The sequence below is a fragment of the Triticum aestivum genome, chromosome 3B, assembly GCF_018294505.1.
Source record: "Triticum aestivum cultivar Chinese Spring chromosome 3B, IWGSC CS RefSeq v2.1, whole genome shotgun sequence".
Classification (NCBI taxonomy): domain Eukaryota; kingdom Viridiplantae; phylum Streptophyta; class Magnoliopsida; order Poales; family Poaceae; genus Triticum; species Triticum aestivum.
Genome location: NC_057801.1, coordinates 447,147,374 through 447,219,462, shown reverse-complemented (window position 1 = coordinate 447,219,462; position 72,089 = coordinate 447,147,374). Strand labels below are relative to the sequence as shown.

Genomic DNA, 72,089 nt, shown 5'->3' with positions numbered 1-72,089 from the left:
GATACTATCAACCAGATTTCCGGGCGCCGAGATGAGCAATGGGAGATTATCAGAACCAGGAGGGATAGATCTATTGCAGCTTTCATCCAGGAGTTAAACCAGCACATTCGTCGCTAGGAGAACCAGATGTGCGCAGGCATGATAGATTTGAAGAAGGCAATGACCAGGATCACGGAGCTGGAGGAAGAAATCAAGTCTACACGCGATGGATATGAGGAGGAAATGACGATACTCGTGGAGAAGAATGACGATCTGAAGAAGAAGCTAGGAATATTCATGGGAGACCCCGCGCCAGGAGGAGAAGACGACGATTCCACTTGCCCGGAGAACTACATCATCACCAACGACACCCACTCGGACCCTGATGATATCGATGATGACTTTGTTGATGAAGCTAGAGCAGATATCGTGGAGTCTTCCACCGATCAATTTTTCTAGTCGACCACCATATCAGTAGTAGTATTCCCCCATGTATATAGTATAGTCCAAAAACTTTTGTAACGATAGTTAGACCAATGTATGCCCTTGTTTGAATTGATTGAAGTGATATTGTTTGTGTTTGTCTCATGTGCATATGGGTAGTGTTTTCCCTCTAGATCTCATTCTATTCTATTTTCTCATCTTTTCTAAAAACCCATCAGATGCCTCTGAGATGCGACAATGGATTTGCTTTCCCACAGGAGCTCACTCAGTTGATCCAGCAGCAGAATGCACTGATGCAGATACTAGTCCAGAATCAGAATCAGGGGAACGACAACAACAACAACCCACCACCACCAACACTTGTTTATCACTTAACCCATTTTCTAAGGCTGAATCCGCTGGTGTTCTCTTGTAGTGCCGAGCCAATAGTTGCAGATGATTGGCTCTGAAGGATTGGAAGGGAGTTGACCACTGCAGGATGCATAGATGCGGAGAGAGTGCATTTTACCGCACATCAGCTTGATGGACCAGCAACATCCTGATGGGAGAATTTCATAGCCACTTACCTTGTCGACGCTGTCACATGGGACCAGTTTCAGCAGGCTTTCCATACTTCCCATGTTTCAGCAGGAGCTATGGCCATGAAGAAGCACAAGTTTCGCAACTTGCGCCAGGGAGGATGCACAGTAGGCCAGTATGTGGATGATTTTAGTAAGTTAGCATGTTATGCCCCAGATGACGTTGCTACAGATGCAGCTAAGCAGGAGAAGTTTCTGGAAGGACTAGATGATGAGTTGAGCATGCAGTTGATGGTGGCAACCTTCAACAACTACCAGGAGTTGGTAGATAGAGCTCTCATGATTGAAGGGAAGCAGCAGCAGATTGACAACCGCAAGAGGAAGTATGGACAAGGGAAGTACAATTCTGGAGCTCAGCAGAGGCCTCGTTTTACCCCGAACTTGGGAGGACCTTTTCAGCATAACCATGGAGGTCACAACCACAATGGAGGAAGTTCGCACAACCATAATGGCCCCAAGAATGGGAATGGTAATGGAGGAAGCAACGGACAGAAGTGTTCCAACCCAGCAACGCCCGCTAAGAAGGATCTAAGTCACATTACTTGCTACAAGTGCCAGAAGACTGGACATTATGCCAATGAATGTCCTGAAGCTAAGAATGGAAATGGCAATGGAATCTCTGGGAAGAAGCCCAACCCTTTCAACAGGAGACAGGTGAACCACCTTAATGTGGAGGAGGTTGAAGCACAGCCAGATGCAGTAATAGGTAAGTTTTTGGTTAAGTCATTTACTGCAATCGTTCTTTTTGATACTGGTGCATCGCATTCATACATATCAAGGGGATTTGTGGATAAGTATAAACTGCCCACCAAAGTTCTTAGAGCACCTATGTTAGTAAGCTCGCCAGGAGCGGAGTATATGGCAAGCCAAGGATGTTTTCAGATGCCATTGACCATAGGTAGGCATGTTTTCCCCTCAGACCTGATAATTTTGGAGTCGCAAGGTTTGGATGTGATTCTGGGTATGGATTGGCTATCAATGTATGGAGGAAACATCAATTGCGCTAGTAAGTCGATATTGCTCACCACCCCAGAAGGAAGGAGAATTAAGTATGTATCCCGGCATGTGCCGAAGAGGACTCAAGTGAATTCCTTATCAGGAGTTGTACAGGAGGAAGTACCAGTGGTGAAGGATTTCCCTGACGTATTTCCAGAAGAGTTGCCAGGCATGCCACCGGATAGAGACATTGAGTTTTTGATTGAGCTTTTGCCAGGCACAGGGCCAATATCTAAGAGACCGTACAGGATGCCCGCAAAGGATTTGGAGGAAATTAAGAAGCAGATTAAGGAGTTACTGGATAAAGGATATATTCGCCCAAGTTCGTCACCTTGGGAATCACCAGTGCTTCTAGTGGAGAAGAAGGATGGATCATTGAGGATGGTTGTTGATTATCGAGGGTTGAATGAAGTGACAATCAAGAACAAGTACCCACTGCCGATGATCAATGATTTGTTTGACCAGTTGCAATGAGCTAAAGTATTTTCCAAGATCGATCTGCGATCAGGATACCACCAGTTGAAGATTCGAGAGCAGGATATACCTAAGACAGCTTTTACTACAAGGTACGGGCTATATGAGTACCGTTATGTTATTTGGTCTGACTAACGCACCTGCCTATTTTATGAACATGATGAACAAGGTGTTTATGGAGTTTTTGGATAAGTTCGTCATGGTGTTCATTGATGATATTCCGGTCTATTCGAAGAATGAAGAGGAGCATAAGGAGCATTTGCGCTTGGTACTTGGGAAGCTCAGAGAACATCAGTTATATGCCAAGTTCAGCAAGTGTGAGTTTTGGTTGAAGGAAGTTGGATTCCTCGGACATGTTATATCCAGAGAAGGAATAGCAGTAGACCCCACCAAGGTTGTCACTGTGACGAAATGGGAAGCACCCACGTCAGTTGGAGAGATCCGGAGTTTTCTTGGACTCACGGGATACTACCGGAGGTTCATTGAGAATTTCTCAAAGATTGCAAAGCCCATGACGGAGTTGTTGAAGAAGGACACCGAGTTCAAATGGACTGAGGAATGTGAGGCCAGTTTCCAGGAGTTGAAGAAACGCTTGGTTATAGCACCAGTGTTGATTCTTCCAGATCAACGCGAGGATTATCAACTGTATTGCGACGCTTCTCGTCGAGGACTTGGAGCAGTGCTTATGCAGGAGGGAAGAGTTGTTCCATATGCCTCACCACAGCTTAGACCCCATGAGTTGAATTATGCTACACATGATTTGGAGTTAGCAGCCGTAGTGCATGCGTTGAAGATATGGAGATATTTTCTCATCGGAAACCATTGTGAGGTGTACACGGATCCCAAGAGTTTGAAGTATATGTTCACGCAGAAGGAATTGAATCTCAGGCAAAGGAGATGGTTGAAGCTCATTAAGGATTATGATATGAAGTTGCATTATCATCCCGAAAAGGCTAACATAGTAGCCGATGCGTTGAGTCACAAGAGCCATGTCAACACACTCATGACCGGAGAGTTACCCAAGGAGTTAGCAGAGGATCTTCGCGAGCTATGTTTGGAAATAGTTCCGAGAGGCTATGTAGCAGCATTGGAGATTCAGTCTACTTTGATGGATAAGATCAGAGAAGCTCAGAAGATGGACAAGGAGATTGCCGAGATAAAGGAAAGGATGAGCAAAGGAAAAGCTAAGGGATTTCGTGAAGATGAGCACGATACCTTATGGTTTGAGGACCGCGTATATGTGCCTAATGATCTAGAAATCAGGAAGTTGATTCTGCAGGAGGCCCATGATTCGCCGTATTTGATTCACCCAGGAAATACCAAGATGTATCTGGATTTGAAGGATAGTTTCTGGTGGATCAGAATGAAGAAGGATATTGCAGAGTATGTAGCAGTTTGTGATGTATTTCAGAGAGTAAAGGCAGAGCATCAGAAGCCAGCAGGATTGCTACAGCCATTGCCGATACCCGAATGGAAGTGGGATAAGCTAGGCATGGATTTTATAACGGGATTGCCAAGGACTCGCTCATGCTATGACTCGATATGGGTTGTAGTTGATCGTTTGGCGAAGGTAGATCATTTCATCCCAGTGAAGACCACTTACACCAGTGCTAAGTTGGCAAAGATATACATGACCAGGATCGTATGTCTGCATGGAGTTCCGAGGACCATTGTATCAGATAGAGGAACCCAGTTTACCTCAAAGTTCTGGAATTAGTTGCACAAAACTTCGGGTACCAGGCTAGAGTTCAGTACAACCTTTCATCCACGGACAGATGGACAGACCGAGAGAGTCAATCAGATCCTGGAAGATATGTTGAGAGTTTGTGCGCTAGATTATGGATCTAGTTGTTGGGGAACGTTGCATAAAATAAAAAAATTCCTATGTTCACCATGATCAATCTATGGAGTCATCTAGCAACAAGAGAGGGGAGTGCATCTACATACCCTTGTAGATCGCGTGCGGAAGCATTCAAGAGAACGGGGTTGAGGGAGTCGTACTCGTCGTGATCCAAATCACCGGAGATTCTAGCCGCCGAACGGACGGCACCTCCGTGTTCAACACACGTACGGTTGGGAAGACGTCTCCTCCTTCTTGATCCAGCAAGGGGGAAGGAGAGGTTGATGAAGATCCAGCAGCACGACGGCGTGGTGGTGGATGCAGCAGCGATCACGGCAGGGCTTCGTCAAGCTTCTGCGAGAGGGAGAGGTGTTGCAGGGGAGAGGGAGGCGCTAGAGACTTGGGGTGCGGCTGCCCTCCCTCCCCCCCCCTCTACATATAGGCCCCGTGGGGGGCTCCAGCCCTAGGAGATGAGATCTCCAAGGGGGGGCGGCAGCCAAGGGGCTGGCTAGCCCCCCAAGGCCCCTCCTGCGCCTAGGGTTGGAAACCCTAGGGGTGGGGGGCGCCTCCACTTTCCTTGGGGGGCTAGGCTAGTTCCCCTCCCACTTCAGCCCACGGGGCCCTCCGGGATAGGTGGCCCCACCCGGTGGTCCCGGTACAATACCGGTGACCCCGGAAACTTTCCCGATGGCCGAAACTGCACTTCCTATATATAATTCTTCACCTCCAGACCATTCCGTAACTCCTCGTGACATCCGGGATCTCATCCGGGACTCCAAACAACTTTCGGGTTACTGCATACTCATATCTCTACAGCCCTAGTGTCACCGAACCTTAAGTGTGTAGACCCTACGGGTTCGGGAGACATGCAGACATGACCGAGACGCCTCTCCGGTAAATAACCAACAGCGGGATCTGGATACCCATGTTGGCTCCCACATGATCCTCGATGATCTCATCGGATGAACCACGATGTCGAGGATTCAATCAATCCTGTATACAATTCCCTTTGTCAATCGGTACGTTACTTGCCCGAGACTCGATCGTCGGTATCCCAATACCTCGTTCAATCTCGTTACCGGCAAGTCACTTTACTCGTACCGTAATGCATGATCCCATGACCAGACACTTGGTCACATTGAGCTCATTATGATGATGCATTACGGAGTGAGCCCAGAGATACCTCTCCGTCATACGGAGTGACAAATCCCAGTCTCGATTCGTGCCAACCCAACAGACACTTTCGGAGATACCCGTAGTGCACCTTTATAGTCACCCAGTTACGTTGTGATGTTTGGCACACCCAAATCACTCCTACGGTATCCGGGAGTTGCACAATCTCATGGTCTAAGGAAATGATACTTGACATTTGGAAAAGCTCTAGCGAAACGAACAACACAATCTTTGTGCTAAGCTTAGGATTGGGTCTTGTCCATCACATCATTCTCCTAATGATGTGATCCCGTTATCAATGACATCCAATGTCCATAGTCAGGAAACCATAACTATCTGTTGATCAACGAGCTAGTCAACTAGAGGCTCACTAGGGACTTGTTGTGGTCTATGTATTCACACATGTATTACGATTTCCGGATAATACAATTATAGCATGAACAATAGACAATTATCATGAACAAAGAAATATAATAATAACCATTTTATTATTGCCTCTAGGGCATATTTCCAACACTCTCCCACTTGCACTAGAGTCAATAATCTAGTTACATTGTGATGTATCGAACACCCATTGCGTTCTGGTGTTGATCATGTTTTGCTCTAAGGAGAGGTTTAGTCAATGGATCTGCTATATTCCGGTTCGTATGTACTTTACAAATATCTATGTCTCCATCTTGAACATTTTCACGGATGGAGTTGAAGCGACGCTTGATGTGCCTGGTCTTCTTGTGAAACCTGGGCTCCTTGGCAAGTGCAATAGCTCCAGTGTTGTCACAGAAGAGTGTGATCGGCCCCGACGCATTGGGTATGACTCCTAGGTCGGTGATGAACTCCTTCACCCAGATAGCTTCATGCGCTGCCTCCGAGGCTGCCATGTACTCTGCTTCACATGTAGATCCCGCCACGACGCTCTGCTTGCAACTGCACCAGCTTACTGCCCCACCATTCAAAATATACACGTATCCGGTTTGTGACTTAGAGTCATCCAGATCTGTGTCGAAGCTAGCGTCGACCTAACCCTTTACGACGAGCTCTTCGTCACCTCCATATACGAGAAACATATCCTTAGTGCTTTTCAGGTACTTAAGGATGTTCTTGACCGCTATCCAGTGTTCCATGCCGGGATTACTTTGGTACCTTCCTACCAAACTTACGGCAAGGTTTATATCAGGTCTGGTACAGGTCATTGCATACATGATAGACCCTATGGCTGAGGCATAGGGGACGACACTCATCTTTTCTCTATCTTCTGCCGTGGTCGGGCATTGAGCCGAGCTCAATTTCACAGCTTGCAATACAGGCAAGAACCCCTTCTTGGACTGATCCATATTGAACTTCTTCAATATCTTATCAAGGTATGTGCTTTGTGAAAGACCTGTGAGGCGTATTGATCTATCTCTATAGATCTTGATGCCTAATATGTAAGCAGCTTCTCCAAGGTCCTTCATTGAAAAACACTTATTCAAGTAGGCCTTAATGTTGTCCAAAAGTTCTATATCATTTCCCATCAAAAGTATGCCATCCACATATAATATGAGAAATGCTACAGAGCTCCCACTCACTTTCTTGTAAACGCAGGCTTCTCCATAAGTCTGCATAAACCCAAACGCTTTGATCATCTCATTAAAGCGAATGTTCCAACTCCGAGATGCTTGCACTAGCCCATAGATGGAGCGCTGGAGCTTGCATACCTTGTTAGCATTCTTAGGGTCGACAGAACCTTCCGGCTGCATCATATACAGTTCTTCCTTAAGGTAACCATTAAGGAATGCCGTTTTGACGTCCATTTGCCATATCTCATAATCATAGTATGCGACAATTGCTAACATGATTCGGATGGACTTCAGCTTTGCTACGGGAGAGAAAGTCTCATCGTAGTCAATCCCTTGAACTTGTCGATAACCCTTAGCGACAAGCCGAGCTTTATATATGGTAACATTACCATCCGCGTCTGTCTTCTTCTTAAAGATCCATTTGTTTTCTATTGCTCGCCGATCATCGGGCAAGTCTGTCAAAGTCCATACTTTGTTTTCATACATGGATCCTATCTCAGATTGCATGGCTTCAAGCCATTTGTTGGAATCTGGGCCCGCCATCACTTCTTCATAGTTTGAAGGTTCACCGTTGTCTAACAACATGATTTCCAAGACAGGGTTGCCGTACCACTCTAGTGCGGAACGTGTCCTTGTGGACCTTCGAAGTTAAGTAGGAGCTTGATCTGAAGTATCTTGATCATCATCATTAACCTCCTCTCTTGTCGGTGCAGGCACCACAGGAACATCTTCCTGAGTTGCGCTACTTACCGTTTCAAGAGGCAGTACTTCATCAAGCTCTACTTTCCTCCCACTTAATTCTTTCGAGAGAAACTCTTTCTCCAGAAAGGACCTGTTCTTGGCAACAAAGATCTTGCCCTCGGATCTTAAGTAGAAGGTATACCCAATGGTTTCCTTAGGGTATCCTATGAAGACGCATTTTTCCGACTTGGGTTCGAGCTTCTCAGGTTGAAGTTTCTTGACATAAGCATCGCATCCCCAAACTTTTAGAAACGACAGCTTAGGTTTCTTCCCAAACCATAATTCATACGGTGTTGTCTCAATGGATTTAGACGGTGCCCTATTTAAAGTGAATGTAGCTGTCTCTAGAGCGTCTCCCCAAAATGATAGCGGCAAATCGGTAAGTGACATCATAGATCACACCATATCCAATAGAGTGCGATTACGATGTTCGGACACACCGTTATGCTGAGGTGTTCCAGGCGACGTGAGTTGTGAAACGATTCCACATTTCCTTAAGTGCGTACCAAATTCGTGACTTAAATATTCTCCCCCACGATCTGATTGTAAGAACTTTATCTTTCAGTCACATTGATTCTCTACCTCATTCTGAAATTCCTTGAACTTTTAAAAGGTCTCAGACTTGTGTTTCATCAAGTAGACATACCCATATCTACTCAAGTCATCAGTGAGAGTGAGAACATAACGATATCCTCCGCGAGCCTCAATGCTAATTGGACCGCACACATCAGTATGTATGATTTCCAATAAGTTGGTTGCTCGCTCCATTGTTCTCAGGAACGGAGTCTTGGTCATTTTGCCCATGAGGCATGGTTCACATGTGACAAACGATTCATAATCTAGAGACTCTAAAAGTCCATCAGCATGGAGCTTCTTCATGCGCTTGACACCAATGTGACCAAGGCGGCAGTGCCATAAGTATGTGGGACTATCGTTATCAACTTTACATATTTTGGCATTCACACTATGAATATGTGTAACATTACGCTCGAGATTCATTAATAATAAACCATTCACCAGCGGGGCATGACCATAAAACATATCTCTCATATAAGTAGAACAACCATTATTCTCGGATTTAAATGAGTAGCCATCTCGAATTAAACAAGATCCTGATACAATGTTCATGCTCAAAGCTGGCACTAAATAACAATTATTGAGGTTTAAAACTAATCCCGTAGGTAAATGTAGAGGTAGCGTGCCGATGGCGATCACATCGACCTGTTGGAAATATGCCCTAGAGGCAATAATAAAATGGTTATTATTATATTTCTTTGTTCATGATAATTGTCTGTTATTCATGATATAACTGTGTTATCCGGAAATCGTAATACACGTGTGAATACATAGACCACAACATGTCCCTAGTAAGCCTCTAGTTGACTAGCTCGTTGATCAACAGATAGTCATGGTTTCATGACTATGGACATTGGATGTCATTGATAACGGGATCACATCATTAGGAGAATGATGTGATGGACAAGACCCAATCCTAAGCATAGCTCAAAGACCGTGTAGTTCGTTTAGCTAGAGCTTTTCCAAATGTCAAGTATCATTTCCTTAGACCATGAGATTGTGCAACTCCCGGATACCGTAGGAGTGCTTTGGGTGTGCCAAACGTCACAACGTAACTGGGTGACTATAAAGGTGCACTACGGGTATCTCCGAAAGTGTCTGTTGGGTTGGCACGAATCGAGACTGGGATTTGTCACTCCGTATGACGGAGAGGTATCTCTGGGCCCACTCGGTAATGCATCATCATAATGAGCTCAATGTGACCAAGTGTCTGGTCACGGGATCATGCATTACGGTACGAGTAAAGTGACTTGCCGGTAACGAGATTAAACGAGGTATTGGGATACCGACGATCGAGTCTCGGGCAAGTAACGTACCGATTGACAAAGGGAATTGTATACGGGATTGATTGAATCCTCGACATCGTGGTTCATCAGATGAGATCATCGAGGAGCATGTGGGAGCCAACATGGGTATCCAGATCCCTCTGTTGGTTATTGACCGGAGAGGCGTCTCGGTCATGTCTGCATGTCTCCCGAACCCGTAGGGTCTACACACTTAAGGTTCGGTGACGCTAGGGTTGTAGAGATATTAGTATGCAGTAACCCGAAATTTGCTCGGAGTCCCGGATGAGATCCCGGACGTCACGAGGAGTTCCGGAATGGTCCGGAGGTGAAGAATTATATATAGGAAGTGCAGTTTCGGCCATCGGGAAAGTTTTGGGGGTCACCGATATTGTACCGGGACCACCGGAAGGGTCCCGGGGGTCCACCGGGTGGGGCCACCTATCCCGGAGGGCCCCGTGGGCTGAAGTGGGGAGGGGAACCAGCCCCTGGTGGGCTGGTGCGCCCCCCTTGGGCCCCCCTGCGCCTAGGGTTGGAAACCCTAGGGTGGGGGCGCCTCCACTTGCCTTGGGGGGGCAAGCCACCCCCAGGCCGCCGCCCCCCCTTGGAGATGGCATCTCCTAGGGCCGGCGCCCCCCCCCCCCCGCCTAGGGGGCCTATATAAAGAGGGGGAGGGAGGGCAGCCGCACCCATGCTCTTGGCGCCTCCCTCTCCCATTGCTACACCTCTCCCTCTCGTAGAAGCTCGGCGAAGCCCTGCCGAGATCACTGTTGCATCCACCACCATGCTGTCATGCTGCTGGATCTCCGTCAACATCTCCTTCCCCCTTGCTGGATCAAGAAGGAGGAGACGTCTTCCGCAACCGTATGTGTGTTGAATGCGGAGGTGTTGTCCGTTCAGCACTAGGATCATCGGTGATTTGGATCACGACGAGTACGACTCCCTCAACCCCGTTCTCTTGAACGCTTCCGCTCGCGATCTGCAAGGGTATGTAGATGCACTCCTTTCTCTCGTTGCTAGATGAACACCTAGATTGATCTTGGTGAACATAGGAATTTTTTTATTTTATGCAACGTTCCCCAACAGTGGCATCATGAGCTAGGTCTATGCGTAGTTCTCTTTGCACGAGTAGAACACAAATTTGTTGTGAGCGTAGATGTTGTCAACTTTCTTGCCACTACTAGTCTTATTTTGCTTCAGCGGTATTGTGGGATGAAGCGGCCCGGACCGACCTTACACGTACGCTTACGTGAGACAGGTTCCACCGATTGACATGCACTAGTTGCATAAGGTGGCTAGCGGGTGTCTGTCTCTCCCACTTTAGTTAGAGCAGATTCGATGAAAAGGGTCCTTATGAAGGGTAAATAGAAGTTGGCAAATCACGTTGTGGCTTTTACGTAGGTAAGAAAACGTTCTTGCTAGAACCCTATTGCAGCCACGTAAAACATGCAACAACAATTAGAGGACGTCTAACTTGTTTTTGCAGCATATGATTTGTGATGTGATATGGCCAAAAGTTGTGATGAATGATGAATGATATATATGTGATGTATGAGATCATGTTCTTGTAATAGGAATCACGACTTGCATGTCGATGAGTATGACAACCGGCAGGAGCCATAGGAGTTGTCTTTATTTTTTGTATGACCTGCGTGTCATTGAGAAACGCCATGTAAATTACTTTACTTTATTGCTAAACGCGTTAGCCATAGTAGTAGAAGTAATATTGGCGAGCAACTTCATGGAGACACGATGATGGAGATCATGATGATGGAGATCATGGTGTCATGCCGGTGACGAAGATGATCATGGAGCCCCGAAGATGGAGATCAAAGGAGCAATATGATATTGGCCATATCATGTCACTATTTGATTGCATGTGATGTTTATCATGTTTTACATCTTATTTGCTTAGAACGACGGTAGCTTAAATAAGATGATCCCTCGAAATAATTTCAAGAAAAGTGTTCCCCCTAACTGTGCACCGTTGCGAAGGTTCGTTGTTTCGAAGCACCACGTGATGATCGGGTGTGATAGATCCTAACGTTCGAATACAACGGGTGTAAGCCAGATTTACACACGCAATACACTTAGGTTGACTTGACGAGCCTAGCATGTACAGACATGGCCTCGGAACACGGAGGACCGAAAGGTCGAGCATGAGTCGTATAGAAGATACGATCAACATGGAGATGTTCACCGATGATGACTAGTCCGTCTCACGTGATGATCGGACACGGGCTAGTCGACTCGGATCATGTATCACTTAGATGACTAGAGGGATGTCTAATCTGAGTGGGAGTTCATTAAATAATTTGATTAGATGAACTTAATTATCATGAACTTAGTCTAAAATCTTTACAATATGTCTTGTAGATCAAATGGCCCACGTTACCCTCAACTTCAACGCGTTCCTAGAGAAAACCAAGCTGAAAGATGATGGCAGCAACTATACGGACTGGGTCCGGAACCTGAGGATCATCCTCATAGCTGCCAAGAAAGATTATGTCCTAGAAGCACCGCTAGGTGAAGCACCAATCCCAGAGAACCAAGACGTTATGAACGCTTGGCAGTCTCGTGCTGATGATTACTCCCTCGTTCAGTGCGGCATGCTTTACAGCTTAGAACCGGGGCTCCAAAAGCGTTTTGAGCAACACGGAGCATATGAGATGTTCGAAGAGCTGAAAATGGTTTTCCAAGCTCATGCCCGGGTCGAGAGATATGAAGTCTCCGACAAGTTCTTCAGCTGTAAGATGGAGGAAAATAGTTCTGTCAGTGAGCACATACTCAAGATGTCTGGGTTGCACAACCGCTTGACTCAGCTGGGAGTTAATCTCCCGGATGACGCGGTCATTGACAGAATCCTTCAGTCGCTTCCACCGAGCTACAAGAGCTTTGTGATGAACTTCAATATGCAGGGGATGGAAAAGACCATTCCTGAGGTATATTCAATGCTGAAATCAGCGGAGGTGGAGATCAAAAAGGAACATCAAGTGTTGATGGTGAATAAAACCACTAAGTTCAAGAAAGGCAAGGGTAAGAAGAACTTCAAGAAGGACGGCAAGGGAGTTGCCGCGCCCGGTAAGCCAGTTGCCGGGAAGAAGTCAACAATGGACCCAAGCCTGAAACTGAGTGCTTTTATTGCAAGGGAAGTGGTCACTGGAAGCGGAACTGCCCCAAGTACTTAGCGGACAAGAAGGCCGGCAAAACCAAAGGTATATGTGATATACATGTAATTGATGTGTACCTTACCAGTACTCGTAGTAGCTCTTGGGTATTTGATACCGGTGCGGTTGCTCATATTTGTAACTCAAAGCAGGAGCTGCGGAATAAGCGGAGACTGGCGAAGGACGAGGTGACGATGCGCGTCGGGAATGGTTCCAAGGTCGATGTGATCGCCGTCGGCACGCTACCTCTACATTTACCTACGGGATTAGTTTTAAACCTCAATAATTGTTATTTAGTACCAGCTTTGAGCATGAACATTGTATCAGGATCTCGTTTAATTCGAGATGGCTACTCATTTAAATCCGAGAATAATGGTTGTTCTAATTATATGAGAGATATGTTTTATGGTCATGCCCCGCTGGTGAATGGTTTATTCTTAATGAATCTCGAGCGTAATGTTACACATATTCATAGTGTGAATACCAAAAGATGTAAAGTTGATAACGATAGTCCCACATACTTGTGGCACTGCCGCCTTGGTCACATTGGTGTCAAGCGCATGAAGAAGCTCCATGCTGATGGACTTTTAGAGTCTCTCGATTATGAATCATTTGACACATGCGAACCATGCCTCATGGGCAAAATGACCAAGACTCCGTTCTCCGGAACAATGGAGAGAGCAACCAACTTGTTGGAAATCATACATACTGATGTGTGCGGTCCAATGAGCGTTGAGGCTCGCGGAGGATATCGTTATGTTCTCACTCTCACTGATGACTTGAGTAGATATGGGTATGTCTACTTGATGAAACACAAGTCTGAGACCTTTGAAAAGTTCAAGGAATTTCAGAATGAGGTAGAGAATCAACGTGACCGAAAGATAAAGTTCTTACGATCAGATCGTGGGGGAGAATATTTAAGTCACGAATTTGGTACGCACTTAAGGAAATGTGGAATCGTTTCACAACTCACGCCGCCTGGAACACCTCAGCGTAACGGTGTGTCCGAACGTCGTAATCGCACTTTATTGGATATGGTGCGATCTATGATGTCTCTTACCGATTTACCGCTATCATTTTGGGGATACGCTCTAGAGACAGCTACATTCACTTTAAATAGGGCACCGTCTAAATCCGTTGAGACGACACCGTATGAATTATGGTTTGGGAAGAAACCTAAGCTGTCGTTTCTAAAAGTTTGGGGATGCGATGCTTATGTCAAGAAACTTCAACCTGAGAAGCTCGAACCCAAGTCGGAAAAATGCGTCTTCATAGGATACCCTAAGGAAACCATTGGGTATACCTTCTACTTAAGATCCGAGGGCAAGATCTTTGTTGCCAAGAACGGGTCCTTTCTGGAGAAAGAGTTTCTCTCGAAAGAATTAAGTGGGAGGAAAGTAGAGCTTGATGAAGTACTACCTCTTGAAACGGTAAGTAGCGCAACTCAGGAAGATGTTCCTGTGGTGCCTGCACCGACAAGAGAGGAGGTTAATGATGATGATCAAGATACTTCGGATCAAGCTCCTACTGAACTTCGAAGGTCCACAAGGACACGTTCCGCACCAGAGTGGTACGGCAACCCTGTCTTGGAAATCATGTTGTTAGACAACGGTGAACCTTCGAACTATGAAGAAGCGATGGCGGGCCCAGATTCCAACAAATGGCTTGAAGCCATGCAATCCGAGATAGGATCCATGTATGAAAACAAAGTATGGACTTTGACAGACTTGCCCGATGATCGGCGAGCGATAGAAAACAAATGGATCTTTAAGAAGAAGACGGACGCGGATGGTAATGTTACCATCTATAAAGCTCGACTTGTCGCTAAGGGTTATCGACAAGTTCAAGGGATTGACTACGATGAGACATTCTCTCCCGTAGCGAAGCTGAAGTCCGTCCGAATCATGTTAGCAATTGCCGCATACTATGATTATGAGATATGGCAAATGGACGTCAAAACGGCATTCCTTAACGGCCATCTTAAGGAAGAACTGTATATGATGCAGCCGGAAGGTTTTGTCGACCCTGAGAATGCTAACAAGGTATGCAAGCTCCAGCGATCCATTTATGGGCTGGTGCAAGCATCTCGGAGTTGGAACATTCGCTTTGATGAGATGATCAAAGCGTTTGGGTTTATGCAGACTTATGGAGAAGCCTGCGTTTACAAGAAAGTGAGTGGGAGCTCTGTAGCATTTCTCATATTATATGTAGATGACATACTTTTGATGGGAAATGATATAGAACTTTTGGACAGCATTAAGGCCTACTTGAATAAGTGTTTTTCAATGAAGGACCTTGGAGAAGCTGCTTACATATTAGGCATCAAGATCTATAGGGATAGATCGAGACGCCTCATAGGTCTTTCACAAAGCACATACCTTGATAAGATATTGAAGAAGTTCAATATGGATCAGTCCAAGAAAGGGTTCTTGCCTGTATTGCAAGGTGTGAGATTGAGCTCGGCTCAATGCCCGACCACGGCAGAAGATAAAGAAGAGATGAGTGTCATCCCCTATGCCTCAGCCATAGGGTCTATTATGTATGCCATGCTGTGTACCAGACCTGATGTAAACCTTGCCGTAAGTTTGGTAGGAAGGTACCAAAGTAATCCCGGCAAGGAACACTGGACAGCGGTCAAGAACATCCTAAAGTACCTGAAAAGGACTAAGGATATGTTTCTCGTTTATGGAGGTGACGAAGAGCTCGTCGTAAAGGGTTACGTCGACGCTAGCTTCGACACAGATCTGGATGACTCTAAGTCACAGACCGGATACATGTATATTTTGAATGGTGGGGCAGTAAGCTGGTGCAGTTGCAAGCAAAGCGTCGTGGCGGGATCTACATGTGAAGCAGAGTACATGGCAGCCTCGGAGGCAGCGCATGAAGCAATCTGGGTGAAGGAGTTCATCACCGACCTAGGAGTCATACCCAATGCGTCGGGGCCGATCCACTCTTCTGTGACAACACTGGAGCTATTGCACTTGCCAAGGAGCCCAAGTTTCACAAGAAGACCAGGCACATCAAGCGTCGCTTCAACTCCATACATGAAAATGTTCAAGATGGAGACATAGATATTTGTAAAGTACATATGGACCTGAATGTAGCAGATCCGTTGACTAAACCTCTCCCTAGAGCAAAACATGATCAACACCAGAACGCTATGGGTGTTCGATTCATCACAATGTAACTAGAATATTGACTCTAGTGCAAGTGGGAGACTGTTGGAAATATGCCCTAGAGGCAATAATAAAATGGTTATTATTATATTTCTTTGTTCATGATAATTGTCTGTTATTCATGCTATAACTGTGTTATCCGGAAATCGTAATACACGTGTGAATACATAGACCACAACATGTCCCTAGTAAGCCTCTAGTTGACTAGCTCGTTGATCAACAGATAGTCATGGTTTCCTGACTATGGACATTGGATGTCATTGATAACGGGATCACATCATTAGGAGAATGATGTGATGGACAAGACCCAATCCTAAGCATAGCTCAAAGATCGTGTAGTTCGTTTAGCTAGAGCTTTTCCAAATGTCAAGTATCATTTCCTTAGACCATGAGATTGTGCAACTCCCGGATACCGTAGGAGTGCTTTGGGTGTGCCAAACGTCACAACGTAACTGGGTGACTATAAAGGTGCACTACGGGTATCTCCGAAAGTGTCTGTTGGGTTGGCACGAATCGAGACTGGGATTTGTCACTCCGTATGACGGAGAGGTATCTCTGGGCCCACTCGGTAATGCATCATCATAATGAGCTCAATGTGACCAAGTGTCTGGTCACGGGATCATGCATTACGGTACGAGTAAAGTGACTTGCCGGTAACGAGATTAAACGAGGTATTGGGATACCGACGATCGAGTCTCGGGCAAGTAACGTACCGATTGACAAAGGGAATTGTATACGGGATTGATTGAATCCTCGACATCGTGGTTCATCCGATGAGATCATCGAGGAGCATGTGGGAGCCAACATGGGTATCCAGATCCCGCTGTTGGTTATTGACCGGAGAGGCGTCTCGGTCATGTCTGCATGTCTCCCGAACCCGTAGGGTCTACACACTTAAGGTTCGGTGACGCTAGGGTTGTAGAGATATTAGTATGCAGTAACCCGAAAGTTGTTCGGAGTCCCGTATGAGACCCCGGACGTCACGAGGAGTTCCGAAATGGTCCGGAGGTGAAGAATTATATATAGGAAGTGCAGTTTCAGCCATCGGGAAAGTTTTGGGGGTCACCGGTATTGTACCGGGACCACCGAAAGGGTCCCGGGGGTCCACCGGGTGGGGCCACCTATCCCGGAGGGCCCCGTGGGCTGAAGTGGGGAGGGGAACCAGCCCCTGGTGGGATGGTGCGCCCCCTTGGCCCCCCCTGCGCCTAGGGTTGGAAACCCTAGGGTGGGGGGCGCCTCCACTTGCCTTGGGGGGCAAGCCACCCCCCTGGCCGCCGCCCCCCCTTGGAGATGGCATCTCCTAGGGCCGACGCCCCCCCCCTAGGGGGCCTATATAAAGAGGGGGGAGGGAGGGCAGCCGCACCCATGCTCTTGGCGCCTCCCTCTCCCATTGCTACACCTCTCCCTCTCGTAGAAGCTCGGCGAAGCCCTGCCGAGATCACTGCTACATCCACCACCACGCCGTCGTGCTGCTGGATCTCCGTCAACCTCTCCTTCCCCCTTTCTGGATCAAGAAGGAGGAGACGTCTTCCTCAACCGTACGTGTGTTGAAACGCGGAGGTGCTGTCCGTTCAGCACTAGGATCATCGGTGATTTGGATCACGACGAGTACGACTCCCTCAACCCCGTTCTCTTGAATGCTTCCGCTCGCGATCTACAAGGGTATGTAGATGCACTCCTTTCTCTCGTTGCTAGATGAACTCCTAGATTGATCTTGGTGAACATAGGAAAATTTTTATTTTATGCAACGTTCCCCAACACGACCTTGGAACCATTCCCGACGCGCATCGTCACCTCGTCCTTCGCCAGTCTCCGCTTATTCTGCAGCTCCTGTTTTGAGTTACAAATATGAGCAACCACACCGGTATCAAATACCCAGGAGCTACTACGAGCACTGGTAAGGTACACATCAATTACATGTATATCACATATACCTTTGGTTTTGCCGGCCTTCTTGTCCGCTAAGTACTTGGGGCAGTTCCGCTTCCAGTGACCACTTCCCTTGCAATAAAAGCACTCAGTCTCAGGCCTGGGTCCATTGCTTGACTTCTTCCCGGCAACTGGCTTACCGGGCGCGGCAACTCCCTTTCCGTCCTTCTTGAAGTTCTTCTTACCCTTGCCTTTCTTGAACTTAGTGGTTTTATTCACCATCAACACTTGATGTTCCTTTTTGATCTCTACCTCTGCTGATTTCAGCATTGAATATACCTCAGGAATGGTCTTTTCCATCCCCTGCATATTGAAGTTCATCACAAAGCTCTTGTAGCTCGGTGGAAGCGACTGAAGGATTCTGTCAATGACCGCGTCATCCGGGAGATTAACTCCCAGCTGAGTCAAGCGGTTGTGCAACCCAGACATCTTGAGTATGTGCTCACTCACAGAACTATTTCCCTCCATCTTACAACTGAAGAACTTGTCGGAGACTTCATATCTCTCGACCCTGGCATGAGCTTGGAAAACCATTTTCAGCTCTTCGAACATTTCATATGCTCCGTGTTGCTCAAAATGCTTTTGGAGCCCCGGTTCTCAGCTGTAAAGCATGCCGCACTGAACGAGGGAGTAATCATCAGCACGAGACTGCCAAGCGTTCATAACATCTTGGTTCTCTGGGATTGGTGCTTCACCTAGCGGCGCTTCTAGGACATAATCTTTCTTGGCAGCTATGAGGATGATCCTCGGGTTCCGGACCCAGTCCGTATAGTTGCTGCCATCATCTTTCAGCTTGGTTTTCTCTAGGAACGCGTTGAAGTTGAGGTGGACATGAGCGTTGGCCTTTTGATCTACAAGACATTTTGCAAAGGTTTTTAGACTAAGTTCATCTAATCAAATTATGCAATGAACTCCCACTTAGACATACATCCCTCTAGTCATCTAAGTGAAACATGATCCGAGTCAACTAGGCCGTGTCCGATCATCACGTGAGACGGACTAGTCATCATCGGTGAACATCTTCATGTTGATCGTATCTTCCATACGACCCATGCTCGACCTTTCGGTCTTCCGTGTTCCGAGGCCATGTCTGTACATGCTAGGCTCGTCAAGTCAACCTAAGTGTATTGCGTGTGTAAATCTGGCTTACACCCGTTGTATTTGAACGTTAGGATCTATCACACCGATCATCATGTGGTGCTTCGAAACAACGAACCTTCGCAACGGTGCACAGTTAGGGGGAACACTTTTCTTGAAATTATTTCGAGGGATCATCTTATTTAAGCTACCGTCGTTCTAAGCAAATAAGATGTAAAACATGATAAACATCACATGCAATCAAATAGTGACATGATATGGCCAATATCATATTGCTCCTTTGATCTCCATCTTCGGGGAGCCATGATCATCTTTGTCACCGGCATGGCACCATGATCTCCATCATCGTGTCTTCATGAAGTTGTCACGCCAACGACTACTTCTACTTCTATGGCTAACGCGTTTAGCAATAAAGTAAAGTAATTTACATGGCGTTCTTCAATGACACGCAGGTCATACAAAAAATAAAGACAACTCCTATGTCTCCTACCTGTTGTCATACTCATCGACATGCAAGTCGTGATTCCTATTACAAGAACATGATCATCTCATACATCACATATATCATTCATCACATCCTTTGGCCATATCACATCACAAAACACTTGCTGCAAAAACAAGTTAGACGTCCTCTAATTGTTGTTGCAAGTTTTTTTACGTGGCTTCTATAGGTTTCTAGCAAGAACGTTTCTTACCTACGTAAAACCACAACGTGATATGCCAATTTTTATTTACCCTTCATAAGGACCCTTTCATCGAATCCGCTCCAACTAAAGTGGGAGAGACAGACACCCACTAGCCACCTTATGCAACTAGTGCATGTCAGTCGGTGGAACCTGTCTCACGTAAGCGTACGTGTAAGGTCGGTCCGGGCTGCTTCATCCCACAATGCCGCCGAAGCAAGATAAGACTAGTAGTGGCAAGAAAATTGACAACATCTACGCCCACAACTGCTTTGTGTTCTACTCGTCCATAGTAACTACGCATAGACCTAGCTCATGATGCCACTGTTGGGGAATGTTGCATAAAATAAAAAAAATTCCTACGTTCACCATGATCAATCTATGGAGTCATCTAGCAACGAGAGAGGGGAGTGCATCTACATACCCTTGTAGATCGCGTGCGGAAGCTTTCAAGAGAACGGGGTTGAGGGAGTCATACTTGTCGTGATCCAAATCACTGGAGATCCTAGCGCCGAACGGACGGCACCTCCGCGTTCAACACACGTACGGTTGGGAAGACATCTCCTCCTTCTTGATCCAGCAGCACGACGGCGTGGTGGTGGATGCAGCAGCGATCACGGCAAGGCTTCGCCAAGCTTCTGCGAGAGGGAGAGGTGTTGCAGGGAGAGGGAGGCGCCAGAGACTTGGGGTGCGGCTGCCCTCCCTCCCCCCTCTATATAAATAGCCCCCCTGGGGGGCGCCGGCCCTAGGAGATGAGATCTCCAAGGGGGGCAGCGGCCAAGGGGGTGGCTAGCCCCCCAAGGCAAGTGGAGGCGCCCCACCCCTAGGGTTTCCAAGCCTAGGCGCAGGGGGGGCCCAAGGGGGGCGCACCAGCCCACCAGGGGCTGGTTCCCCTCCCACTTCAGCCCACGGGGCCCTCCGGGATAGGTGGCCCCACCCGGTGGACCCCCGGGACCCTTCCGGTGGTCCTGGTACAATACCGGTGACCCCCGAAACTTTCCTGATGGCCGAAACTGCACTTCCTATATATAATTCTTCACCTCCGGACCATTCCGGAACTCCTCGTGACGTCCGGGATCTCATCTGGGACTCCGAACAACTTTCGAGTTACTGCATACTCATATCTCTACAACCCTAGCGTCACCGAACCTTAAGTGTGTAGACCCTATGGGTTCGGGAGACATGCAAACATGACCGAGACGCCTCTCCGGTCAATAACCAACAGCGGGATCTGGATACCCATGTTGGCTCCCACATGCTCCTCGATGATCTCATCGGATGAACCACGATGTCGAGGATTCAATCAATCCCGTATACAATTCCCTTTGTCAATCAGTATGTTACTTGCCCGAGACTCGATCGTCGGTATCCCAATACCTCGTTCAATCTCGTTACCGGCAAGTCACTTTACTCGTACCGTAATGCATGATCCCGTGACCAGACACTTGGTCACATTGAGCTCATTATGATGATGCATTACCGAGTGGGCCTAGAGATACCTCTCCGTTATACGGAGTGACAAATCCCAGTCTCGATTTGTGCCAACCCAACAGACACTTTCTAAGATACCCGTAGTGCACCTTTATAGTCACCCAGTTACGTTGTGACATTTGGCACACCCAAAGCACTCCTACGGTATCCGGGAGTTGCACAATCTCATGGTGTAAGGAAATGATACTTGACATTTGGAAAAGCTCTAGCGAAGCGAACTACACTATCTTTGTGCTAAGCTTAGGATTGGGTCTTATCCATCACATCAGTCTCCTAATGATGTGATCCCGTTATCAATGACATCCAATGTCCATAGTCAGGAAACCATGACTATCTGTTGATCAACGAGCTAGTCAACGAGGCTCACTAGGGACTTGTTGTGGTCTATGTATTCACACATGTATTACGATTTCCGGATAATACAATTATAGCATGAACAATAGACAATTATCATGAACAAAGAAATATAATTATAACCATTTTATTATTGCCTCTAGGGCATATTTCCAACACTAGTTGGGACGACAATTTTCCATATGCAGAGTTCTCTTACAACAACAACCATCAAGCAAGTTTGAAGATGGCCCCTTTCGAAGCTTTGTACGGAAGGAGGTGCAGGACACTGTTGCTGTGGGATGAAGTTGGAGACTGTCAGTTGTTTGGACCGGATTTGATTAAAGAGTCTGAAGAGAAGGTTAAGCTGATTCGCGATAGACTTAAGGTAGCCTAGTCTAGGCAGAAGAGCTATGCAGATTCTAAACGCAAGGAGACAGTTTACGAAGTCCGAGACAGAGTTTATCTTCGTGTGTCCCCACTTCGTGGAGTTAAGAGAAAGTTAGCACCACGTTTCATGGGACCATACAAAGTTTTGGAACGTATGGGAGAAGTTGCCTACAAGTTGGAGTTGCCCGAAGGATTGTCAGGAGTTCACGATGTGTTCCACGTTTCCCAGTTGAAGAAGTGCCACGCAGAGATGGCTGATATTCCCCTGAGAGATACAGTGCCACTGGAAGCGATTCAGTTGGATAGTGACTTGACCTACGAGGAAAAACCAGTGAAGATTCTCGAGTTTGCCAGCCGAGTCACACGCAGCAAAGTCATCAAGTTCTGCAAAGTTCAATGGAGCCATCATACCGAAGATGAAGCCATCTGGGAGCGAGAGGAAGACCTACGGAAGGATCACCCTCACCTATTTTCTAGCCAACCCAAATCTCAAGGGCGAGATTCATCTTAATGGGGGTAGGTTTGTAACATCCCAAATTTTTAATTTGGGATGTTATACATTAGATCATCATTGCATATCATATTTTATTGCATTTTGGCTTGATCCGTGAAATTCTACGCAACTCAAGGACCCACGGAGAAAGTTGGGGATTTCGTAATTTTCATATTTGAGTTTTCTCAAATTTTGAAAAGAGGATCATTTGATTTTAATTATTTTATCTTCGAATATTTTTTTAATTAAAATAAAAGAGAGGGGATAAAATGACTTCCCAAAAATAAAGAAATATTGGAGATTTAATATTAAAATCAAATAAGATTTTTATTCGGAGTTTTATCGCTATTTCATTTGAATTAGGAAAAATATGCGTTTTTTAAAATTGCATTAGAGGCCCAAATAGATGTTCACTTTGTCCGCTATATTTTTAGAGGACGAGGAAAATTTATTTCAGGATTTTTGAATTCCGTTTAGTATTTCTTTTATCTGTTTTTCTGCTGGGGAAATTATTTTAAGAAAAAGTCAACCGACCTAGCCGGGCCGTGCTCGACTAGGACTCCGCCCGGCCGTCCTTTTTAAGTGGAGGCCCGAGCCGCCCCCAAACCCTAGCCCCGCCCCAGCCGACCCCGACCCCGCCGCCAGCCGCCGCCGCCGCCCCTCGCCTCGCCGCCGCCGGACGCCGTCACCGCCGCCTGCCGACCCCGCCCGACCCTGCTGCCTTGTCGGAGTACGCCGCCGCCGCTGCCGTCTCGATCTATGAGGTAGCCGTCGGTTTTAATCTAAAAACCGTTCAGTTTTTTCTAGAACCCGCAATTATTTTTTAGATCGGTTTATTTTTTCCCCGGTTTTAGTTATTTAACGAACGCCCATTCGTTCGTTCGTTTTAATGAACGATTTACACCGTTTAGCCGCAGACAACGAACGTTCGTTTGTTAGCCTGTTCGTCAGTTTTTCTTTTTCCAGGGATTTTCCGCGATTATTTTCAGTCGTGATTTCTGCCCTGATTTTCGTTTTAGTTTATCTTTTCGCTCGTTTATCGGAATTAGGCGATTCAAGCGCCTAGAGTTTCGTCTCGAAGCCCTCTTTCTGTTTAACCAATTTAAACAAGTTTTCGCTACTGTAAAATTTGACTTAAGTCCAGATTAGTAAACGGAGCTTGTTTCTTTCGCAGTTTGACTTTTGTTGTTTCGTTTGATTTTATTCTTTTTGCAAACTGGAGTTCTTAAGTTGAACTTTCTGGTTAGATCTTTTATTTGAGTTTAACCCGTGCTTCTAGTTGAGTGCTTATTATATGCTTGTTTGTTTGTGATAGAGTACCCGGAGTGCAAAGCGTGCTACTACGAGTCTCTAGGTTTCACGGATCATCAACAAGGCAAGTAACACTTTGATCATACCTCTTTACTACCCAGTTTTATTGCATTAGATCAATCCTCAAACAAATGCATGGTTAGGATCTGATTAATATGTGGGTTTTAGGAAGTAGATGAGGTAGTACCTATTGTCCTGTTTATTATCAAACCTTTGGGAGTTACTTCTACGTTGCTTATATTGCTATGCTATGCTTGTAGACGTGGATTGGGTGAGTGTATCCATGAAGATGTGAGTATTGTTATTTAATGGTTAACTTAAGGTGGCTACTTTAATACATATCTGGGTGGATTGAGGCACCTGGGGAACCCAATGTTGCCTTTTTTTGGAAATCCCGAGGTACCGTGTGATTTTCCTATGGACTGCCACCCGGTCTCAAAGGGATCATAAGATTATTCATGCTAGAAACTTCCGTGTGCAGCCACAAGCTATTATGGGCTCTAGCATAGCTGAGTATGTTGCAAGACCTCTTTCAGTGGTGGGCTAGCAGATGTAGGGGAAAAGTGTGCAAACCTCTGTAGAGTGTACAAACTAATTATGGTTAGCCGTGTCCCCGGTTATGGACGTTTTGAGTATCTAGTTCTTGGATTATCATGTGGATCTCATCACTCTTCATTTAATTTGATTGGGTTTAATGATGATGCTTTATTGGGATTGAGTTGGGTGAACCTTCTCAATGTTTAACAACCACTATGATAGTTAAACAAAATTTACTTCTTTGTTGTAGGGAAAAATTGGCTTTATGCAAAACTGTAGCCATAGAGCTTTTCACCAGCCATATATGCATGTAGTGATAGCATTATTCTATTCATTACTCTCTTGCGTTACATTGCCAGCATATTCCATGTGTTGACCCATTTCGGACTGCAACGTTCATATTGCAGACTTTTCAGATGACGAGTAAGGTGTCTTAGGGCGTGATCTTTCACTCAGTGATGCCGTTCGAGTTGATGGACTCACTTTATCTTCCAAGCCTTCCGCTGTTATCGTATTTAGATGGCCTTAAGCCATATTTATTGTAATAAGTTTTCTTTTGAGACACTCGATGTAATAAGTGTGTGATTGCTACTCTGTTATAAATCCTTCAAGTATTGTGCGTGTCAGCATTACCGATCCAGGGATGACACTAATGCACAGAGGTCAGACTGTTTGAGGTCTGGTCACTACATGTTTCTTATAAATTTAGTGGCTTAGGCTATCCTAATCTACTCTATGACATGGTTTAAGCTTCCGCGAGGATTGTGCAAGAACATTAATTCCATTATTTAGAAGTTTCGGTGGGGGTGTAAAGGCATCTCCAACGCTGACCCGCAAACCCTCGCGTGAGTCCGGGCCGCGTTGTCCGGACCATGGAAGCCATCCAACACGGTCCTGTATCGGTTCGGATGCGTTTTCTTCCACAAATCGGAGACAAATGTGTGTGTGTGTGGGGGGGGGGGGTGCGGGAGTCCGGACACCCGAAACATCGCTTTCTACCTCTGGCCCATCCGAAAGGAAGGCGAAACACGTGCTTTCTGTAGCATCCCGTGCCATTTCCACACCAAAATCCCCCACTCTCTTCTTCCATTCCCCGCCGCTCTCCGCCCAATTCCCGCTCTTTTCTCCCACCCTTTTCTTCCCTGTTGCGATGTCGCCACCTCTCACAGCCCGAAGCCCGATTCCGACGATGGAGCGGGCAACTATGACAGAGGAGGAGCCGCCGGCCAGCCCGCATGGCGTTGGATGGCGTCTTCCTCATCTATGTTCGCGGACGGATGCGGAAGAAAATTCATGGGTCGCCGTTGGAGATGCCCTAAGCAAGGATAACGCAAGTTAGCTTGGGTCTCATGGAAAGTAATGACAAGACCAAAGTATCTAGCTAGGTTGCCTTGGCTTTAGAGACAGTGGCGGAGCCAGGATTGGCCGACGCCCCAGGCGAGAAACGGGTAAAAAAATAACGCCCCCCGCCCCCTGAAAAATTCTGTTTCAAAGCATATAAAAGTCAAGCAGGGGGCGATGACGGCGACGTGTCTTCGGCTCGCTTCTGTGCTTGTAGTCGTTGCTAGGTAGTCTATGAACCTGGATATAATTTTTATTATATCTGGTGTTCGTTTTATTGACATGATTGAAGATGAATAGATCCAAACATTTCCCCAAAAAAGTATAAATTTTGAATTGCAAATCGGTGTATTCAGGATTTGTTTTAACTTAGCTGGTTTAATAACAAATGCAAAATGTGAATTACTAAACCGGATTCCACATTTATGTTCTCTGCAGAACTACAAAACTAAGGAATACAATATGAAAAGGGAAAAGCATTAAGAATTAAAGATCTTTTCTCAATCAAGCATCAGACAGGGGCAACTAGCAAGAGAAATTCGCCGCAAAAGAAAACTAGCAAGAAAAATTAGGATTTGGAGACAGTGGCTAGCAAGAGAAATCTCTTCATCAACCAGCCTAACACGGGCTACGTATGCTACGTCAAAAGATCTTCCTTTTCTGGTGAAAAAAGACTCTCCTACACTACGTACCAGCTGCAGAGGCCCTTCTGTCTTTCTTGTTTTCGTTCACTTTTTTGTTATTGGGCTGGCCAATGGCCAGCAACAGGGGTATGAAGTGGGCTGCGCCCCAGACCAGTTTTTTCCCTCTAGGCTGGGAAATTTGTCACGCCCCAGGCCATTGCCTGGGCTGCCTGGGGCCCAGATCCGCCCATGTTTAGAGACATTAAACTTTTCAATCTTTGTTGGGAAGACAGGCTGAAGACTATTGCAGATATAGTTTCCCTATCAAAATGCACTACAGAAAATATCAAAAGATCAACGCAAAATTTCTAACAATTTTTTCCTATGCACAAAATTTCAAAAGTTGTTGCAATTAGAAGGCAGCCAGTACGAAAAACCTTTTTTCTCTCCGGGGAAACATGGAAATAGCCTGCCTAAAGGAGGGAGAAGGAATCTAACCAAATTTGGAAAAGTACCCAACTAACTTGCCACTAAGGGCATGTACAATGCATAGCCTGAAGGTGATGCCTCGCATGCCATGTAGGATCGGGTATGATGTAAAGTAGGTTCGGATAGAGAAGCGGGATCCTTTTCAGGAGGCGGGTGCTTGAAGAGAAAAAGTGTGGTCCGGTGATAAAAGCTAAAAAGGTTGGAGTGAAAAGTAGATATGCATGTGTAATAGAGTCATTATTTTCTATTTCTTAATGAGGCCCATTAGTGGTAGCTTGCATTGGGGAGAAAAAAAAATGTAGGTGGCTTAAATTACTTTTTATTATGAGGCATATGTATCTATTGCCGTAAGGGGGCGTGCAGATCTACTCTTACTGCCCTGCAAAATTCTTTCTCGTAAAAATGCCCCCAAAACGGAAAGGGGGAATCTTACTGACTGCCCTCGTCCTATACCCGAAAAGAGCCCAAATGTTTCGTCAGTTTCGTACGCATATCTGACACTGACAATGCGGGCCGATCATCATCTGCTCAGGGATAACCCTGCATCCACGCTAGTCACACGGTTGGGCGACACGTAGGGACACCGACAATGTTGCCCCACATGCTAGCCTCGGGGGCGTGCAGAGGCTGCACGCGCCCTCCTAGACGCAGAGGCTGCACGCGGGCCCCATCGAGATGTGTCCCGGCCTGTCAGCTTTAGATATTCATTCGCACCTCCCATCATCCACATCTCCGCGACAAGTGTACGCGGCGACGGATAGAGATTAGGGAGGAGGGAGCAGAGGTTAGGCGCGGACAGAAGTGGGAAATTAGATTTTAACCCCATTTCTTCCTCCGCATCGCATCGCATCGAGCTATATAAAGGTAGGCGAGGGGGAAGCGCGGAGGGAGGGTTTTGGAATTCGGCCGCCGTTAACCGCGCGTGAGCTGAGAACCGAGACCCAGCGGAAGCGGAGGAGGCGCTGCTGCTGCTCCGAGCCCGGCTCTCTAACACACACACACAGCGGAAGCGGAAGCGGAGGAGGAGGAGCTGTTTTGGCGGCGGTTCCCGGCGGCGAGGATGAGCGGCGGAGGAGGGGGAGGGAGGGGGCCGGCGGCGGGACCGGTGCCGGCGTCCGCGAGGAAGCTGGTGCAGGGGCTCAAGGAGATCGTGAGCCGCTCCGACTCAGAGATCTACGCGGCGCTGCGCGACTGCGGCATGGACCCTGACGAGGCGGTCAGCCGCCTCCTCTCCCAAGGTCCCATCTACTCTGCAGCACCCCGCTCCCCCACTTTCCCTGCACCCCTTAAGGTCTTTGCTCAAGTTTTGGCTGCGTTGGTTAGCCTTTGGGCTGTGTTTGTGGCCAATGGATTGGAACAAACGTGCCCGTTTCATTCCACCTCAGGGATTTATGCTGATTTGGTACTGTGCTGATGGAGTCCCCGGTCCAGGGCTGTTGCGAAGATTTGTTCCTCTGTAGAGTTTTTCTTTTTTGCATCTATTAGGCCTCTTGTTTAGGATGGGGTTGTAGTTATTTGCTCGTTTTCTTTTTGTGCTATTTTTAGTGGTGTTTTTATATTTCCGAGTACGTCAGCATTAACCTAACCTTCTGGTTTTGATGAGAGGAGCAGTAGCACATGACAATTTTTTCTTGTCACAAGGCTCTGTTTCTTGTGTTTGACAGTGTATGAAATAATTTTTTGAACATGGGACTAGCCTGCGGCTGTTGAATTATGCGATGCTGAAATGTAGAATATAGTTAGTTAAGGGATACTTACTTATTCAAGCAAGATTTTGCTGTTGCATCCAAAAGTAGAAGTCTGTCAATAGCTATAATGCCCCCAAAGAGAAACAATTAAGGGCTTTTGAAAAGCCAAGCGCAGCCTACCTTGATGGGGAGAAACGTAGTTGACCCTTTAGGGTAAGGGAAGGAAAAGATGAAAAAGCAAAGCCTTCGATCAAATGCCATGGAGGACCCAAAACCTAGGTTGGTTTTGGATCGTAAGTTCCTTCATCATATCCAAGTTGTATTGAACTGGATTTAGGGCCTAACTATCTAAGTCTGTGTTTTATTAGCAATTGAAGATAAGAGGATATGGTATCAAGAATGGGTCGATAACATCAGAGATGTTCTTCAACGACGACAGTCCTAAAAAGTTGGATTCTTCAATTTGAATTTGCAAATGATCAAAGTGATGTGGTTTTGTCCCTTTGATAGTTTTTGTTCCTTCCATAGTGTGTGCTGTGCAGAATTTAGATGAACTTGGCTTGGTTTTATTTTGGAACGAGGCTCAATGTAGGTCTGTTTCACGGGGGACAAAAACCAAATGGAGGGGACAAAAGGCAAAGGAGGTGGAGGATACCGGCTTCAACTTGTGGTACATAGGACAATTACAAACAAAAATGTAGTAGGCACCTTGATCAACAAGAGTATGGAGTGGTAGACGTCAAGAGGCAAGGGGACCAGATTATCCTGGGTCAAGCTGGTAGTTGGGGACTTGGTTCACAATGTTATCAGCGTGTATCCCCCGCAAGTAGGCCACAATGAGAGCACCAAGAGGGAGTTCTGGGAAGGCCCGGAGGACATGGTTAGGAGTGTACCTATTGACGAGAAGCTCTTCATAGGAGGAGATCTCAATGGCCACGTGGGTATATCTAACATAGGTTTCAAAGGGTTGCATGGGGACTTTGGCTATGACATCAAGAATCAAGAAGGAGAAGATGTCTTAAGCTTTGCTCTAGCCAGCGACATGATTGTAGCTAACACCTCTTTAAAAGAGGGAATCCGGTCCCCCTCCCCTCCCTGGCTGCTCCAGCGAGCGCCGCTGGGGGGAAACCCTAGCCTGCGGGGCTCGGCCCCCTCCTCGCTTCTCCCTCCCCTTGCCGCCGCCCCAACGTGCTGGCGGGCAAAGCCTGGCCAGCTCGGGCGGCGCACGGCGATGGCGCGGGCCATCCTTGTTGGGCGGCGGCGCGACGCTGGCTCAGGGCGCGGCGGCGCGGCGACGACGGTTGGCGACGAGGGCTTGGCCCTGCTCCCGGCGGCGGCGGCGTTTGGGCGTGGCCTAGATCTGTCGCGGCTGCGGCTCAGGTGACCTGGGCCCTTGTGGTGGCGGGGCTCCGGCTCGCCGCAGGTGGTGGCTTGCTCCGGTGGCCGCCCTGCTGCGGCGCTCCCTGGTGGTGGTGGACCTGCCGGCCCCCGGCCGATCCGGTGATGGCAGGTGCCGTGGGCTGTGCTCGGCGTGGATGTGGGCTGCCACGGCGTGGTGGTGGCTCACGGCGGTGGTTGGGACGTTTCACTGCGGCGGCTGGACTTCTTCGGCGTCGGCCCGTCGATGAGCGCCTCCGTTGACCTTCGATTCCTCTCCTCGTCGTTCGGGCACTACCTTCATCAAAGGGTTGGCCCTCTCCCGGTTGCGGTCCATCGCTCGTCTCGCGCCCGGCAGCAGGACCGACTCGTCTCGCGCCCGACAGTAGGATCGGACTCGTCTCGCGCCGGCAGCAGGACCGTCTCGTCTCGCCCCGGCAGCAGGACCGGACTCGTATCGCGCGCAGCAGGACCGAGCTCGTCTCGCGCCCGGCAGCAGGACGAGCCGATGGAGGCTAGTTTTGGCCGGCCTAGTGGGTCTCAGCATTGGGGGCAGCTCAGGAGTGCTAAAGGCGGGGCCTTTCCACTCATCTCTTTGGTTGGGGTAGCGATGGGTGGCAGGTGAGGTGGCGTTGAGGTCTTGGATGCCCGGGGCGGCGGCCCTGATGGTGGTATCGCGGTGCTCATGAGCAGAGCCCGTGGCTTGGTGCTGCCCGGTGACCATGGTCGTGTGGGCGGCATGGTCGCCGGGGTGTGGCGTCCGGTGGCGGTGAATTTTGGCCGGGGTGAAAACCTGTTCTTTCTTCGGACAGACTGGCGGCGGCGAAACTCGTTCCCTTCTTGAAGGCGTCGTCTCGACCATCATTGCGCGTCGTGTTGCTCCAGGGGAAACTCTGACCCTCGGGTCGGGTGGTGGCGGCGCTCCGGTGTCGTTTCCTTCCTGAAGGCGCCGCCTTGGAGCCCACGGTTCGTCGTATGCGACTTCATCTCTTCGCAGTGGCGTGTTCACGGTCGAGGCCCCGGCTTCTCTTGTAGTGCTTGGGGTGGTGTCGATGCGCTCAACGCCTATGTATCTTGCCTTGGGTGTGTGCGTGTGTTGTGGTGGCGTGCGTTTGTATCGGTGTGTTGTTGGTCATTGCTTTATATATAAAGCGGGGCGAAAGCCTTTTTCGGTAAAGAGGGAATCCCATCTAGTGACTTTTAGTAGTGCTCAACACTCTAGCCAGATTGATTTTGTCCTCTCAAGAAGAGAAGACATGCATGCTTGCATAGAATGTAAGGTGATACCTGGAGAGTGTTGTCCCTCAACATAAGCTTCTGGGAGGCTGACTTTTGCTTTCAGATTTGTGTGCAGTGGGATAAGCGCGCTAAAATCGCTAGAACGAAGTGGTGGAAGCTGGTGGAGACAACTAAGGCTTTCAAGGAGAGGGTTATTAAGGAGGGCCCCTGGGACTGGGAGAAGAGGGTGATGCAAACAATATGTGGATGAAGATGCGACTTGCATTCTTAAGGGGGCTTTAGAGGAGTTTGGGGTGACTAGGGGAGAGTAGAAGTGAATCTCCTACACTTGGATAGGAGTGCAAACAAGATAGAGAAGTACAAGGTGACAAAGAAGGCCGCAAAGTGAGCTGTGAGTGAAGTAAGGGGTCGGGCGTATGACGACCTCTACTAGTGCTTAGACACGAAGGAAGGCGAAAGGGACATCTATAAGATGGCCAAGATCCGAGAGAGGAAGATGAGGGATGTCAACCAAGTCAAATGCATAAAAAACGAAGCAGATCAACTCCCGGTGAAGAATCAAGCATAGACGGCAGGAGTACTTTGACAAGTTGTTCAATGGTGAGAACGAGAGCTCTATCATTGAGCTGGACGACTCCTTTGATGATACCAGAAGGCATTTTGTGCGACGAATCCAGGAGTCTGAGGTTAGGAAGGTTTTAAAAAGGATGAAAGGAGGCAAGGCAATGGGCCTTGATTGTATCCCCATTGAGGTGTGGAGAGGCCTCAGAGGCATAGCGATAGTATGACTAACTAAGCTTTTCAACTCACTTTTCGGGCAAACAAGATGCCAGAAGAATGGAGGCGTAGTATATTAGTACCAATCTTCAAGAACAAGTGGGATGTTCAAAGTTGTACTAATTACCATGGAATTAAGCTGATGAGCCATACAATGGAGCTATGGGGAGAGAGCCATTGAGCACCACTTAAGAGGAATGACAAGTGTGACCAAAAATCAAATTGGTTTCATGCCCGGGAGGTCGACAATGGAAGCCATTTTCTTCGTGCAACTTATGGAGAGATACATGGAGCAAAAGAAGGACCTGCATATGGTTGCATATGGTGTTCATTGACTTGGAGAAGGCCTACGATAAGATACCGTGAATGTCATGTGGTGGGCCTTGGAGAAACACGAAGTTCCAACAAAGTACATTTCCCTCATCAAGGACATCTACGATAATATTCTGACAAGTGTTCGAACAAGTGATGGCGACACTGATGACTTTCTGATTAAAATAGGACTGCACCAAGGGTCAGCTTTGAGCCCTTATCTTTTTGCCTTGATGATGGATGAGGTCACAAGGGATATACAAGATATCCCATGGTATATGCTCTTTGTGGATGATGTGGTGCTAGTCGATGGTAGTGAGACAAGGGTTAACAGAAAGTTAGAGCTGGAATCTTATTTAATTGAATGCTCGTAGTTGCCTATGTGATTTGGCACTTTTGTCCATTTGCATACCTTAAGATCACTACCACTTGTGTCTTACTTCCATTCAAGGAACTGGGACCTAATCCCTTAGTGGTTTGGTGCCTCCCATTTCAGTCTTGTTACACCAGCCCAATTGCTACCACAGAGTTTCTTTAATTTGTATCATCAACCTTTTATTAATCCAAAGATTATGACTGAACATTGTGGATATACTGGGTGAATAATTGCCTCGTCTATATTACTGTTTGAATTACATGACCATCTTTCTTTGATTTACCTGACATGTTTCGGATGATTTGGGGATGCAGATCTTGCAATTCAACAGGAAGTTCTAATACTAACAGCAGTTTGAGATTGATCTGATGTTATTTCATACTCCCAGTAGTCCTCTTATGTAAAGCATCTCACAGATTTTCTATCTTTTTCCAGATACTTTTCAAGAGGTAAAGAACAAGCGCGACAAGAAAAAGGAGGTCAGTTGATTATGATACTCAACTTGTATCTGTGCCACTTTGCATACTTGTAGCTAATATTATTTTTAGTAGGGTCTTCCAGCTCTTCAAAATGAAAAGAAGGCTTGTATCTAATCTACTATTGACCATATAATTTTAGTTCTAGGATGAATGAAAGCAATAATAATTTGTCAATATATCAGCCATTTAATTTGTTCACTGTTGGTAAATTTTTGTGTTAGAAAGTTTAAATATCCAACTAATTTCCTAATTATTGATTTACTATGCCATGCTTTAGTCTTGAGAACTTACATCAAGAATGTATTGAAATTTCACACAGGTGAATAAAGGTACACCTGAGCCAAGATCCCGAGGAGCAAATAACTCAAACAGTCGTGCTGCTAGAGTTGGCACAGATCGTACTAACCGAAGCAGTTCAGTTCAGTCTGTATCCGGCGGAGTTGGTAAGATAAAATAATGTTTGTATCCATGAGTTTTCACATTTTCTATAATCTTTTTCTCATGTTCATTTCAATCCTACTAGATAACGTGGCTTCAAGGTCATCGATATTGGGACCTGGTGTTCCATCAACCAATTCCACTCAGAAGCCAACAGTTCCGAGGTAATGAAGGCTGAAGATGTAGAAGTTTCTGCTGGTCTAGTTGTGTTTTATTTATTATTGTTAACTGACATTTTTGCTTTCTATGTTGCAGTTCCTTTGCAAACAAGGACGTGGTTCCTGATGGATTATGCGGAGCATCACAATCATCGTCAGGATTTCAGCAGAATTGGTGTGGGGTGCCTGGTCAGATGTCAATGGCTGATATAGTTAAAATGGGCAGACCTCAAGGAAGGTCTTCTAGCAAGTCTATGGCTACGGCAGACAAAGCATTTGCTGGTCAAAACCCATCTTTGTCAAATGAAACCAACCATAACACAAAACAATCCGCAAGCAGAGTCGCCCCGACAACATTTGACCAAGGATTTCCAGCTCTTCCAGATCCCATTCCTCAAGTTATAAATTCAAATCACACTTCGGCAGACAGCCACCAAACACATGAAAGTGTTTGGTTTCCACAGGATGGACCACCATCACAAAGTCAATTCACAGCCCCTGAGCCATCTGGTGGCCCATTATCATTTGTGGCATCATTGGAGTCATCAGTGCTGGTTGCTGATGCCGTTAACTTGCATGAGAAGTCTCACACAGAAGATAACACTTCAATTGTAAAGCAGACAGCAATACCTTCTGAGAGACACTTGGAAGTTCTTCACGACCAAGTTCGATTCGGTGATGAATTGTTGCAGAACTCAAGTACATACCAATCTCAAATGCATTCATTTGCCGATGAAGGTTAGTATAGATCTCAAATCGCAAATCTTGTGACCAATGGAACTTCTTTTTCTGGTTATGCATCTTAAAAGTCAATTATCAATGTGTTCTATTTTTTATGTCACAAAGTAGATGCTTATACTTTTTGGAGGCTGGATAATAAATAGAATGATCTTTGTATTTCTTTGTGAGAAAACACTGTTCTGTTATCTGATAGGTGATAGCTGTCCTTGGGGAGGTTGAAACGTTCCTCCAACTGGCTAGTCTTATGTTTGGGCGTTTGGCACCCCCACCCCTGACCAGCCAACCACCTTACGTACGTTGAGCATCAAGTGCATATTTCTGTTGTAGTAAGACATCACATAAACATGGATCAGGCATACTGTCTAGTGGCTCCCAGGGATGTCATTCAATATTTAATGGCATTGCCTTCGCATAGAAAAACGAAAACCAGTCATCCACTCATTGCTCAGTTTTGCACTTTCCGTTTGCCCTTTGATGCTGTAAAGTGACACATGTTCATGGAGGCTGTGGTGGTTGCAGTTTTGCAAAACTGCTATGCATGGAGATTGCCTTACTGGCTTATTATTTGTTCCGCTCGGCTGGCCCGGTCGCCCTACGCTACTGGCGCTTCCAAAGGCGAAGCTCTCGTCTCTTTATGTGCTATCGATACAAGTGAAAATATTGTTTAGTCCTTTTTTTCTATGTTCATTCACTAACAATCTTTTCTTTGTATATGCTATGTCCTTATTGCCTTAAACACTGTTCTTTTATACTTATAACATATATAATTACTAATAAGGAATCTGATGACGCAATCGTTTGCAGTTGAGGTTTCCAACGTTGATGTGGACTCAGCTGCAACGAACTTTCAGCATCTAAGCTTGCAAAACGAAGATCTAGCAGCAGCTAATTCTGCTGATGATAATCCAGCGGTTATAATCCCCGATCATCTACAACTTGAAAATACAGACTGCGCACATCTGAGCTTTGGTAGTTTTGAATCTGGTGCCTTCTCTGGGTTGCTTCCATCCAAGGTCCCTAAATATAGTGTGGAAGAGGTGCCCAACTCAGATGAAACTCCAGCAGTTGATCAAATAGATGTCAGGTGCAAACTAATTTCCTGCTATGTTCCTACTCATGACACAAAATGCATCTTGTCTTATGGCACCTTTCTTACAGGAATCAAGATTATTATGACAATGGTGCTCTACAGTCATCAGCAAATGAGGATGTTGAAACCAGAATAGGTACCAACATTGAGAATACTGATGTCCCTTCAGTTTCGCAGCCTGATATACTGATGCAAGGTGCTCTAGATGTGTCTGGTCTTCAGTATAACCCGCCATCAGTTTCGGATCATGTGTATCCGAACACAACACAGCCAAGTATAATGGAGAGCCAACAAGGAAACGCTCAAGCACAACATCTTTCCCATTTTTCAAGCTTGCTGGTATAGTTGTCTTCTTCCAGATATGGGATCACATATATAGTGGGTAGTTTGATTCTTAAGGGAAACCAATAAAACTTATCTTTCCATCACGAACATAGTGGGTAGTTTCATTCTGAAGGGAAACCAATAAAACTTATCTTTTCATCATATGTTTAGCACCTGAACTTTTGATTTATCACCTTGATGACAGCATAGACACCGTGTGGGAGTCTGGGACTAATATAAGACTTTCATGACGTTGGGACTTGCTGAAGCATTAGAACTGCATGTTTAGCTTGTTATTGAGGTTTGTTAGAGTACATATGTAAGCTGTAACTGTTACAAAAGGGTCTTTGTTATTCCTGGACAAATGAGCTACATATAAGGTTGGTTTGTAGCTTCGGCATGAAAAACATGCAGTGCATTTAGAACTGCATAAGCATAACAATTAATGTGAATCATAGACCATACTAATATATAATCTAAAAAAGCTAGATTGGTTTCAAGTTGTTACACGTTTATTGATGTAAGGTTAGCTTTATCTAGTACTGAAATGGTAGAGCCGCTGGATCACTTACGGGAAAGATACCTGTGCAAGAGTGGTTCTATTTTGTACGTGCCCGCAAGCACGAAGATCGTGCTGTTTTGGGCCGGGTTGCGAGAGGCACAACATCCTTTTCTCACTTGGGAAACCATTCTCTCTGCTACTCGTCCTCTTCTTCACCCCCAAATCATGGGAAGACAATTAATTGTCGCCTTCCTTCCTGTTTGCTACCTCTAGGTTCTGGCTCCAGCTCTATCGTGGCTGCGCTGTCATCCTGCAGTCCTGCTCTAGCTATACACACCTTAGATGTTACATGTGCACGTTCCTAGTTCCTACTGCAGTTTTCTTTGCTCTAGCAATATGGTGGCACACTAAGCGTATCGCTTGAGCTTAGTATTGGACGACCTTCTGTAGAATTTGCTCCTTGTCACAGTTGCTACTGGCCTTTAGTAGGTTGGGCGTGTTCACTTCTTCCATGAGCTGAACAATGCAGTTAGGTTTGTGGCAAGCACAGCTCCTATAGGATGAACTTGTCCCTCTCCACCTGTGCTCCATGTTGTATGTGGTGCCCCTCTTACAACGGCGATCTATTAGCTGTTGTGAAGACACAGATGCGAGTGCTTGATGAGAGCCTCTGGGGCTTGCCTTGGGGACATTGCCAGGGTTTACATTCTTTTCAAAATTTTAACTGAAACGTTCAAACTTTTGGTGATCCGAGGAATACCAATTTATTTGTCTCAAAATTGGAAGTCAAATCCATACCGAATTTAAAACTCACCAAAAATCATTAAAGCAAATTCCTGGGGTTATCTCTGATCATTTCGAGGGGACTGAAACCACATCATCGCTATAGTGCAGACTTGCCAGCAGGTGGGGTTACTCCAGATCATCCAGCAGTGCTTGGTCACCTTGTTCTGCAGACTCGCCGCCGCTCTCCTGAGAATCAGTTTGCAAGTGGCCTAAAATCCATCAATCGACAACCAAATTATCAAGAATTCAAGATATGTCATTCTCTTCTTTAGAGATCGATGCTTGTGCAAGAAATAATAATGCAGGGCCATGCGAATGAGTGATTTGAGATACCTTGCTGATGTTTGGAACAAGCAACATAGCCAAGCTTCTTCCTTCACTTCCACTCCGCCAGGAGGTTCTTGCACTATTGATATATACATACATTTGCAGATCTGTTAGTAGCGATGGCTCAAAGTAGGGGAGTGGCTCATCTGCCTTCTCTCTGGCATGCATCCTCGCCCAGATCAACGCTGCTCTAGTGCTTGACGAAGGGCCGAGCGAGCTCTTGATTGCACTCTGTGGGGTCAGTGAAGAACCAAAGAAGAGGATTTCGGTGTTGCGGCATGGATAACTGAGGGGATGGTGCTACATACGTACTCGAGTTAGTCTTTTAGGTTGACAATATTGTGAAGCTTGATTTGTTGGTTAATTACAATCAGATGTGAGCCCAGTTTGTTTTGCGAGGTTAGTAGGGCGTTGCACAGTGGAGAGATAGGAGTTGCGACACTGCGACCACCAACACCAACTTATAAATTAGCAAAAGATATATAATGATGTATTCCCTCCGTTCCAAAATAATTGAAGTTCTAGGATTGTCCTAAGTCGTATTTCATTAAGTTTGACCAAGTCTATATAAAAACACATCAACATGTACAAAACCAAATTTACTTCATTAAATTCATTATGAAATATATTTCATATTATATATATTTGATATTATAGATAGTTGCGGATTTCAAACTTTAAAAAGTTTGACTTAGAAAAATCATAGAACTTCAATTAATTTGGAACGGAGGGAGTAGAATATGTGCCTGCTTGGTGAATGGCCTAAAATGTTTATTTTTAGTCGCATGCTGCTCTGGTTATATTTATGTACTACTCCCTCTAGTGTAAAAAACGCTCTTATATTATGGGACAGAGGGAGTACTTTTTACCTTAATTGCTATGGTTCCTGGACAATGTGACTGTTAATATATGAAGGCGTCTGAAATTAAATCAGTCCTCTCAAACTCAGCAATGAATTTCTTACAGTGCTGAGTGGGATGGGATTGTATTTCTTTGTTGTATTGCCTTTCTCCTAATTTTCCTTCTGTTTTACACTTACAGGCACAGCAAGCTAACACTCTGCAAAGCAACTTCTTGGGGTCAAATCTTACCCAGCACCGGGATTTTGACTTTTCACCATTTTTATCAGCACAGTCAGCTATGAAATATAACCCAGCTGTGCCAACTACCAGTTACCCAATCTCCATGCAGGAGGTAATTACAATCTTTGCATTGTTTCCTCTTTTATGCTGGTGCGCTTGTTCTGAAGTAAGTCAGATGTAATAGTTTTAGTTCAGAAGTTTAGAAAGAAGTCATGCCCTTTATTTTGGGCAATGAATGTAGTAGTGTGCCAAGATGCATCTTTTCTGTGTGGAACTTATATCGATCATTTTGTGGAACTTATTTTGGACAATGAATGTAGTAGTGACTTCATAAAAAAAATTGGTAGGCATAAGCATAATATCTTCGTTGGTACCAAATTTGCAAGTGGAAGGTTCTCCTATATTGTTTTGGATGTTCTTCTAATCTTCTGCAATATGAAGGAGCAGCTCCAGTGTGAAATGATGAGAGGTGGTCAAGAAGAGAAAAGAGAAATAACACTATCATGGCGTGTATCATTAACATTTAGGTGCTGCTGTTTGAACTTCTGTTCTGAGTTTCAGTTTTTTCTGAATATTCTTGCAGAATTTAAACCAAGGGGGGTTCTCCAACACTCAATCTACACAAAATCCTCCCAGTACGAGCATTCCGTCAGGGCTACCTCAACCTCAGCAATTATCTTTACATCCATACTCTCAGCCAACTCTACCCCTGGGGCCTTTTGCCAGTTTAGTCGGCTATCCATACTTGCCTCAAAACTACTATGTACCACCAACAGCCTTCCAGCAAGCGTATTCAAGTAATGGACCTTTCCATCAATCTGGTGGTGGTGGTGCTGCTGTGCCTGGATCTGCTATGAAATACTCGATGCCGCAGTACAAGAGTGGCCTTCCTGTCATGAGCCCACCACAGCATTCATCAGCAGTCTCTGGTTATGGAGGCTTTGGCAGCTCAAGTAATATACCGAATTTTGGCCAAAACCAGAGTGCCTCCCCTGCCACGACTATGGGGATTGATGAAGCTTTAAGTTCACAGTTGAAAGAGGCCAATCACTACATGGCCTTACAGCAGGTACAGGGTGCTACGTTCTTTCGTCTAGCTTCTGAAATTCTGGACTACTTTTTTTGTACCACTGAGGATTTGCTCATTTCATTCTGGGGTGTTCATCTGTGGCTCTTTTCAGAGCGACAACTCAGCGATGTGGCTTCATGGAGCTGCTGGTTCAAGAGCTGTTTCAGCTGTTCCACCTGGTAACTTTTATGGCTTCCAGGGCCAGAGCGCGCAGGGTGGCTTCCGTGAGGTGCAGCAGCCCTCTCAGTACGGTGGTCTTGGGTACCCGAGCTTTTACCAGTCGCAGAATGGTATGCAGCAGGAGCACCCGCAGAACCCTGCGGAGGGAAGCCTGAACAGCTCCCAGACTGCCCCGTCTCAGCCATCACACCAGATGTGGCAGCACAGCTACTAAGATGTAGGTCTGTGCTTCTGAAGAAGAAGCGTCTTCTAGGCTATCTGCGCACCTTGGCATGCTCCATGAAGCAAACAGACCAGCTGAGCTGCCTTCTTGAGCGCCAAGAAGGGGAGGTCGATGCGCTTCTATAGTTTCGAAGTATGTTGGTTTTCCTTTTTTCGCTCACTCTTCTTTCTCACTTGTTGTGTGCCTCGGGACTAGTTTCAGATCGTCGTGAGTTCTACTCGATAGTGAGCTGCTTTCTTGTAACAGTAAGACCTAACTCATCTAACAGGAGCTGCTTCTTGTACCACTTTCTGTTGATGCCTCACTCATCTGCATTTTGCTGCCTCCTGCTAGTCTTGAGCTCATCTCCTGGGCGCTGGAGGCATCGGGATGATTATTGGTGATATTTTTGCATTTAAGGGATGTCTGGAAGGCAGCTTCGGCTTTGAAGATCAACTTTTTTTCATTGACTAAATCCTTTAACGTCATGGCCTCTGACGGACGTGAAATGCGCTCTTCGTGCAGAGTTTGAAGAAGTTAACCACATTTTATCTAGACTAGAGATGCTCTTTGCCAGATTTATGTGGAGTTGTGTCAGGTCGCTTCCCGATGCACTTGGACCCTTCCTGCATTGCTATGTTTTCTTTCTTCTTCAGTGTTATGAACACAATTCTGGCTGAGCTGACTAGGGTTTGTGTACTTGTTTTTGTTGATGACGTCTTAATCTACAGCAGGGTATGACAGGCCAAGTTCGTAGACCCTTTTCTTCTTTTGTAACACCCCATTAAAGATAAGTAGATCAAAGCAGAGTGTTGCAATCATTTGTGGCCAGCTCCATCACGCGGGATGGCGCTGAACAAATCAACACAGTGCTATGAAGTAATTTATTTGTTGAAACCTTGTTTGTTCTTGCTGGGTTGTTTCTGTTTGGGCCTTGTTTGGGAGCACAGTGTTTCTAAAACCATAGTAACCCCAAACAAACACCCAAAACTATGGTATTGTAATGCCTAGCAATGAACACCTCAGCATCAAAGTCTTTAAAACCATGGCTTAAGAAAAACCATGATATTCTCCTAAAACTTCACAAAATACCTTGGTGCCAATCGCAGGTAGTTTTTTCACGGGCAGAATACTTGTGTTAAGTTGTACTCCCTCTGTCCTATATTAAGTGTCAGTCAAATGGATGTATCTAGCACTGAAATACGTTTAGATTCATCTATCTCAGCGACACTTAATATGGGACGGAGGGAGTACTAGTTTTTCAGTTGCCGGGCTAATTGTGTTTGGTTGTAGTTTTTCGTGGGACATGCCCGTGCCTCGGCCGTGTGGTGAGAATTTAGACCTAGTTTGGCAACACAGTTTAGAAAAACTGTAGTAATTCAAAACCTTAGTTTTTCAATGTGTGGACAATGAATATTTCGGTTTCCAAAGACTATTTTTTCTCTGTTTTGGCAAAACAGCCTATGCGTTTGGCAAGTGCTATTTTACCATAGTTTTGACTCATTGCATCAATCTCAACTACAATCAATTAGATGATCTGTGTAGAAACACCCGCCCAATGCAAACATCCATGCCATGCACGTCTCGAGTCATGTGTAATGGGCAGGCAGCAACCAGATATAAGGAACCAGCCGCCGCCGCCGGTGGCCGTAGAAGAACTAATCATCTAACTAAAACACTAATAATCAGAAGATAGATTGAGCTTCGTTTAACGGTTATATACAACATATTGAGGAGTCAAAGGAGGCTGAGCGCTCCCCCAGTTTCTTTCGTCTCAGTCTAGGAAAAAGAGGTCGGGGCCTCTTTTTTAGATACAGCAAAAAAACTGCAGTATGAGAGATACCAGGGTATCCTAGACTGGAGTATTTGTTTCATCCAAATAAGTATTTTATACCAAAGTTTTTTAAGAAACCATAGTATTCTAGAAAAACTGCAAAAAATACTTTGCATCCAAACGCACCCTTAGCAGCACCGGGTCACACCGCTGTCTGACTTGTAGAGGTGAAAAACCAAGGAATAGAATAGTCATCTCGAAAACTTATTTCTCGACGAAGAAATCCGCGATTGTGGCTTTTTCACAGGCAGGAGCATCGCCAACAGCAGCCCTATAATAGGACATAACCGCTTTCTAGGGCTTTAGACAAAAAAAAAAACATCTCCAACAGCTGCCCTAATTGCAAAAAAAAGGGGCAGCCCTTTCATTGGTAATAGGATGTATCAACAATGGTCTAGTTTACTTATGAAATTTAGTTAATTATAGGAGGATCTTTACTAGTTTTAGTGATATTTTTGGGTTACACCACAAAAGAATGTGCTTCCACCTAACTTATGAAAAGCTACCACAATGCAAAAGGCTCAAATATTTTGGCGACACGATAGATGATCATATATCTATGCCATTGCATACATGACACCTTCAAACTACGGTATATATTCAGAAGATACAGACAAGTATTAGGATGATCCTAGATTCGCAACATCGGAGAAACGCATCGCCCAGAACGGATAGATCTCACCAAATGGTAAGTGGAATTCACATCGGAAGTACTCATTTTGGAACGGCATGTACAATCATCAGACTATAAAAGGGCATTTCTTGGCGTCTACACATTAAAAGTTATCTGCTTGATCTCCCAAATCTACTCCTGGGAAGTAGCCTTTTTCTTGCTCAAAAGGCCTTCTAGCTTGAGTTCATTGATCTTTGCAGCAAGGATGAAGTCATTATCTGTTAAACCTCCTGATACCACGATAAATAAATAATTATAAAAAAACATCTTGGTGAGTCCTTTATTTTGCTTGTGTTTTTTAGCACTGGTTCATGATGAATGAACCAGTTTTTTATGGCTCGTTCTTTTCATTTTAAGTTGATCAAATTTCACTATAAGAAATACGCATTTTTTATCATGACAACGCCTAACTGCCAATAGGCAGCAAGCACCTAAGTATCTATGAATTTTGCATGCTCAAAAGATTTTGAACCCGATATCATCAATACATTCATAACATCTAAAGTACCCGATATGATCAATACATTCATAACATCTAAAGTACTTTATCATGATATTAACAAAATTAACAACCATGGGAATAATCATTGAAGCATGAGCGGCAAATGTTTTGAACATGATCATTTGGCTTGCTGCTTAAAAGTTAGGTCATACATCATACCACTGTCAACCTGTCAGTGTTCCTAAAAAAGCAAATGAATAGCTAGTAAACCGTCCCTGTTCAGAATAATAATACTACGGCACAAAATTTGGTTTACTAGGTCCCAGGGATTTAATAATCTACTATAACAATGCTGCTACGTTTTTCTCAGAAATCAACATAGGTAGTTATTGATAAGATTCATTGTGAAAAGTAGTGAGGCGAGTACTCAAATTTTTAAAGAGAGATTTGACTAAAAGACAGTCCGTGAAATCCTAGAGTAAATGTGAAGTCAAAATAAATTAGCCAAAATAACCATATGAAACACTTACTGACTGAATGAGTCCAGACATCGATTTTCACATTGTTCCAACTGACGAGATGAAGATCTGGGTGGTGACCTGAGAAAGCATACCCGTTTAAACATACTTTGCCCAGATTGTTACTGAAGCGAACAAACAAGACATGCCAAGAAAATTGTTGGATTCTGAGTGTACTAAAAAAAATCATGACCAATTTCAGTAGCATTTTCCTTTAGAAATGTAAAATAAAATCTCTCATCACGCTAAATGGAATTGCAGCATGTAACTTGAACAAATACAACACATACGTAGCAAAGTTTGAACAAAAGTAGTTTGATTATCACAACCACGGATAAATAAGGGTAAATATATCTTCTGTAACCTTCAAGACATTCGTTGATAACATTTGTTTAGGAGGTCCAGGTTTGGCGAGGGCTGGGTAGCTATGATGTATATTTATGTGGAATTCAGTTAAGAATGCAAACGATTAATATCACTGTGAAGAACTGAAGATACTGGGGTACTAAGCATATAATTATTAGCAGTACACATCGACTTGCTGCGGTATGTATGTGCCAATGATATTCTTAAATTCCATTATAATGAGGATTGAGGTCTGTAGGACAGGAAGTCAGTTGGACATTAGAAACTTTCCAACATTTTTTTTATTGAATTTGACAAATGGGACAATGTGAATATGTAGAACAGAGGAAAAGAAGAGACCTTCTTCCTCAGCAAGAGCAGCAACAAGCTGAAAGAACTCAAGCCCTTTTACAAAATTCTTCACCTTCCATGCTCTGTGTAATTTCAATATGTCACCTTCATTTTTCAGTTCCCAACCAGTCACCTGTTTTAAGGGGTCAATCAATGGAATAGCACAGGTCTTAATCAAGTTCTTCACTATAACAAAGTATGAGAAAGAAACCTGTTCAAGTGACTTTTTAGCAGAATCTTCTGACATGGCATGTAGATACTTTGAATTGCATGGGATACAACTCTTCTTTGATAATTCTGAAACAAATACAAATGCGTACTTATTTTTTAACAGGACTGTGGAATTATATTATTAGCGTCACATGCAGTCACAGCAGTATAGATTAACTAGACAAGCATTAATCAAGGGCAGGAAAAGGTGATCCTGACAGCTGATACAGATATTTTTCCTACTGAGAATCACAAAGTAAGGTGTTAGGACCCCAACTTAGTACAGCTTGATTGCGTTTTCTTTCTTTTGCAAAAAGATAAGTTTTCGTTTGTAAAATTAAATCATTGAGCCTCTGATGAATACATGAAAATACGAGATTGTTTCCGGTTTGCCCTCGATGCACTCTACTGAGGTTAATCCGCCTACATAATTCGTCTGAGTTCATGTTGTTCTAAATAATTGTGGAGTTCTGTCCTTCTGAATGCACACCTGGCCTCAAACTCAGAAGCGTGCATCAGAGATGGCATATAATATGACAAAAAAGATATAAATAAGCAGAGATGTATATTTTGGTTAATGCACACAATCAGGAGCCGGGAGATCTAGGTCGAAAGAGATTTAAAACGAACGGGGCTGCAGCTCACCAACTTCAGCAGCGGCCTGCTCCCCCCTCACCTCCAGGTGCGCCTGCAATCATGGGCCACGGTGAGGCATACAAAACCTTGGTTTCTCCCCTCAGTTAGGGACGCCTCGAGATGGACGAAGCAAAGTGGAGGATAAATGGGGGCGAGTCTAGAGTTTGGTCTCGTACGACGGTGCGGGGCGACGAGGGCCACGAGGCGTAGAAGAGCGCGGCTCCACCGGCGGCGGTCATTGGCGCACGGGGCTGGATCCGGATGAACCTACGCAGCAGCAGACCTGCCATGTTGAGGCCTTTGAGGGCCAGCGGGGCTCGCGGTGAAGTGGCCGGAACTGACGGGAGCGGAGGAGGTGACAGGTCCGGCTCTTCACCGGCGCTGCGCGGCTTGCGGCGTCCAGTCGGCTGCGGCTGTGACCGCGGCGTCGGGACTGGGAGAGTAAATTGCCAAAAACCACCTTTTTCTCTCTCGAAAATACACATAGCATGCACATCATATATATTGAGAGAGAGAAAAATGGTACAAGAGCCCTCCACCGAGGGTGTTACAACACACCCGTCCACTTCACGCTAACACATAAACCTACGTCTCATTCGACACCCACATTTAAATCTACGAGAAGAAGAGATCTAAATCCGGTATTCTCAACAATCCCGCTGTCCTCCAAGCTCTACCCTTGACAAGAACCTTGTCTAGCAACCGCTGCAAAGGTGGCGACTCGTCGTAAAAAATAATATCGTTCCAGTGCTTGTTGTGCACGATGAATAAAGAAAAATACACTGTTTTGATAACAATTTGCAAAAACAATAGATTTTTTTGCCAAAAGCACTAAAAACCCACTCGACCACGTTTTGATGCAAAATCTGACATCATGACTGTCAGTGCTAATGCGCCAAAGAAAATTCACACATGTTTGACTGAACTGTTAAACTATATACAAAGGGCCCACCCGTCAGTGTATCCCTCCTCTCACTCCATCATCTCCATCCTAGACCAACCTGTAAAGCTGGCAAGAGGCCGATGCCGCGCCGGAGTGCCTCCACATGCCCCGGCCATTGGAGGCAAGAGCCATGGCCCGAGGCGGTGCTCCAGGCGAGGCGTGTTGGCTTTGGTGTGTACGGGAGGTCATGGCTCCTAGCCACGTGGTCCACCTCATTGGAATCGTGACTCGGGCTACGAATCATGACCGCCTCTAGCTATGTGGATCTGCGGTGCGAAGTCGGGCCGAACCTCCAAGGTAATAGGTAGCGGGGGGGGGGGGGGAAGGTGGCGTGGTTGGTGGACCGGTTGGTGCGGTGGTGGGAGAGGCTTAGAGAAAGAAGATGGGAGGAGGAGGTGTACTCGGGGGAAGGTGGAGGAAGAAGACCCCTTTGGAAGGAGAGCTCCCGTGGGCACGATTTGGAGCTGCCACACAAGGTTCGCCGATGATTCTTAGACGTCGGCCTTGTTGTAGCAACCTTGCCGCCTACTACTGTGGCCACGACAGCTTGAGCACGAACTAGGTCAAGCTGCTACAGGGGAAAAGGGGCCGCCGACGAGGAGTTGACAGATAAGGGTTCCTCGAATGGCGGCTGGAGCAAGTCGATGGTGTGGTATGACGGTGGACGATGGCAGATGACACGGTTGAGGCCTTCCTGAGGTAGACGAGAGTAGCACCATGTAACATCCCAAATTTTCAATTTGGAATGTTATACATTAGATCATCATTGCATATCATATTTCATTGCATTTTTGGTTGATCCTAGAAATTCTACGCAACTCAAGGACCCACGGAGAGAGTTGGGGATTTCGTTATTTTCATATTTGAGTTTTCTCAAATTTTGAAAAGAGGATCATTTGGTTTTAATTATTTTTCTCTTCGAATATTTCCAATATGAAAATAAAAGAGAGGGGATAAAATGACTTCCCCAAAATAAAGAAATATTGAAGGTTAAATATTAAAATCAAATAAGTATTTTATTCGGAGTTTTATTGCTATTTTATTTGAATTAGGAAAAAAATGTGTTTTTTCAAAATTGTATTAGAGGCCCAAATAAATGTTCACTTTCTCCGTTGTATTTTTAGAGGATGGGGAAAATTTATTTTAGGATTTTTGGAGTCCGTTTAGTATTTCTTTTATTTGTTTTTCTGCGCGTCGGAATATTAAAAAAACAAACAAAAAAAAAACGAACCGCCTTACCGGGCCGTGTCCGCGTGGGACACTGCCCCGGCCGGCCCTTTAAGAGCCGCAGCCCCGAGCTGCCAGCCCACCCCGCCGAACCCCAAACCCTAGCCCCGATCCGCTGCCGCCGCCGCGCCGTCTCGCCGCTGCCGCTGCCGACACCGCCGCCTCACGTCGCCCGCCGCCGACCCTGCCGTCGCCGCCGGAGCCGCCCCACCGGAGTTCCCGCCGCCTGCGCCGACACGTTTGCCGAGGTAGCCGTTGGTTTTTTTAAACCGATCGGTTTTATTTCGTAAACCCTAGATTCGTTTTTTATTAGATTGGTTCGGTTTTCTCGGTTTAGTTAAATAGCAGACGTTCGTCCGTACGTTCATTTTAACGAACGGTGTTCACCCGTTAGCCGCAGATAGCGAACGTTCGTTCGTTAGCCTGTTCGTCAGTTTTTCTTTTTCCAGGGTTTTTCCGCGGTTATTTTCGATCGTGATTTCTGCCCTGATCTTCGTTTTAGTTTATCTTTTCGCTCGTTTATCGGAATCAGGAGATTCAAGCGCCTAGATCTTCGTCTCGAAGCCCTATTTATGTTTAAACAACTCGAACAAGATTTTGGTACTGTAAAATTTGACACTAGTCCAGATTAGTAAACATATCTTGTTTCTTTCGCAGTTTGAGTGTCGTTGCTTCGTTTGATTTGATTCTTTTTGCAAACTGGAGTTCTTAAGTTGAACTTTCCGGTTAGATCTCTTATGTGAGTTTTATCGGTGCTTTTAGTAGAGTGCTTATTGTATGCTTTGTTTGTTTGCGATAGAGTACCCGGAGTGCGAAGCGTGCTACTACGAGTCTCTAGGTTTTGCGAATCATCAGCAAGGCAAGTAACACTTTGATCATACCCCTTTACTACCCAGTTTTTATTGCATTAGATCAACCCTCAAACATTGCATGGTTATGATCTAATTAACATGTGGGTTTTGGGAAGTAGATTGAGGTAGTACCTATTGCCTGTTTATTAGCAAACCTTTGGGAGTTACTTCTACGTTATGCTTATATTGCTATGCTATGCTCATAAATGTGGTTTGGGTGAGTGTATCCATGACAGATGTGAGTATTGTTACTTAATGGTTAACTTAAGGTGGCTACTTAAATACACATCTGGGTGGATTGCTTGAGGCACCCTGGAGTACCCAGTGGTTGTCAGGGCACGTGGAGAATCCAGTGTTGTCCTAGGATATCCCGGAGTACCCGTGTGATCATCCTACGGTCCGCCACCCAGGCTCAAAGGGATCATAAGATTATTCATGCTAGAAACTTTCGTGTGCAGCCACAAGCCAATATGGGCTCTGGCATAGTTGAGTAAGTTGTGTGAAGCTCTTGAAGAGGTAGACTAGCAATGTAGTGGGTTGTAGGTGGTACTATCTATCCAGAGTGGAGAGTTAATGCTTCAGAAAGACTGTGTCTCGAATCTCAGACCATGGATGTATTCGAGTCTTGTGGGGAAAAGTGCGCAAACCTCTGTAGAGTGTACAAACTAATCATGGTTAGCCGTGTCCCCGGTTATGGACATCTTGAGTATCTGGTTCTTGGATTATCATGTTGATCTCATCACTCTAAATTTAATTTGATTGGGTTTAATGATGATGTTTAATTGGGATTGAGTTGGAGGAACCTTCTCAATGTTTATCAACCACCATGATAGTTAAATAATATTTATTCCTTTGTTGTAGGAAAAAATTAGCTTTATGCAAAACTGTAACCATAAAGCTTTCCACCAGCCACATATGCATGTAGTGGTAGCATTTATTCAGTTCATTACTCTATGTGTTACATTGCCATCATATTCCATGTGCTGACCTGTTCCGGGCTGCACGTTTCATGTTGCAGACTTTTCAGACGACGAGTAAGGTGCCATAGGTCGTTGTCTTTCACTCAGCTATGCCGTTGGAGTTGATGGACTCACGTTATCTTCCAAGCCTTCCGCTGTTATCGTTTTTAGATGGCCATAAGCCATATTTATTGTAATAAGTTCTCTTTTGAGACATTCAATGTAATAAGTGTGTGATTGAAACTCTGTTATAAATCCTCAAGTACTGTGCGTGTCAGCATTACCGATACAGGTATGACACAGATGCACAGAGACTAGACTGTTTGATGTCTGGTCGCTACAAGATGGTATTAGAGCACACGCTGACTGTAGGGCACGACCACTAAGCTAAAACCCCAGATCACTACTCTCTTCCCGTTTCTGACTCCTCTCCTTTTCTACTCTATAGGATGGCGGATGCAAGGAACAAGTTCACACAACCGGATGAAGATACACCTTTTGGACGACACTTGAAGGAAGTTACTAGGTACCTAAACATCGGAATACCAAGCTTTACCGGGACCTACATCGCCACTTTACTAGAAGAGGAGCGTTGGATGATTCGAGTTCAAGTTCCAGGAAGGACGTTCATGCCAGTCACTGAGCCCATAGAGTTTTCCTTTGATGCACCAACCTGGAGTCTAGGAAAGAGCATGGCAGCCCACATCACCATGGGACGCATTGGAGAAGTTTACCACAAGGATATCAAGGATACTATCTACCAGATTTGTGGGCATCAAGATGAGCAATGGGAGATGATCAGCACCAGGAGGGATAGGTCCATTGCATCTTTCATCCAGGAGTTAAACTAGCACATTCGTCACCAGGAGAACCAGATGTGCGCAGGCATGATAGATATGAAGAAGGCAATGACCAGGATCATAGAGCTAGATGAAGAACTCAAGTCTACACGCGATGGATATGAGGAGGAAATGACGATACTCGTGGAGAAGAATGACGATCTAACAAGGAAGCTAGGAGTATTCATGGGAGACCCCGCGCCAGGAGGAGAAGACGTCGATTCCACTTGCCCGGAGAACTACATCATCATCGACGATACCGGCTCAGACCGAACGATAGCGATGATGACTATGTTGATGAAGCTGGAGCAGATATCATGGAGTCTTCCACCGATTAAAACTTCTAGTCGACCACCATATCAGTAGTAGTATTCCCCCATGTATATAGTATAGTCCAAGAACTTTTGTAACGATAGTTACACCGATTGTATGCCCTTGTTTGAATTGATTGAAGTGATATGTTTGTGTTTGTCTCATGTGCATATGGGTAGTGTTTTTCCCTCTAGACCTCATTCTATTCTATTTTCTCATCTTTTCTAAACCCATCAGATGCCTCCGAGACGCGACAATGGATTTGCTTTCCCGCTGGAGCTCACCCAGTTGATCCAGCAACAGAATACCCTGATGCAGCTACTAGTCCAGAATCAAAACCAGGGGAACAACAACAACCCACCACCACCACCACCTATTGATCACTTAGCCTGTTTCTTAAGGTTAAATCCGCTGGTGTTCTCTAGTAGCACCGAGCCGATTGTTGCAGATGATTGGCTCCGCAAGATTGGAAGAGAGTTGACCACTGCAGGATGCACAAATGCGGAGAGGATGCGCTTTGCCGCACATCAGCTTGATGGACCCTCAACATCATGGTGGGAGAATTTCACAACCACTTACCCCATCGACACTGTCACATGGGACCAGTTTCAGCAGGCTTTTCGCACTACCCATGTTTCAGCAGGAGCAATGGCCATGTAGAAGCGCGAATTTCGCAACTTGCACCAAGGAGGTCGCACAGTGGGCCAATATGTGGATGATTTTAGTAAGTTAGCACATTATGCCCCAGATGACGTCGCTACAGATGCTGCTAAGCAGGAGAAGTTTCTGGAAGGACTGAATGATGAGCTGACATGCAGTTGATGGTGGCAACCTTCAACAACTACCAGGAGTTGGTAGATAGAGCTCTCATGATTGAAGGAAAGCAGCAGCAGATTGACAACCGTAAGAGGAAGTATGGACAAGGGAAGTACAATTCAAGAGCTCAGCAGAGGCCCCATTTTACCCCGAACTCGGGAGGACACATTCACCATAACCATGGAGGCCAAAATTCCAATGGAGGAAGTTCACATAACCATAGTGGCCCCAATAATGGGAATGGGAATGGAGGAAGCAACGGCCAGAACCGTTCCAACCCAGCAACGCCCGCCAAGAAGGATCTAAGTCACATTACTTGTTTCAAGTGCGGGAAGAATGGACATTACGCCATGGAGTGTTCTGAAGCAAAGAATGGAAATGGCAATGGAAGCTCTGGGAAGAAGCCCAACCCTTTCAACAGGGGACAAGTGAACCACGTTAGCATGGAGGAGGTTGAAGCGCAACCCGATGCAGTAATAGGTAAGTTTTTGGTTAAGTCATTTACTGCAATCATTCTTTTTGATACTGGTGCATCGCATTCATACATATCAAGGGGATTTGTGGATAAGTATAACCTGCCAACCCAAGCCCTTAGGTCACCCATGTTAGTAACCTCGCCAGGAGCAGACTATATGGCTAGCCTATGGTGTGATCGGTTACCATTAAGGATTGGTAACTACGTGTTCCCCTCAGACCTAATAGTATTGGAGTCACAAGGACTGGATGTAATATTAGGCATGGATTGGTTATCGAAGTATGGAGGGAACATTGACTGCGCTAGTAAGTCAATTTTGCTCACCACCCGAGAAGGAAGAAGGATCAAGTATGTATCCCAGCATGTGCCGAAGAGGACTCAAGTGAATTCCTTATCAGGAGTTGTACAGGAGGAAGTACCAGTGGTGAAGGATTTCCCTGATGTATTTCCAGAGGAGTTGCCAGGCATGCCATCAGATAGGGACATCGAGTTTTTGATTGAGCTTTTGCCAGGCACAGGGCCAATATCTAAGAGACCGTACTGGATGCCCAAAAGGATTTGGAAGAAATTAAGAAGCAGATTAAGGAGTTACTGGATAAAGGCTATATTCGCCCAAGTTCGTCACCTCGGGGATCACCAGTGCTTCTAGTGGAGAAGAAGGATGGATCATTGAGAATGGTTGTTGATTATCGTGGATTGAATGAAGTAACGATCAAGAACAAGTAACCACTGCCGATGATCAATGATTTATTTGACTAGTTGCAAGGAGCTAAAGTATTTTCCAAGATCGATCTGCGATCAGGAACCACCAGCTGAAGATTCGAGAGCAGGATATACCTAAGACAACTTTTACAAGGTACGTGCTATATGAGTATACCGTTATGTCATTTGGTCTGACTAACGCGCCTGCCTATTTCATGAACATGATGAACAAGGTGTTTATGGAGTTTTTGGATAAGTTCGTCATGGTGTTCATTGATGACATATTGGTCTACTCGAAGAATGAAGAGGAGCACAAGGAGCATTTGTGTTTGGTACTTGGGAAGCTCAGAGAACATCAGTTGTATGCCAAGTTCAGCAAGTGTGAGTTTTGGTTGAAGGAAGTTGGATTCCCCGGACATGTTATATCCAGAGAAGGAATAATAGTAGACCCCACCAAGGTTGTCACCGTGACTAATTGGGAAGCACCCACATCAGTTGGAGAGATCCGGAGTTTTCTTGGACTCGCAGGATACTACAGGAGGTTCATTGAGAATTTCTCGAAGATTGCAAAGTCCATGACCGAGTTGTTGAAGAAGGACACCAAGTTCAAATGGACTGAGGAGTGTGAAGCCAGTTTTCAGGAATTAAAGAAACATTTGGTTACAGCCCTAGTGTTGATTCTCCCAGATCAATGCAAGGATTATCAAGTGTATTGTGACGCTTCTCGTCGAGGACTTGGAACAGTGTTGATGCAGGAGGGAAGAGTTGTTTCCTATGCCTCATGATAGCTTAAACCCCATGAGTTGAATTATGCTACACACGATTTAGAGTTAGGAGCCATAGTGCATGCATTTAAGACATGGAGACATTTTCTCATTGGAAACCATTGTGATGTGTACACGGATCACAAGAGTTTGAAGTATATCTTCACGCAGAAGGAGTTGAATCTCAGGCAGAGGAGATGGTTGGAGCTCATTAAGGATTATGATATGAGGTTGCATTATCATCCTGGAAAGGCTAATGTAGTAGCTGATGCATTGAGTCGCAAGAGTCATGTCAATACTCTCATGACCGGAGGATTACCCAAGGAGTTAGAAGAGGATCTTCGCGAGCTATGTTTGGAAATAGTTCCGAGAGGCTATGTAGCAGCATTGGAAATTCAGTCTACCTTGATGGATAAGATCAGAGAAGCTCAAAAGACAGACAAAGAGATTTCCGAGATAAAGGAAAGGATGAACAAAGGAAAGCCTAAGGGATTTATTGAGGATGAGCACGATACCCTATGGTTTGAGGATCGCGTATATGTGCCTAATGACCCTGAGATCAGGAAGTTGATTCTGCAGGAGGCCCATGATTTGCCATATTCGATTCACCCAGGAAATACCAAGATGTATCTGGATTTGAAGGACAGTTTCTAGTGGGCCGGAATGAAGAAGGATATTGCGGGGTATGTAGCAGTTTGTGATGTATCTCAGAGAGTGAAGGCAGAGCATCAGAAGCCAGCAGGATTGCTACAGCCATTGCCGATACCCAAATGGAAGTGGGATAAGCTAGGCATGGATTTTGTCACGGGATTGCCCAGGACTCGTTCAGGTTATGACTCGATATGGGTTGTAGTCGATCATTTGACGAAGGTAGCTCATTTCATCCTAGCGAAGACCACTTACACCAGTGCTAAGTTAGCCAAGATATACATGACCAGGATCGTATGTCTGCATGGAGTTCCGAGGACCATTGTATCAGATAGAGGAACCCAGTTTACCTCAAAGTTTTGGAATCAGTTGCATGAGACTTTGGGTGCCAGGCTAGAGTTTAGTACAACCTTTCATCCACAGACAAATGGACAGACTGAGAGAGTGAATCAGATTCTGGAGGACATGTGGAGAGCTTGTGCGCTAGATTATGGATCTAGTTGGGAGGACAACTTGCCATATGCAGAGTTCTCTTACAATAACAGTTATCAAGACAGTTTGAAGATGGCCCCTTTCGAAGCTTTGTACGGAAGGAGGTCTAGGACACTGTTGTTGTGGGATGAAGTTGGAGACCATTAGTTGTTTGGACCAGATTTGGTTAAGGAGTCTGAAGAGAAGGTTTAAACTGATTCTAAATGCAAGGAGACAGTTTACGAAGTCGGAGACAAAGTTTATATTCGTGTGTCCACATTTCGAGGAGTTAAGCATTTTGGAGTTAAGGGAAAGTTAGCACCACGTTTTGTGGGACCATACAAAGTTTTGGAGCGTATGGGAGAAGTTGCTTACAAGTTGGAATTGCTAGAAGAATTGCCAGGAGTTCATGATGTGTTCCACGTTTCCCAGTGAAGAAGTGCCACATAGAGATGGCTGATATTCCTCTAAGAAACACAGTGCCACTGGAAGCGATTCAGTTGGAAAGCGATTTGACCTACGAGGAGAAGCCAGTGAAGATTCTCGAGTTTGCCAGCCGAGTCACACACAACAAGGTTATCAAGTTCTGCAAAGTTCAGTGGAGCCACCATACCGAGGATGAAGCCACCTGGGAATGAGAGGAAGACCTACGGAAGGATCACCCGCACCTATTTTCTAGCCAACCCGAATCTCGAGGGCGAGATTCATCTTAAGGGGGGAGGGGGTAGGTTTGTAACATCCCAAATTTTCAATTTGGAATGTTATACATCAAATCATCATTGCATATCATATTTCATTGCATTGGTTGATCATAGAAATTCTACACAACTCAAGGACCCACAGAGAGAGTTGGGGATTTCGTTATTTTCATATTTGAGTTTTCTCAAATTTTGAAAAGAGAATCATTTGGTTTTAATTATTTTTCTCTTCAAATATTTCCAATATGAAAATAAAAGAGAGGGGATAAAATGACTTCCCCAAAATAAATAAATATTGGAGGTTAAATATTAAAATCAAATAAGTATTTTATTCGGAGTTTTATTGCTATTTTATTTGAATTAGGAAAAAATGCGTTTTTTCAAAATTGCATTAGAGGCCCAAATAAATGTTCACTTTGTCCTCTATATTTCTAAAGGACGGGGAAATTTTATTTCAGGGTTTTGGAGTCCGTTTAGTATTTGTTTTTCTGCGCGTCGGAATATTTTAAAAAAATGAACCGCCTTACGTGGTCGTGTCCGCCTGGGACACTGACCCGGCCGGCCCTTTAAGAGCTGCAGCCCCGAGCCGCTAGCCCACCCCACCGAACCCCAAACCCTAGCCCCGATCCACTACCGCCGCCGCCGCCTTGTGTCGCCCGCCGCCGTCCCCGCCACTACCGCCGGAGCCGCCCCTCCTAAGTTCCCGCCGCCGCCACCGACACGTTTGCCGAGGTAGCCGCCGGTTTTTTAAACCGATCGGTTTTATTTCGTAAACCCTAGATTCGTTTTTTATTAGATCGGTTCGGTTTTCTCGGTTTAGTTAAATAGCGGACATTCGTCCGTACGCTCGTTTTAACGAACGGTGTTCACCCGTTAACCGCAGACAGTGAACGTTTGTTCGTTAGCCTATTCGTTAGTTTTTCTTTTTCCAGGGTTTTTCCGCGGTTATTTTCGATCGTGATTTCTGCCCTGATCTTCGTTTTAGTGTATCTTTTCGCTCGTTTATCGGAATCAGGAGATTCAAGCGCCTAGATCTTCGTCTCGAAGCCCTATTTATGTTTAAACAACTCGAACAAGATTTTGGTACTGTAAAATTTGACACTAGTCCAGATTAGTAAACATATCTTGTTTCTTTCGCAGTTTGAGTGTCGTTGCTTCGTTTGATTTGATTCTTTTTGCAAACTGGAGTTCTTAAGTTAAACTTTCCAGTTAGATCTCTTATTTGAGTTTTACCCGTGCTTTTAGTAGAGTGCTTATTGTATGCTTTGTTTGTTTGCTATAGAGTACCCGGAGTGCGAAGCGTGCTACTACGAGTCTCTAGGTTTTGCGAATCATCAGCAAGGCAATAACACTTTGATCATACCCCTTTACTACCTAGTTTTTATTGCATTAGATCAACCCTCAAACATTGCATGGTTAGGATCTAATTAACATGTGGGTTTTGGGAAGTAGATTGAGGTAGTACCTATTGCCTGTTTATTAGCAAAACTTTGGGAGTTACTTCTACGTTATGCTTATATTGCTATGCTATGCTCGTAGACGTGGTTTGGGTGAGTTTATCCATGACAGATGTGAGTATTGTTACTTAATGGTTAACTTAAGGTGGCTACTTAAATACACATCTGGGTGGATTGCTTGAGGCACCCTGGAGTACCCAGTGGTTGTCAGGGCACCTGGAGAATCCAGTGTTGTCCTAGGATATCCCGGAGTACTCGTGTGATCATCCTACGGTCCGCCACCCAGGCTCAAAGGGATCATAAGATTATTCATGCTAGAAACTGTGCAGCCACAAGCCAATATGGGCTCTGGCATAGTTGAGTAAGTTGCGTGAAGCTCTTGAAGAGGTAGACTAGCAGATGTAGTGGGTTGTAGGTGGTACTGTCTATCCAGAGTAGAGAGTTAATGCTTCAGAAAGACTGTGTCTCGAATCTCCGACCATGGATGTATTCGAGTCTTGTGGGTAAAAGTGCGCAAACCTCTACAGAGTGTACAAACTAATCATAGTTAGCCGTGTCCCCGGTTATGGACATCTTGAGTATCTGGTTCTTGGATTATCATGTTGATCTCACCACTCTAAATTTAATTTGATTGGGTTTAATGATGATGTTTAATTGGGATTGAGTTGGAGGAACCTTCTCAATGTTTATCAACCACCATGATAGTTAAATAAAATTTATTCCTTTATTGTAGGAAAAAATTGGCTTTATGCAAAACTGTAACCATAGAGCTTTCCACCAGCCACATATGCATGTAGTGATACCATTTATTCTGTTCATTACTCTATGTGTTACATTGCCAGCATATTCCATGTGCTGACCCGTTCCGGGCTGCAACGTTTCATGTTGCAGACTTTTGAGACGACAAGTAAGGTGCCATAGGTCGTTGTCTTTCACTCAGCTATGCTATTGGAGTTGATGGACTCACTTTATCTTCGAAGCCTTCCGCTGTTATCGTTTTTAGATGGCCTTAAGCCATATTTATTGTAAGAAGTTCTCTTTTGAGACATTTCATGTAATAAGTGTGTGATTGAAACTCTGTTATAAATCCTCAAGTACTGTGCATGTCAGCATTACCAATCTAGGGATGCCACAGATGCATAGAGACTAGACTGTTTGAGGTTTGGTCGCTACACACCAGCACCACTACGCCGCCGCCGAGCAACATTAGCTCTTGTAGCACCTATACGCGCCCGCCGTTCACCGGTGACGGCAACCGGGCCGCACCAGTAGCACCACCTACGTGTGCCCGCTAGGTGTTTGGCGGAATGCCGAACTCACCAAACACGCTTGGGAAAGGAAGAGGAGTTTGTTTTTGCATGGTAATACGTTTATCAATAATAAAATAAAGATTCAATTACAAGCCATGTAAACACCGACATTACAAGACTGAAAAGATAGGATAATTCTACGTAAAAAAACTGCGCCCGTCCTTCTCCACCAAGGAAAATGAGACATACTACCTCTTCACCTGAGATTGACACAGCTCTATCGCTGATCTGTAGCTTTACAAACTGATAACCCACAGGGGATCGCGACAGTCTTCGAGGGTAGTATTGTTGATTCGCACAAGGGGAGCCAAAGAACACCTGGGAAATATCTCTGCAGAAAAGTATTTAGTAGCACAGTAGTTTGATAGTTTTGATAGTAGCAGTAATAGTAGCAAGAGTAACAAGAACAATAACAGTAGCAGTTTGTAGTGATTGTAACAGCAGCAGCAGTAGTAACTTAGCAAAGATCAATATGAGAAAGCGTAGGCATTGGATCAACAATGGATATTTGCGTTGGGTGGTATTCATCATATAACAGTCACAACCTAGAGAGATGCACAATAGCTCCAATTCATCAATGTAATGTAGGCATGTATTCCGCATATAGTCATACATGCTTATAATATGAACTTGCATGACATCTTTTGTCCTACCCTTCCATGACAGTGGGGTCTAAAAGGAAATCTAAGGGACATTAATGCCTTCTTTTAATAGCGAACCGAAACAAAGCATTAGCACTTAGTGAATACATGAACTCATAGTACGGTCATCACTGGAGTGAATCCTAATTTTTGCCACCTTGGGTTCTGCGAATCATAACACATAGTAGGTGCATACAACTTGCAAGATAGGATCCAAAACACACTTATATTCATGAAAACATAATAGGTTTAGATCTGAAATCATGGCGATGACAAGCATTAAGCATGGCAAAGTCATAGCAACATCAATCTGAGAACATAGTGGATACTAGGGATCAAGCCCTAACAATTTGACTCGATTACAAGATAAATATCATCCAACTTCATCATCGTCCAGCAAGCCTACGAAGGAATTACTCACTTGATGATGAGCATCATGGAACTGTTGATGAAGAAGGGTTGATGATGACGACGGCGACGAATCCCCCTCTATGGAGCCCCGAATGGACTCCAGATCATCCCTCCCGATGAAGAACATGAGGTGGCGGCGACTCTGTGTCGTAAAACATGATGGTTTCTTCTCCCTGTTTTTTTCTCCGTGAGACGGTACTTATGGAGTTGGAGTTAGGGCAAATGGAGGTGTGTGGGACCCACGAGCTCACCCAACGCGCCCTAGGGGGCGTCCCCTGAGCTCGTGGCTCCTTGGTGGCCCCCATCTAGTAGGTCTCTTCGCCAATAATTTTTATATATTTTATAAATATTCTCCGTAAATTTTTAGCTCAGTTGGAGAACTTCTATTTCTGCACAAAAATAACACCATGGTAGTTCTGCTGAAAACAACGTCAGTGCGGGTTAGTTTCGCTCAAATCATGCAAATTAGAGTCCAAAACAAAAGCAAAAGTGTTTGGAAAAGTAGATACGTTTGGGACGTATCAACTCCCCCAAGATTAACGCATGCTTTTCCTCAAGCAATTCAGTTAACAAACTTAAAGTGATAAAGAAAAACTTTTACAAACTCTTTTGTTCTCGTTGCTGTATATATGCTTAACTAGTGTTCAAGTTTTCAACGAAGATTATGAACTAACCATGTGAATGATAACACTCAGGTCTCAAATTTACTCATGACAATAACATAATCAATTAGCGGGCAATAATAAGATATCTCGGATGCCAACACTTTTTCAAAACAATCATGATATAATATGGTAACATGGTATCTCGCTAGCCCTTTGTGAGACCGGAAAACATAAATGCATAGCACCTCTGAAGTCCAAGCAGTGACTAAACATTGTAATTCATGGTAGAAGAGAGCCAGTCATGGTCACATCCAACATTAACTAGACTCAATGCATGTTAATTAAACTAAGAATAACAATAACACTCTCAAAGTTGGTGCTTGAATGAGAAGGTGATGGATCGACAATAAAAATAAAAAACATGAAAGTAAATAGAAAAGCCCTTCACAGAGGGAAGCCAAGATTTGCAGATGTACGAGAGCTCGAAGCTTAAAACAAAGATGAATACATTTTGAGAGGTGTGCTTTTCCTGTCAATGTCATGACAAAGGATTTCAATATCTTCCATGTTAAACACATTATCGGTGGTTCCCATTCAAATTTTCGAGGAGTTTGTTTTATTATATTTTTATTTATTTTTTATTACAGGACTCGGCATCCCAATTACCAGCCTCTCTCATGCAATGACAAGTGAATAAACACTCATCATGAGAATAAACCGCTTAGCATGAAAGATATTGATCGCCCCGTCACTCCATGAGCGGTACGGGCACACAAAACATATGTTTATTTGAATGATTAGAGGCGGCACATGCAAATTTACTTGGAACGACAGAGTAATACCGCATATAGGTAGATATGGTGGACTCATCTGGAACAACTTTGGGTTTAAGGATTTTGTATGCACAACCAGTATTCCCACTTAGTACAGGCGGAGGCTAGCAAATGGATTGAGAAGCGACCAACTAGAGAGCGATAATGATCATAATCATGCATTGCAGATATTTGACATTGAATATGAGCATGAGTAGGATATAAACACCCTGAATATACATATCATGAAGGCTACATTGGTTTTGAATCAACTACATGTGTGAACATGTGCCAACTCAAGCCACTTGAATTATTCAAAGGAGGATACCATACTAACATACTACATCACAACCATTTTAATGCACGTTGACACTCAAGATAAATCATTATCCACTCCCAGCTATTTAAGCATGACATGAGCAACTATAATCTCTAATTGCCCTAACAAACATGTTTACCCATAATATGCTAAATCGAGATCGACTGAGTTAAACATATTTACAAAAATGGAAAACAAGAAGAGTTTATACCAGCTTTCCCTCACCGCAATCACTTCATCAAATTATCGTGATTATTGCCTTTCACTTGCATGACCAAATGATGTGAAAATAATAATAGTGCAAGTGTGTGATACGTCCATTTTGCATCATGTTTTCCTACTATTATATATATTGTTTTTGGTAATTATTCCACTTTATGATGCAATTATAGTGCCTTTTCTCTCTTAATTTGCAAGGTCTACCTGGAGAGGGAGATTAGCGAAAGATGGAATTCTGGACCTAAAAGAGCTACAACAGAGATACCTATTCTACAGAGCTCCTAATGACCTGAAACTTCACGGATATTTTCTATTGAATATATAGAACATACTGGAGCAAAAAAATACTAGAGGGGGCCACTAGTTACCCACAAGGCAACATGGTGCGACCACCCCCTAGGCGCGCCCTGATGCCTTGTGGGGCCCACAACTGACCTCTGGTGCCCATCTTGTGCTATATGAAGGGTTTTGACCTAGAAACAAAAGGGAATACTTTTGGGACGAAGCACCACCGTCACGAGGCGGAACCTGGGCAGGAGCACTTTTGCTCTCTGGCGGAGCGATTCCGCCGGGGACACTTCCCTTTGGGAGGGGGAAATTGAAGCCATTGACATCACCAATGACCCTCTCATCATGGGAGGACTAATCATCATCAACATCTTCACCAACACCATCTCATCTCAAACCCTAGTTCATCTCTTGTATCCAATCTTTTTCCCAAACCTCATATTAGTACCCGTGGGTTGCTACTAGTGTTGATTACGTCTTGTAGTTGATGCTTGTTAGGATATTTAGTGGAAGATTAAATGTTCAGATCCTCAAGCAAATTCAATACGCCTCTGATCTTGAATATGATTTGTGAGTAATTACTTTTGTTCTTGAGGAAATGGGAGAAGTCTTGTTATAAGTAATCATGTGATGTTGGTATTCATTCGATATTTTGGTGATATGTATGTTGTTGCTTGCTTTAGTGGTGTCATGTGAACGTCGACTACATGATACTTCACCATATTTGGGCCTAAGGGAAGGCATTGTGGACTAATAAGTAGATGATGGGTTGCTACAGTGACAGAAGCTTAAACCCTAGTTTATGCATTATCCGTAAGGGGCTGATTTGGATCCACATGTTTCATGCTATGGTTAGATTTATCTTAATTCTTCTTTTGTAGTTGCGGATGCTTGCGAGAGGGGGTAGTCATAAGTTGGTTTCTTGTTCAAGGAAGAACATCACCCAAGCACCTGTCCACCCACATGTCAAATTATCAAAGTAGCGAATGCAAATCAACTAAACATGATGAACGTCACTAGATGACAATGCCCATGTGTCGTCAAGAGCACCTTGCTTTATATAAGAGAACTTCCCGGCTTGTCTTTTGCTATAAAAAGGATCGGGCCATGTTGCTGCACCTTTGTTACTATTGCTACTTGTTACTTGTTACGAATTATCTTGTTACAAAACTATCTATCATCGCTACTTTCAGTACTTGCAGAGAACACCTTGCTGAAAACCGCTTATCATTTCCTTCTGCTCCTCGTTAGGTTCGACACTCTTACTTATCAAAAGGACTAAGATTGATCCCCTATACTTGTGGGTCATCAAGACTCTTTTCTGGTGCCATTGCCAGGGAGTGAAGCGCCTTCGGTAAGTAGAATTAGGTAAGGAAACATTTATATTATGTGCTGAAATTCACTGTCACTTGTCACTATGGAAAATAATCCTTTGAGGTGTTTATTCGGGGTACCTTCACCTCGACCGGAAATAAAGAGTTTCCACTCAACCTAACCTACTAAAAATATTTATTATGAGATTCCTTTAGGCATGTTAGAGAAACTGCTAGATAATCCTTATGCAGGAGATGGAACAGCGCATCCTGATATGCACTTAATATATGTGGCTGAAATTTGTGGATTGTTTAAGCTCGCAGGTTTATCCTTGGATGGAGTTAATAAGAAGGTATTCCCTTTATCTTTGGAGGGAAAGGCATTCACATGGTATAGGCTATTGTATGATACTGGAACATGTGATTGGAACCGGCTGAAGCTGGAATTTCATCAGAAGTTTTATCCTATGTATTTGGTTCATTGTGATTGGAATTATATATATAATTTTTGGTCTCTTGAAGGATAAAGTATTGATTAAGCTTGGGGGAGGCTTAAATATATGATGCATACATTCCCCAACCATGATATCTCAAGAGAAATTATTATTCAAAACTTTTATGCTCGGCTTTCTCATAATGATCAATCCATGCTCGATACTTCTTCTAATTGTTCCTTTATGAAGAAAACTATTGAATTCAAATGGAGTCTTTTGGAAGAATTAAACGCAACTCTGAATATTGGGAATTCGATGAAGGTAAAGAGTCATGTATAAAACTTGAGTTTGATTGTGTTAAATCTTTTATGGAAACAAATGCTTTTCATAAGTTTAGTACTAAATGTGGACTTGGCTCTGATATAGTAGCTATCTTTTGTGAATCATTTGCTACTGATGTTGATCTCCCTAAGGAGAAGTGGTTTAAATTCCATCCACCTATTGAAGAAATGTTAGAGGAACCTCTTATAGCTAAAGATGAAACAATCATTTATAATGTTGATCCAGTTGTACGTCCTGCTTATATTGAGAAACCACCTTTTCCTCTTAGGATTAAGGAACATGCTAAAGCTTCAACTATGGTTAATAAAAGTAATATTAAAACACCTAGACCATCTGAAAAAATATATGTGGAAGCAAATGTTGCAATGATTAAAGATCTTTTGGTTGATAATATCGATGGACATGTCATCTTTTGGTTTATGTGATATGGGTGCTAGTGTGAGTACTATTCCTTTTACCTTATATCAAGAAGTCATGAATGATATTGCACCTGTTGAGATAGAGGACATCGATGTTACTATTAATCTTGCAAACAGAGATACTATTTCCCCACTTGGGATAGTTAGAGATGTTGAAGTCTTGTGTGGTAAGATCAAATACCCTACTAATTTTCTAGTTCTTGGATCCCCATAAGATGATTTCTGTTCTATTATATTTGGTAGACCTTTCCTGAATACAGTTAATTCTAAGATTGATTGCACTAGGGAAATAGTCAATGTTAGTTTTGGTGATGTGTCTCATGAGTTCAATTTCTCTAAATTTCGTAGACAACCTCATGATAAAGAATTTTCTAGTAAAGATGAAATTATTGGTCTTTCTTCTATTGCGTACCTCCTACTGATCCATTAGAACAATATTTGCTAGACCATGAAAATGATATGCATATGAATGAGAGAAATGAAATAGATGAAATATTCTTTAGGCAAGCACCTATCCTTAAACATAATTTGCATGTTGAAACTTTGGGAGATCCTCTCCCTCCTAAGAGTGATCCTGTGTTTGGATTAAAGAAACTACCTGATACATTAATGTATGCTTATCTTGATGAAAAGAAGATACATCCTGTTATTATCAACGCTAACCTTTCAGAGCATGAAGAGAAGAGATTACTTAAAACTCCGAGGAAGCATTGTGCTGCTATTGGATATACTCTTGATAATTTTAAGGGCATTAGTCCCACCTTATGTCAGCACAAGATTAATATGGAGCCTGATGCTAAGCCGGTCATTGATCATCAACGCCATCTGAATCCTAAAATGAAGGATGTGGTAAGAACTAAAATATTAAAGCTTCTGGAGGTAGTTATAATTTATCCTATAGCTAGTAGTAGATGGGTATGTCTTGTTCATTGTGTTCCTAAGAAAGGAGGTATAACTGTTGTTCCTAATGATAAAAATAAACTTATTCCACAAAGAATTGTAACTGGTTATAGGATGGTAATTGATTTTAGGAAATTAAATAAAGCTACTAGAAAAGATCATTACCCCTGGTGTTTTATATATCAAATGTTAGAAAGACTATCTAAGCATACACTCTTTTGTTTCCTTGATGGATATTCTGGTGTTTCTCAAATACCTGTGTCAAAAGAAGATCAAGAGAAAACTACTTTTACTTGTCCTTTTGGAACTTATGCTTATAGTTGTATGCCTTTTGGTTTATGCAATGCACCTGCTACCTTTCAAAGATGCATGACTGTTATATTTTCTAATTTTTGTGAAAATATTATTGAGGTATTCGTGGATGATTTTTCTGTTTACAAAACTTCTTTTGATGATTGATTAAGAAACCTTGATCGCGCTTTGTAGAGATGTGAAAAAACTAATCCTGTATTGAATTGGGAGAAGTGCCACTTTATGGTGAATGTGTATTGAATTGGGAGAAGTGCCACTTTATGGTGAATGAAGGTATAGTACTTGGGCATAAAATTTCTGAACGAGGTACTGAAGTAGATAAAGCAAATGTTGATGCAATTGACAAAATGCCATGTCCTAAAGATATTAAAGGTATAAGAAGTTTCCTTGGTCATGCTAGTTTCTATAGAAGATTCATTAAAGATTTCTCTAAGATTTCTAGGCCGCTAACTAATATCCTTCAAAACTATGTTCCATTTGTTTTTGATGATGATTAGGTACAAGCATTTGAAATACTTAAGAGCCTTAATTTCTGCACCTATTGTTCAACCACCTAATTGGAATTTACCTTTTGAAATTATGTGTGATGCTAGTGATTATGTTGTTGGTGTTGTTTTAGGCCAAAGAGTTGATAAGAAATTGAATGTTATTCATTATGCTAGTAAAACTCTAGACAATGCTCAAAGAAATTATGCTACTACTAAGAAAGAATTTTTAGCAATTGTGTTTGCATGTGATAAATTTAGACCTTATATTGTCGATTCTAAAGTTACTATTCAAACAGATCATGCTGCTATTAAATATCTTATGGAAAAGAAAGATGCTAAACCTAGACTGATTAGGTGGGTTCTTTTACTTCAAGAGTTTGATTTGCATATTATTGACAGGAAATGAGCTAAAAATCCTGTAGCAGATAATTTGTCTAGGATGGAAAATGCTCTTGATGACCCACTACCTATTGTTGATAGTTTTCGTGATGAGCAATTAGCTATTGTGAATGCTTCTTCTCGTAATAGTCCCTGGTATGTAGACTATGCTAATTACATTGTTGCTAAATATAGCACCTAGTTACATCTACCAACAAAACAAAAAGTACTTCTTTGATTTAAGACATTACTTTTGGGATGACCCACATTCATATAAAGGAGTAGATGGTGTTATTAGACATTGTGTACCTGAGCATGAACAAGAATACATCCTACAGAAGTGTCATTCCGACGCATATGGAGGACACCATGCAGGAGACAGAACTGCACATAAGGTACTACAGTCTGATTTTTATTGGCCTACTCTATTTAGAGATGCACTTAAGTTCATCCTTTCTTGTGATGACTGTCAAAGAACATGTAATATTGGTAGACGCCAGGAAATGCCTATGAATTATTCACTTATTATTGAACCATCTGATGTAGGTTTTTTTAACTATATGGGACTTTTTCCTTCCTCTAATCTATACACTCATATTCTAGTTGCTGTTGATTACGTTACTAAGTGGGTAGAAGCTATTCCAACTAGTAGTGCTGATCATAGCACATCTATTAAAATGCTTAATGAAGTTATTTTCTCGAGGTTTGGAGTCCCTAGATATTTAATGACCGATGGTGGTTCACATTTTATTCATGGTGCATTTTGTAAATTCCTAGATAAGTATGATGTTAACCATATAATTACATCGCCTTATCATCCTTAGTCTAGTGGTCAAGTTGAATTGAGTAATAGATAAATAAAATTGATAGATCCAAAAATAATTGGTCTAAGAAACTTGAGGATGCATTACGGGCCTATAGAACTACTTATAAAAACCCTATGGGTACATCTCCACATAAAATGGTCTATGGAGAAGCATGTCATTTACCTCTTGAGTTAGAACATAAGGCTTATTAGGAAATTAAAGAACTTAATTATAATTTTGAACTTGCCGGTGAAAAGAGGTTATTTGATATTGTCTCTTTAGATGAATGAAGGACACAACCTTATGAAAATGCCAAGTTGTTTAAGGAAAAAGTTAAAATATGGCATGATAAGAGAATACAAAAATGGAATTTAAGTAGGTGTTCAAGTTCTATTGTACAATTCTCGTTTTAGATTTTTCCCAGGAAAACTTCTCTCTAAACAGGAAGGGCCCTACACTACAAAAAAGACACATCCGTGACATTTTGGGCCAAACGAAACTTTTCTGTCATACATATGACACTTCTATGACGATAATTGTGACAAAACCTGGTATCATCATAGATGTGGTGGGCTCCTACTTCTATGACAAAAAATCATGACAGAAAATGGGCTTTTTGTCCTGGGCGGGCCGGAGACGCAGCTGCATGACATTCTTTGGGCCGTCCATGACGGAAAAAACCGTGGTAGAAGCGAGGGCGAGGAAAATTTCGTGGAGTTCCTGGTTACGGTGGGAGGTCGGGGGCTGAGCGATGCACGTTTCTCTCGTACACGTACGCGCGTGTGCATGAGGCGTTGGCTCTAACTGAACCCGAGCGAGGCCTTGGGCTCTAACTGAACCCGAGCGATTGCACTACAGGCTACACGTTACTGAACCCGAGCGATCGATCGATGGCTGTTAACTGAACCTGATCGAGCGATTCCTTCGCTACTGCTGCTAACTGAAGCCGATCGATGCTGCCTCTCTTGATGAATAGTGAGCGTTGCGGGGGGGGGGGGGTGAACAGTGAGTGGTGGCGTTGCCTCTGGATGAACATGACCCCGTGGTGTGGAGGGCTGGATGAACAGGACGACCCCGTGGAGGGCTGGATGAACAGTAGACAATGGAGGGGTGCCCGTGGAAGGGTGGTTGAACAGTAGCCGGTGGAGTAGCGCAAAGTGGAGGCTAGATGAATAGGAGCCCGTGGGGGCTGGAGGAGGTCGACGGTGGAGATGAACAATATCCCGTGGAGTCCTGTTTTGTGGTATGCCACACCCCTCCCGATGAACAGGGCCCCCGTTTCGACTGTAGCGCTCCAACACAAGTCCATTTCGTTCGTTTTGCGGTAAGCCACACCCCTCCCAATCAACAGGACCCCCGTTTTGACCATAGGAGGTCCATTTCCTCCGTTTTGTGGTACGCCAGACCCCTCCCGATGAATAGGATCCCGTTTCGAACGTGGCCGGTCGAACACAAGGCCGTTTCCTCCGTTCTGCGGTACGCCAGGCCTCGTTTCCATCGCCTGTTATGTCCAAGCCCTCTCTATGAACACGACGACGCATTCCGTTCCGACCCAGCCGGTTGGCTCCCACGCGTTCCGTTGCCTCCCGATGAACATGACGCATTCCGTTGCCTCCCCATGAACACGACACATTCCGTTGCCCCCCCCTTGAACATGACGACGACGTTGTTTCTCCATTCTGACCCAGCCATGTACACGAGCCCTGGCCGTACGTATGCACGAGTAGGCGTTCGAGACCCCGCCCATATGTATGTACGTGGCCGTATTTTCTTTCTTGCACCCTGGCCGTTGTATGTACGTGTACATGCTACATCACGCCTCTACTACGACACGTGCACGCCTCTACTACGACATGTGCGCGCCTCTACTACGACACGTGTGCGCCTCTACATCCACCAGTATGTACGTACACGTTCGCGACCAGAATGACAACGGTACGTATGCTTCGACCAGGTGGGTCTCGACTGTCAGGCACTTCCTTGCGTGCGAAGATGTAGCTGGTGGGTCCCAGCAGTCAGGGGGGCGAATCGGTTTTTGTTTCTTTTGCCCGGACGCACTTCCTTGCATGCGAACGTGTAGCTGGTGGGTCCCAGCAGTCAGGGGAAAACATTTTTTCGTGAAATATGGTGGCCCGTCCGGTGGGTCCCTGCTGTCAGGTGGAGGAATCATTATTTTTCGCGTAATAAGGAGGCACTTCCTTGCTGCGGCCGTGGACCCAGCTGTCAGCCTCTCCACGTACAGTCCACGTCCGGTGGAAGTCGTTCCTTGACCATGTTGACCACGCCGCGCCAAGAGCACCAGGGCGCTGGACAACGGCGAGGCTAGGAAGGGGACGACGTGGAGCCGGGGAAGACGCGGCAGTGGATGCCCATGCGTAGTGGAGTATGAGGGTTCACTCATTCGGCTGCGGTGTGAGGCTGTCGTCACCGCAGAATAACAGGGGGTGTGGGTGCGTAGAGGGATGGCCTGGCCAGCGGTGGGAGTAGTAGGGGGCGATGAGGCCTCCACGGCATCACAGCTGACCACGGGCGGCAGGAGCAGGCGGCACGACCGGCGCTGCTTTGGGCGGCTGGAGCAAGAAGACCAGAGGTTGAAGAAGCACTATGGCCGTTGGATGGACATCGTACGGTCACTGGAACTAGAATCGTTCATATATTTACTAAAGTTGACAAATGCCTCCGTCCCAGTTAACTTAGTAGGCCCACAAGTCAGCCTCCCACCAAGGTGGGTCCTAGCTAGCAGGGGGTATTCATTTTTTTGTGCGTAATAAGGAGGCACTTCCGGTGGGTCCGAGCTGACAGTGGGGGGAACGTTTTTTTCACGAAATACGGTGGCCTGTCCGGTGGGTCCCAGCAGTCAGGGGGAAACATTTTTTTTCACAAAATACTGGTGGCCCGTCCGATGGGTCCCTGCTGTCAGGTGGAGGAATAATTATTTTCCACGTAATAAGGAGGCACTTCCTTGCGGCTGCCGTGGACCCAGCTGTCAGCCTCTCCACGTATAGTACTCTTCCGATGGAAGTCGGTCGTTGACCACATTGACCACGCCGGGACAAGAGCACCACGGTGGTGGACGACGGCGGGGCCTAGGAAGGGGACGACACGGAGCCGGGGAAGACGTGGCAGTGGAAGCCCGCGCGGAGAGGAGTACGAGGGTTCACCGGTTCGGCTGCGGTGTGAGGCTGCCGTCGCTGCAGAATAACAGGGGGTGTGGGTGAGTAGAGGGATGCCCTGGCCAGCGGTGGGAGTAGTAGGGGGCGCTGAGGCCTGCGCGGCAGCACAGCCGGCCACGGGAGGCGGGAGCAGGCGGTCCTGCCGGCGCTGCTTTGGCAACTGGAGCAAGAAGATCAGAGATTGAAGAAACACGACAGCCGTTGGATTGACATCCAATGGTTACGTCTGCTAGAATCGTTTGTTGACGTATATAATAACTAAAAAAATCTTGCATACGCGTCAACTAAATAGGCCCACAAGTCAGACCACTCCCTCTTTTTTTAAATAATTTATATATAGCTCATGACAACTTCTTATGCAATTTATTGCAGTCATTTTTTGGTTGGCCAGGGCCAATTTTGCATATTTCTGTGGGTTCCAAACTATTTTTAATACTAAAATGTCGAGCCAGATTTAAAGTACTTTGAAGATATATTTAAATTAGGTTAATGCCCAGTGAAATAGGAATCTGAAAATGTGAAAAAATTAGAAATTATAAAGTAATTGCCAATTTGTCATCTCTTTTTAAATTTACAACCCATTTCATATTACTTTCAAGATTTGCAGGCATCTTGAAAGAGTTGCAGCCCATCAGGGCGTAGAAAAATAAGTAGGCCTGGATTGGGTATTCTTCAGAAAAATTAAATTGGGCTCAATTTGACAAAGAAAAAATAGCTGGGCTGGTCACATGGTGAACATAAAATATAAGCCTGGGCTAGACGGGCCACAGCCCAGTTCAAACCCTGCTCCGTCTCAACAACAACAACAAAAATACTGCTCAAGAAGCTACGTCCCAGGTACAGCCGATCTTGTGGTGTTCTCTTGTCTATTGACTATATACGCTCACAATGTCGTGGGTCCCAGATGTCAGGAAAACACTAGGAGGAAGCATTTTATTTTTCCATACGCTGACGTGGTGGGCCCCTACTGTCATCCTCTCCACGTACTTCTGCCGATTCCTGTTGTTTGTTGACCATGTTGACAACGCGAGAGGGCGACGCCGCGGCGAGCGCACCAAAGCGCGCGGAGGACGTCGGCGTTAACGATTTAGGAGACGGTGGGGCAGCGATGCATGCGCTGAGGCGCAGCCAGCCGTGGGCGGCAGAAGCAGGCGGCCCCGTTGGTGCTGGTTTGGTTCTGGCGGCTAGAGGAAGACAGGACTGAAGAAACATGACAGACTGTAAAAGCAGAAGGAGTACTTAACAACCTTAACTGAAACCAGTAGGGGCACTTAACAACCAAAGCTGAAAGCAGTATGAGTACTTATACAGGTTCAACCGTACAAAGCACGCCTCGAACAGTGCTACTTTGCCTACAGTTAACCAAGGGTGAGGCCGCCAAGCCCCAGGACAAGGCCCAGGTGGCACCCCGCGCATCCACAACCTTCTGAAAGCGGCTTCATCTCGCAATGTAGTCAATAAACAGGATATTCACTTTAGAGCCATGGAAAAGCATGAACATAATCTTCTGTCCTATTCTCCACGGGCCTTCATTATTTGAGACCACCCATGAATAAGTATCTTTTCACCTCCAAGGGGAATTGAGTAGGTCGACATAAACATCATGTTGTGACCAAGCGTAAGTCTGACCCGACCATAGTCAGGCATCTGTATAGGAACAATAGAACTGAGCAATTCCTGTTTCAAGAAGATCACAACTGTAAAACTGTGTATAAGCAATAGTTTATGAACAACATATATAATAGAAAACAGCTCGTACCATAAGTTTCTCGACACAGCTGGACCTGTTGAACGAGTGCAACAGTGGCACACATATCCCACGTGGCCTTCCACCATTGAAACGCCCCACAAGGACCTTAAGACAATCAATAAAATGTAGGAACTTGTGGATGTCGATCCAGTCAACTTTAGTGCCATCAGTAGCAGCCGAGTTATTACAGAGTAACAAATGAGCAGACTGCTTAACTCTGAAAAAACCTACACGTGCCACCAATTATAAGAAAATATTAGTTAGAAGTAGCATTTTCGTGAGAGATCCGTTGCTACTTCTAAAGTTAAATTGTGATTAGTTAGACAGAATAGGTGGATTAAGAAGTAATCGAGGCAACAAGCAAGAACCAGATACAAAACTAACATGGATGAACAATTGGAATGACGTCGGGGTGGAAGATCGCAGTGAAGATGAGACCAGGTTATGCTATTTCCATCAACATTCGTGCACCAACTTTCAGTCTATAACACTTGAGAAAGTTTATCCAAGTTCGGCCATAAAAAAGCAGTGATCTTCTTGGTTCATGAACCCAACTCGGAACTTATATCCATGGCTTGTCTTCACTGTGACCATTAAACTAGTGTATTCAGTTATGGCAAGGCCGAGCATCTTGAGTACATGTGTTCTGGCAGAGCAAATAATACACTGCGGGAAAAATAATATGAGAACACAACATGTTAAAAAAAACCCACCCTCCCGGATAGAAAAGAGGATTCTAGGAACATACTGTGCGCATTTCAAAATGTTGTGTTAGGATGAGAAGGAACAAGTGTGGCGTCTTGCCGAGGGCGCAGAAACCTGTAGAGTACTCGCACTTTGGGCACTGCAAATGAAACACACTAGATTCAGTAGGAAGAAAAATGCATCAACCGCGGCGGCTGCCATCCTAGGATTACCTGCGACCAAGGGACTTGGATTTATCAGGGATGGATGAAGAATTCGTACCTGGTTCTCCATGAGAAAACACTATGCAATCACCGAGAGGGTTTTTTCTCTGAACAAGCAGACGAGGGAGAAAGGGATTCAGGCCTAGTGAAATATTGCCGCTTCGTCCGTCCAGCTTACTGCTAAAGCTGGAAGGGGGGGTTGTGATTTGACGGCTCATTGGGCATTACTGCGGCGCTACGAC

At 44.7% G+C, this 72,089-nt stretch overlaps 2 protein-coding genes across 4 annotated transcripts; one reads left to right on the top strand and one right to left on the bottom strand.

The window, feature by feature from the left end:
* Positions 1–27,464: 27,464 nt before the first annotated feature.
* Positions 27,465–40,323, top strand: LOC123070284 (uncharacterized). 3 transcript variants are annotated; one of them, XM_044493409.1, is made up of 11 exons: positions 27,465–27,939; positions 32,906–32,949; positions 33,269–33,392; positions 33,473–33,551; positions 33,643–34,283; positions 35,091–35,370; positions 35,445–35,512; positions 35,582–35,715; positions 38,357–38,509; positions 38,981–39,466; positions 39,579–40,173. In XM_044493409.1, exons 1-11 carry the CDS (start codon positions 27,762–27,764, stop codon positions 39,858–39,860), a joined length of 2,469 nt encoding a protein of 822 aa, XP_044349344.1. In that variant the 5' UTR covers positions 27,465–27,761; the 3' UTR covers positions 39,861–40,173. The 3 variants fall into 3 exon arrangements, 2 of the variants coding, with proteins under 2 accessions (XP_044349344.1, XP_044349343.1); XR_006433587.1 differs by adding an exon at positions 40,203–40,323 and having other exon boundaries at positions 27,468–27,939; positions 35,445–35,715; positions 39,579–40,114; XM_044493408.1 differs by having other exon boundaries at positions 27,468–27,939; positions 35,445–35,715.
* Positions 40,324–42,226: 1,903 nt separating this feature from the next.
* Positions 42,227–45,342, bottom strand: LOC123067527 (uncharacterized). The gene is made up of 6 exons (XM_044490283.1): positions 45,034–45,342; positions 44,867–44,909; positions 44,223–44,308; positions 44,021–44,144; positions 43,328–43,396; positions 42,227–42,585 (listed from the first exon to the last, which is right to left on the bottom strand). The coding sequence occupies exons 1-6, from the start codon at positions 45,340–45,342 to the stop codon at positions 42,488–42,490; spliced, it is 729 nt and encodes a 242-aa protein (XP_044346218.1). The 3' UTR covers positions 42,227–42,487.
* Positions 45,343–72,089: the final 26,747 nt, after the last annotated feature.

Excerpts from the sequence above, each read along its gene's own strand:
- LOC123070284 (XM_044493408.1), top strand. The coding sequence starts at position 27,762 with ATGAGCGGCGGAGGAGGGGGAGGGAGGGGGCCGGCGGCGGGACCGGTG. Across the intron at positions 35,371-35,444 it reads GTTGATCAAATAGATGTCAG|GAATCAAGATTATTATGACA; the intron begins GTGCAAACTAAT and ends CCTTTCTTACAG. Across the intron at positions 38,510-38,980 it reads ACCCAATCTCCATGCAGGAG|AATTTAAACCAAGGGGGGTT; the intron begins GTAATTACAATC and ends ATATTCTTGCAG.
- LOC123067527 (XM_044490283.1), bottom strand. The coding sequence starts at position 45,342 with ATGTGTATTTTCGAGAGAGAAAAAGGTGGTTTTTGGCAATTTACTCTC. Across the intron at positions 44,910-45,033 it reads CCTCGTCGCCCCGCACCGTC|GCGCACCTGGAGGTGAGGGG; the intron begins GTACGAGACCAA and ends CCATGATTGCAG. Across the intron at positions 42,586-43,327 it reads TGTCTGGACTCATTCAGTCA|GAGGTTTAACAGATAATGAC; the intron begins GTAAGTGTTTCA and ends TCGTGGTATCAG.